We start from the raw sequence: 72,089 nt of genomic DNA, 5'->3' as shown, positions 1-72,089 counted from the left end.
CATGGATTTGCTCATCAACTGAGGTATGTATGAGATCTCCAGAAAGTTATTATTCCTAAGTCTGAATTTTTTCGTCTAAAAAATAGGAGCTGGAGGAATGGCAAAACAATATAGAATAGACAGGCTGGAGTCATTAACGTCAAACTCGATCTTCTTTAGAACTTTTTCAAAGCCAGTGGTGGCAGGTGGGAGTGGTTCTAGTCTTCCCCAGGTAAATAGCATCATGAGCAGATTATTTCATGTCGAGGGGAGAGGTGCAGAATATTGGCATTGGAGAAGAAGTACTGGATATAACAAGAGTGGAGTTTATACTCTTCCACTTGCTAACTGAGTAAACCTTAATCAGTTTGATTAAGGTTTTAATCAAAATTAAGACTCTTAATCACTGTGACATACCTAGAGACTGTATCTTTATCTGTACAACATACACCTACTTTATGTAACTACACAACATCATTGAGAGTCTTAATTGATCAACTGAGAAAATATTATGTTGTAAATTATTATATGCAAGGTCATGTAATTTGTTATGTAATCACTTTTTTTGTTTTTTTTTTTTTTTGCCATGAAGAAACCAAATTTTTACCAACAAAACTAATTTGTGTCTAGGGAAGTTTGTTTCTCTCTTCTTTGCCTCGTGGTTATATTACTTTCCAGCTACAAAGGGGTGTTTGACATTGACATATTACAATTTGACCATCTTATTTGCTTTAAATATTTTAAAATATACGATCTATTGAAGAGGTAGCTATCAGAGAGTATTTAAATAACATAGTTTATAAAAATAATTTTTATTAATTTATGTGGAACATAGGCTTATAAAAGTTACTGATAAATATGTGGTGAATTGCTTTAATCTGTTATATATATTATATGAGGCTGATTAAATTCTCCTTCTCTGATCTCAGAAGCCAGCTTGATGATTTTTCCCCTTTCCAGTGTAACACAGCGTGTGGCTCACTGGGGTGGTTTGATGATCGATATGTTGTATAGGGGAAGGCTGGCATAGGGAAGAGGCTATAGGATCCATGGCTCCAACCCACAGTAAAGGGTCTTGGGGGAGTTTCTTTATCCTCCTCTGGCCATCATTAAGATTCCATTTCATAGATAAGGAAAATGATGCATAAACACATCATCTGAGTTCTGTAATGTTACTTAGAATCGAAAGCACCAAGATCCCACCTGTGTATTTCCCACTAGATAAATCAGACTGCTGCACATCCTAGAAAAAGTCAGGTGTGTATGCACCACGTGAACATAGCCTAAAAATGTGACTTATTAAGAGAAATTATAGGCTTTAGAGGTGAGTTTCCAAACTATCGTTTTCATTTCTTGCCCTAAATGTACCTTTTGGTGTCACTATCGGATAGAATACAGGCCTGAAATTGGGCAATCATTTCTCTTCTTATATTTTAGAATTGTATTTTGAGAAACTACTATCAGAAAATAAAGAGCCACTTTCCTCAAGTTGGAATCTGTGCATTTTTAGATAAAAAACAAGAATGATCTTACATTTTTTGTGGTTAGAATCATTTATAAGGATGGGACAGACTAGAATAAGCTGAATTTTTTCATCTAAAAAATGGGAGCTGAAGGAATAGCAAAACAATATAGAATAGACAGGCTGGAGCCATTAACGTCAAACTCGATCTTCTTTAGAACTTTTTCAAAGCCAGTGGTGGCAGGTGGGGGTGGTTCTAGTCTTCCCCGGGTGAATAGCATCAGAGCAGATTATCTCATAACGAGGGGAGAGGTGCAGAATATTGGCATTGGAGAAGAAGTACTGGATATAACAAGATTGTAATGATACGATCCATTGAAGAGGTAGCTATCATAGAGCATTTAAATAATACAGTTTATAAAAACAATTTTTATTAATTTATGTGGAACAGGCTTATAAAAGTTACCGATAAATACGTGGTGAATTGCTTTAATCTCTTATATATATTATTTTATGACGAGGGGAGAGGCCTAGCAGATTTGCCACCAACCCAGCATATTTGGGAGTTATTTACAAAATATCCTTGAAGATATTTTGCTTCTGTAATGGATCCATATCTTAAGGGAAGAGTAGGCAATCTATCTGATTAAGCTTTATTCTCATTCATGGTTTTAATGATTAAGAAGAAACAGAGGGAAAACCTAATTATAGGCCTTTGGAGTTTGCTGACCCAGGCTGAAAAATACCCAAATCTCCTCCAATTTTTTAATTTAAATTGCATGTTCTCCTTACATTACAAAATTTGATGTAAAACTTTTTAAAATAAGAGAGGAGCCCATACAAAGTTCAAACGAAGTTCATGTAAGTTTTAACCCTCTACTGCTGTGCTATGAAATCCCTGCAGGTGAGATCTGAGATTTGTCCCAAGTTCAAAAAAGGAGCTACAGAGATCAATCCTGTCCATATTCCCACCTTCTAGAAAAATAGAAAGTAGTCACTGGTAGATGCAGGCTTTCTTTTTTTCTTTCTTGATCTTGTCCATATTCCCACATCCTAGAAAAACAGAAAGTAGTGACTGGTGGATGCAGGCTGACTGGCTGGCTTGCTTGCTTTCTTTCTCTGTTTCTTTCTTTTCTTTCTTTCTTTCTTTCTTTCTTTCTTTCTTTCTTTCTTTCTTTCTTTCTTTCTTTCTCTCTCTCTTTCTCTCTCTCTCTCTCTCTTTCTTTCTTTCTTTTTCCTCCCTCCCTCCCTTCCTTCCTTCCTTCCTTCCTTCCTTCCTTCCTTCCTTCCTTCCTTCCTTCCTTCCTTCCTTCCTTCCTTCTTTCTTTTCTTTTCTTTCTTTCTTTCTTTCTTTCTTTCTTTCTTTCTTTCTTTCTTTCTTTCTTTCTTTCTTTCTTTCTTTCTTTCTTTCTTTCTTTCTTTCTTTCTTTCTTTTGTTTTAGAATTGATTGAATTCAGGTTGGTCCTAGCCAAATCTAAGCTGTGCTTTCTTCTTTCAAAAGCTCTAACAGAATTCCAGAACACAAGGAGAATTTGGGAATGGTGGGGTTCTACAAGAAATTGGATGGTGGATGGGTTCGCTCACTCATTCTTTCTCTCATTCATTCATTATTCTTATTTCATATTCTTAAGCAAACTATGAAGTAGATATTACGATATTTATCTCATTCTCACCACTAAGGAAATGAAGCCTCAAATGTTTTGCTTAGTCTAAATGAGAACTTATATTTAGCAAAGGAGTTTGAGATTTGGATGGACTATTAAAAAGTTTATGCTTTTAACCACTACACCATGGGGCTTGAGAACCTCCTATTAGCCTGACACTGATCTAGGTGCTGGGATACAAAAGTACCTGCTGCTCAAGCCTTACAGTCTAGGTTTGTAGACAGACAATTATGGTAAGTGCGTGGTAAGTGCTGTGACAGACATTAGGTAGAGAGAAAGCCTTTCTAATTCACCTAAGGTCGGGGGCAGTGTTCAGTGAGAATGCCTTTCTTCTCACAGAGGAAGAGGGGTCTGTAAGCTCTATTCAGGGTGGTGCAAGGGCACCATGCAGTGCAACAGTTCACTAAAATGTGTTCCTCCAGTCTAACTGAAACTGTGTATCCTTTCACTAACATCTCCCCTTTCCCTATCTTCCCTTCTCCCTCTAGCCTCTGGTAATCACTTTTCTACTTTCCGTTTCTATGAGATTGCCTTTTTAAAGATTCTCCAATAGTTTTTTAATGTTCTTACCACACACATACAAAATAATAAATTGATAAGGTGATATATATATATTAATTAGCTTGATGGAATCTCCTGTAATGTATACATAGATCAAAACATCACATATTACCCCATAAATATATACAATTATAATTTGTCCATTAAAAAAAAGAAAAAGAAGAAAAAAACAACAACAAAAAGAAGAGTCTGGAGGATTGGGGATAGAGACATATTGTGGCTCAAGACAAGGGAGTCCTTCCCACCAGAGCTGCTGGAAGGGAGAGTAGGAAGCCATGGGAAGCAATGGCCCTATAGTGAGAGGAGTTATCAAGCAAAACCTAGAAGAGCAATTTGCAGAGATATTTAAGAGGGGCTTCAAGCACTGAATAAGTCATTGATTGGATGACTCTTAAGATTCTTTAAAATGCTGAGAATCTGAGATCATAAGGGAGTGGAAGTGCTTAGGTGCACTTCCTGGGGGTGGCCAAATCAGAATGCAGGATGGTCAGTCTGGGCAATTTAGCTGTCTGGTTTATCAATAATGACCAGGTTGGTGACATGTTCATACTGCAATATAATTAGTTACTTTTAATTTATTTTATTTCAAAAAAAACATAGTATTCATGAACGAGTATTCATTATTGAAAATTCAAGTATTACCAAAGCATACGGAGTCTTGTGTCCACCCTTCCCCTTACTCCTCTCTCGGCCTCACTCCTCACTTCATACCACTATTCACCTATTTCCCTCCCCAGACATAATGACTTTATCTTTTATTACCTATCCATCCATACCTATTTTTTATTAATTTCCGTGCCTACATATGTACATGTACACACCCTTGTTCAGCCCTTCAGAAAACATAAATGGGATCATACTATGACTATTATTCATTAACTTTTTTCATTTAGCACTAAATCATGGAGAGATTTCCATGACAATGCCATACTCAGTTCCTCAATATTCAATTCCTCAGTATTCAGTTCCTCCTTTTAAAAGTCCCTTTCTTTTAAAGGCTGCATTGTGTTACCTAGTGTGACTATGAAATGACTTGATGGAGATTTCTATTGTTTCCATCTTTTGCTATTACAAACAATACTACAATGAACATCTTTGTGTCCAAGTGCAATTATTTTGGTAGGAGAGATTTCACAGATGAATCAAAGTTGAATTACTCATCTAAGTGGATGTACCTTGTAAATTCTAATGGATGTCAAATACCCTTCCAGAATATTGAATTAGTTTATACTTTTACTAACAATGAAAGTAAGTGACCATTTCTTTACAACATTTACTAACATATTAACAATCCTTAAATTTTTTGTCTATCTACTAGGTAAAATTGATTTCTAATTATTTTATTTGAAATTTCTATGATTACCAATAAAGCTGATCATATTTTAATATATTAGCTGGCTTTTGGTATGTCTGTGAATTACCTCAATATAACTTTAGCCCATATTTGCATGGGAAACACTTTATTATGGAAATTAACCTTTTTATGTATATGCATATGTCCTGGGCACTCAATATGTGCTCAAAGGTTTTCTGCTGAGTTCAGCATGAACTGGTCACGTTGGCATGTGGTCTTTCATCAGAAAATAAATATGAGGTAGTTCTTTATTTTTCTCCTTCTCCCCAAATATCAGTTGTTATCAAATTTAAAGAAAAAATTATGGTCGATTATAGTAATCAGCTAACTTCATTGTCATTGATGATCCGCCACAAGCTTAGATTGTGCATTGTGAAGGTAGATGATGCTGACAGAGTCAACCAGCACTCCCAGTTCGTGCAACAAAAACCTGCCTATTGAGCAAGTCTTTGAAAGGGCATGGGAGGTTGTTATTATTTTGCTGGGCTTCAGGAAAAATTAGTTTGCCCAGAGGTGTTTTCTTTGATGACAGAACTGTATGACTCTGGCTACAGGAATTCAACAGTGAGTGGGGTATGCATGTTAAAGTGTGTTGGTGTTGAAAGACATCTCTGTGCTGGGTTGGTTGAGGGTGACTTGTACTCTCTCTCATGCATATCAGAATTTCTTGTATGTGTTTCGTCCTAGAAATGAATTTTGGATTCTACCTAGCAGTTTTTAAGAGGCAAGCTTTGGCTTGAGTCTGGGGAAAATTTACCTGGGCTTCTTTGAATAACTGAGATGTGAGTCTCCCTGAACCCCTGTTACTTGAGGATCTGATGAGACACATAAGGAAGAATGAGGGAAATTATTCTAGGGGACCAGTTTACCTTCCTTCTCAGAATGGATGCAAAATTCATCTTCTGTTGTAGTATTTTTCACTGACATCAGTTTTCCAAACTAGGTCCCCATAAATACAGATGGTCCCTGACTTACCATGGTTTGACTTAGGATTTTTGGACTTTAGGATGGTGTGAAAGTGATATGCATTCAGCAGAAGCTGTATTTGAATATTCAGTGAATTACTTGAAGTATTCAACACTTTATTATAAAATAGGCTTGGTGTTAGTTGATTTTGCCCAACTGTAGGCTAATGTAAGTGTCCTGAGCATGTTTAGGCTAAGCTACTGTGTTCAGTAGGTTGGATGTATTAAATGCGTTTTTGACTTAGGACATTTTCGTCTTATGATGGGTTTATTAGGACATAATCCCATTGTAATTTGGGGAGCATCTGTGTATGATTGAGTCCTACTGAAATGGAGAGGGAGATGCAGTTAGCAGTGTAAGTTAGAGCAAAAGAGACATTCTCTCATTTTAAAATGCTACAAGTCACCGAATGGCTCTGCTTTGGCTTCTCAGAAAAAAATGAGCCATGTATTCCCACAGCACTGTGAGGCTTGCTCTCCTGAGGGCTCCTGTGCATCTATGGCAGGGTCTGGGTATGCCTGGTACATCCAGATGTTCTTATTATAGGTTGGCTGACACAGCCCAAAGGATGGGGATGGCAGGTCGACATGGTGATACCCACTGTGATGGGATGAAGAGGGAAATAAGACACCACAAGGAAGCTTTATCTCCATATCTATCTGTCTGTCTATCTATCTATCTATCTATCTATCCATCCATCCATCATCTATCTGTATGTCATCTATTTGTCTATCATCTATTATACTCCTGAGTACATGTGAGATACCTGTTAGGAAAATCCAAAAATACTTGTTGAGACTTTTAAGGGAACTGTTACCACATGAACTGTTGGAGTGAAATTAGAGAAAGAGAGACCTTAGTTTTTTAGTCCCATATTTAGTCAGTGGCTGATACTAAAATTAAGATGGGCTGGGCATGGTGGCTCATGCCTATAATCTCAATACTTTGGAAGGCCAAGTAGGGAGGATTGCTTGAGCCCAGGAGTTCGAGACCTGCCTGGGCAAGATGGTGAAACCCTGTCTCTGCAAAAAGTACCAAAAAACACCAAAAAAACCCAAACCAAAACAAAACAAAAAACTAGCCAGGTGTAGTGGCACAGGCCTGTAGTCTCAGCTACTTCAGAGGTTGAGGTAGGAGGATCACTTGAGCCTGAGAGGTCAAGGCTGAAGTGAGCCATGATTGAGTCAATGTACTCCAGACTGGGTGACAGAGAGAGACCCTGTATCAAAAATTAAAATAAAAAAGGTAGAGCTGTGAAAATAATTAATTGGGAAGTCATTGGGCTGAGCCGACTTCAATGCCTTGAGTTCCTATGTAAGCAAACTGAAACTCAAGTCACTGTAAAAAGTAAAACAAAGCAAGGTTAACCAATCAGAAACAACTAAGTAATCTTCAGGGACTTTCTCCTTTAACCAATCAAATATTTTCTTTGTTTTGCTTCTTCCAGCACCTTATAAAAGTTTTACCGTCTCATTTTCTTGGTGGAGTCCAAACTGCTTGTGGTTTGGCACTGACCGATTCATGCATCCCTGTTTGCTCAAATAAACCTTTAAAATGATAATATACCTAAGTTTATTTTTTAACAGAGCCTAATGCAATGAAGTGGTAAGCCCTAGAAAAAGATGACTAAATTGGAAAGAGAGACAGAGGGAGAACAAGAATTGTCAAAAATATGCATTGTGACTTAGAAGTCCAGAAGAAGAAAAAAATAAATTCATTAACATAAAGTTACTTTTAAGATAAGTTTAAAAGATTCAAGAACACTAGCGAAGACCTTAATCAAGAATTGTTGGTAATACAGAGAGAGAGAGAGAGAGAATAGACTGAGAAATTTGAGTTGGACCACCTGGTTGTGTGTGTCTTTGCATAATATCTTAACCTTCCTGTGTTTCAGTTTCAGTATCCTTGTGGAGATCCCTGTGTACTTTACAGGATTGTTGTGAGAACTCAGTATGCCATACTGAAACATCTAGCTGAGTATCTCATATGAATTATGTGCTCTGCATTTTTTAAAATATTTATTAAAATCCAGAAGGAAGGATGGCCATGGAATGAAAACAATAATTTCTTAATTATCATCAAAACATTTGTTTTGAACATTTACTATTTTTTAGTGGTGACACTTTTTAGTGAGGTGACAGTTGTTACTATCTTTCTTTTGTTAAACTTTTATTTTAGGTTCAGGGTTACATGTGCAGGTTTATTATATAGGTAAACTCTTATCACAGGGATTTGTCGTACAGATTATTTTGTCCTCCAGGTATTAAGCCTAGTACTCATTAGTCAATTTTCCTGATCTCCCTCCTTCCACCCTGCACCTTCCAGTAGGCCCTGGTATCTGTTGTTCTCCTTTATGTGTCCATGTGTTCCCATTATTTAGCTCCCACTTATAAGTGAGAACATGTGGTATTTGGTTTCCTGTTTCCGCATTAGGTTGCTAGGGATAATGGCCTGTACCTCTATACATGTTCCTGCAAATGACATGATCTCATTCTTTTTTATGGTTGCATAGTATGCCATGGTGTATATGTACCACATTTCCTTTATCCAGTCCAGCATTGATGGGCATTTAGATTGATTTCATGTCTTTGCTATTGTGAATAGTGCTGCAATGAACCTATGCATGCATGAGTCTTTATGGTAGAACAATTTATATTCCTTTGGGTATATACCCAATGATAGGACTGCTAGGTTGAATGGTAGTTCTGGTTTGAGTTCTCTGAGAAATCACCAAACTCTTTTTCCACAGAAGCTGAACTAATTTTTACACTCTCACTAACAGTGTATAAGTGTTTCTTTTTCTCTGCAACCACACCAGCATCTGTTATTTTTGACTTTTTAATAGTAGCCATTCTGACTAGTGTGAGATGGTATCTCATTGTGGTTTTGATTTGTATTTCTCTAATGATCAGTGATGTTGAGCTTTTTTTCATGTATTTGTTGGCTGCATATTTGTCTTTTTTTTTGAAAAGTACTAATACCATATCTGTTCATGTTCTTTCCCCACTGTTTAGCGGAGTTGTTTTTTGTTTTACCTTTCTTTTTTTTTTTTTTTTTTTTTTTGTAAATTTGTTTGAGTTCCTGATAGATGCTGGATACTAGAACTTTGTCAGATGCATAGTTTGCAAAATTTTTTCCTGTTCTGTTGGTTGTCTATTTAATGATAATTTCTTTTGCTGTGCAGAAGCTCATTAGCTTAATTAGATCAAATTTGTCAATTTTTGCTTTTGTTGCAATTGTTTTTGGTGTCTTTGTCATGAAATCTTTGTGGATTCCTATGTCCAGAATGGTATTGCCTAGGTTGTCTTTCAGGGATTTTGTAGTTTGGGGTTTTATATTTAAGTCTTTAATCCATCTTGGGTTAGTTTTTGCATTTGGTGTCAGGAAGGGGTCCAGTTTCAGTATTCTGCAAATAGCTAGTTACCCCAGTACCATTTATTGAATAGAGAGTCCTTTCCCCATTGCTTATTTTTGTCAGCTTCAGCTTTGTCCAAGATCAGATAGCGTAGGTGTGCAGCCTTACTTCTGAGCTCTCTATTCTGTTCCATTGGTCTATGTGTCTGTTTTTGAACCAATACCATGCTGTTTTGGTTATTGTAATCCTGTAGTATAGTTTGAAATTGGGTAGCATGATGCCTCCAGCTTTGCTCTTTTTGCTTAGGATTACCTTGGCTATTTGTGTTCTTTTTCAGTTCCCTATGACTTTTTAAATAGATTTTTCTAGTTCTTTAAAGAGTGCCATTGGTAGTTTAATGGGAATAGAATTGAATATATACATTTCTTTGGGCAGTATAACCATTTTAACAATATTGATTCTTCCTATCCATGAGCATGGAATTTTTGAAAAATTTGTTTGTGTCATTTCTGATTTATTTGAGCCGTGTTCTCCTTATGGAGGTTTTTCACCTCCCTGGTTAGCTGTATTCCTAGGTATTTCATTCTTTTTGTGGCAGTAATGAATGGATTCTGTTCTTCATTTGGCTCTTGGCTTTGATGTTGTTGGTGTATAGAAATGCTACAAATTTTTGGCCTGGAGCAAGATGGCTGAATAGGAGCAGCTCCAGCCTCCAGCTCCCAGTGCGAGTGACACAGAGGACGGGTGATTTCTGCATTTTCAACTGAGGTACCAGGTCCATCTCACTGGGGAGTGCCGGACAATCGGTGCTGGTCAGCTGGTGCAGCCCCACCACCAAGAGCTGAAACAGGGCGAGCCATCGCCTCCCCTGGGAAGTGCAAGGGGGAAGGGAATCCCTTTTCCTAGCCAAGGGAAACTGAGACACACAACACCTGGAAAATCGGGTAACTCCCACCCTAATACTGCACTTTACCAAAGTTCTTAGCAAATGGCACACCAGGAGATTATATCCCACACCGGGACAGAAGGGTCCCACACACCACGGAGCCTCCCTCGTTGCTAGCACAGCAGTCAGAGATCTAACTGCAAGGCAGCAGCAATAGATGCAGAAAAGGCCTTTGACAAAATTCAACAGCCCTTCATGCTAAAAACACTCAATAAATTCGGTATTGATGGAACGTATCTCAAAATAATAAGAGCTGTTTATGACAAACCCACAGCCATTATCATACTGAATGGGCAAAAACTGGAAGCATTGCCTTTGAAAACTGGCACAAGACAGGGATGCCCTCTCGCACCACTCCTATTCAACATAGCATTGGAAGTTCTGGCTAGGGCAATCAGGCAAGAGAAAGAAATAAAGGGTATTCAGTTAGGAAAAGAAAAAGTCAAATTGTCCCTGTTTGCAGATGACATGATTGTATATTTAGAAAACCCCATCTTCTCAGCCCCAAATCTCCTTAAGCTGATAAGTAACTTCAGCAAAGTCTCAGGATACAAAATTCATGTGCAAAAATCACAAGCATTCTTATACACCAGTAACAGACAAACAGAGAGCCAAATCATGAATGAACTTCCATTCACAATTGCTTAAAAGAGAATAAAATACCTAGGAATCCAACTTACAAGGGATGTAAAGGACCTCTTCAAGGAGAACTACAAACCACTGCTCAGTGAAATAAAAGAGGACACAAACAAATGGAAGAACATACCATGCTCATGGATAGGAATAATCAATATTGGGAAAATGGCCATACTGCTCAAGATAATTTATAGATTAAATGCCATCCCCATCAAGCTACCAATGACTTTCTTCACAGAATTGGAAAAAACTGCTTTAAAGTTCATATGAAACCAAAAAAGAGCCCACATTGCCAAGACAATCCTAAGTCAAAAGAACAAAGCTGGAGGCATCATGCTACCTGACTTCAAACTATACTACAAGGCTACAGTAACCAACACATCATGGTACTGGTACCAAAACAAAGATATAGACCAATGGACAGAACAGAGTCCTCAGAAATAATATCACACATCTACAACCATCTGATCTTTGAGAAACCTGACAAAAACAAGAAATGGGGAAAGGATTCCCTATTTAATAAATGGTGCTGGGAAAATTGGCTAGCCATAAGTAGAAAGCTGAAACTAGATCCTTTCCTTACTCCTTATACGAAAATTAATTCAAGATGGATTAGAGACTTAAATGTTAGACCTAATACCATAAAAACCCTAGAAGAAAACCTAGGTAATACCATTCAGGACATAGGCATAGGCAAGGACTTCATGTCTAAAACACCAAAAGCAACGGCAACAAAAGCCAAAATTGACAAATGGGATCTCATTAAACTAAATAGCTTCTGCACAGCAAAAGAAACTACCATCAGAGTGAACAGGCAACCTACAGAATGGGAGAAAATTTTTGCAATCTACTTATCTGACAAAGGGCTAATATCCAGAACCTACAAAGAACTCAAACTAATTTACAAGAAAAAAACAAACAACCCCATTAAAAAGTGGGCAAAGGATATGAACAGACATTTCTGAAAAGAAGACATTCATACAGCCAACAGACACATGAAAAAATGCTCATCATCACTTGCTGTCAGAGAAATGCAAATCAAAACCACAGTGAGATACCATCTCACACCAGTTAGAATGGCAATCATTAAAAAGTCAGGAAACAACAGGTGCTGGAGAGGATGTGGAAAAATAGGAAAACTTTTACACTGTTGGTGGGATTGTAAACTAGTTCAACCATTGTGGAAAACAGTATGGCGATTCCTCAAGGATCTAGAACTAGAGATACCATATGACCCAGCCATCGCATTACTGGGTATATATCCAAAGGATTATAAATCATGCTGCTATAAAGACACATGCACACATATGTTTATTACGACACTATTCACAATAGCAAAGACTCAGAATCAACCCAAATGTCCATCAGTGACAGACTGGATTAAGAAAATGTGGCACATATCCACCATAGAATACAGCCATAAAAAAGGATGAGTTCGTGTCATTTGTAGGGACATGGGTGCAGCTGGAAACCATCATTCTCAGCAAACTTTCACAAGAACAGAAAACCAAACACTGCATGTTCTCACTCATAGGTGGGAATTGAACAATGAGATCACTTGGACATGGGAAGGGGAACATCACACACCAGGGCCCATTATGGGGAGGGGAGACGGGGGTGGGATTGCATTGGGAGTTATAACTGATGTAAATGACGAGCTGATGGGTGCTGATGAGTTGATGGGTGCAGCACACCGACAAGGCACATGTATACATATGTAACAAATCTGCATGTTGTGCACATGTACCCTAGAACTTAAAGTATAAAAAAAAAAATAAAGAAATCCTACAGATTTTTGTTCATTGATTTGTATCCTGAGACTTTGCTGAAGTTGTTTATCAGCTTAAGGAGTTTTGGGGTCAATACTATGGGGTTTTCTGGATATAGTGTCATGTCTACAAACAAGGTTAGTCTGACTTTCTGTCTTCCTACTCACATGCTCTTTATTTCTTCCTCTTGTCTAATTGCTCTGAAAAGGATTTCCAATACTATGTTGAATAGAAGTGGTGGGAAAGAACATCCTTGTCTTGTTCCAGTTTGAAGGATAATGCTTCCTGCTTTTGTTCACTCAGTCTGGTGTTGGATGTGGGTTTGTCATAGATGGCTCTTATTATTTTGAGGTATGTCCTTCAACACCTAGTTTATTGAGAGTTTTTAATATGAAAGGATGTTGAATTTTATTGAAAGCCTTTTCTGTATGTATGGAGATAATTATGTGGTTTTTGTTTTTAGTTATGTTTATGTGATGAGTCACATTTTTAAATTTGTGTATGTTGAACCAACCTTGCATTTCAGGGATAAAGCCTAGTTTGTCATGGTGGATGAGCTTTTTGATGCACTGCTGGATTCAGTTTGCTAGTATTTTGTTGAGGACTTTTGCATCAATGTTCATCAACGATATTGGCCTGGAGTTTTCTTTTTTTGTTGTGTCTCTGCCAGATTTGGGTATCAGGATGATGTTGACCACATAGAATGAGTTAGGGAAGGATCTCTCCTTTTCAGTTCTTTGGAATATTTTCTTTAGCAATGGTACCAGCTCTTTGTAAATCTGGTAGAATTTGGCTGTTACTTTGTCTAGTCTTGGGTTTGTTTTGGTCAGTCGCCTATGTTTTACTGACTCAATTATGAAGCTCACTATTGGTCTTTTCAGAGATTTAATTTCTTCCCAGCTCAGTCTTGGGAGGGTCTGTGTGTCTAGGAATTTATCAGTTTCTTCTAGATTTTCTAGTTTATGTGTATAGAGGCATTCATGATATTCTCTAATGATTACTTGTATTTCTGTGGGGTCAGTGGTAATATCCCCTTTGTTGTTTCTAATTGTGTTTATTTGAATCTTCTCTCTTTTCTTCTTTATTAGCCTAGCTAGCAGTCTACCTATTCGACCATTTAAAAAAAAAATCAATCGTTAGATTTATTAATCTTTTGAATAGTTTTAAATGTCTCAGTGTCCTTCAGTTCAGCTCTGATTTTGGTTATTTCTTGTTGTGTGCCAGGTTTGGGATATGTTTGCTTTTGGTTCTCTAATTCTTTTAGAGAATTAGGTTAGGTTGTCAAACTGAGATCTTTCTAACTTTTTGATATGGTCATTTAATGCTATAAATTTTCTGCTTAACACTGCCTTAGCTGCGTCTATGAGATTCTGGTATGTTGTGTCTTTGTTCTCATTAGTTTTAAAGAATTTCTCAAGTTCAGACTTAATCTCATTATTTACCCAAAAGTCATTTAGGAGCACATTATTCTCCTCTGCCAGGATTCCAGAAACCAGCTGCAAGAGCGAATTACTCCTTGCCAGTTCAACTCACCCATTCCCTTGGGGTCACTGGGGGCCAGTAACGAGTTTCCCGTTGTACAGTAGTCCTGTGCAGGGTTCCCAGCTTCCTCCCGCTTCAGCCTAGCTTATGTGTGTTCCCTCCACCCACTCTCAGTGCCTTCCCTCTGAAGATCTGTTAGGAGTGCACCAGTTGTCTCAGTTTCTCGGTGGCAGCTGTTCCACCTGGCTATGTCTAGTCAGCCACTTTCCCTTCTCAATCTCTTCATTTTGCATATTCGATATTAATATCAGATGTCATGTTACATTCTACACAATTATCATCTCATTTAATTTTCAACAAACACCAAAACAGCTGGTTCTGTTTTTATTTTCATTCTACATATGTGTAAGCTGAGCTCAGAGAGGTAAATGATTTTCCCAAGTCATTTAGCAAATTTGGGTGGCTGTGCTAGGTCTGAAACTCATGGATTTTGAATCACACATGAGCTGTGTTCTGTTCACATAGCATGACTCATGTCAGTCAATCAGAATACAGAAGGTTCCAGAGTATGGTTTTGGACTGTGGCATTGTTTTATTGTTTGCAGGGCTGATTTTTGCTTTTGGGACTCGATGCAGAAAGAGTAAAATAAGTCAATCCATCCATGATCACTGTCTGTGAGGTTTGCCTGACAGCATCGCTTACTTCTTGATCATTAAGGTTGCAGCCATTTGGTGAGGCAGAGGCTTTCCCTTCACACTGCCTTTCTTTTCCCTTCACACTGCCTTTCTTTTCTCTAAGGTTTGTTCTAAGAAAATGCCCATGTGGTCTCAATCAGCATTCTCTTTTGCACCTTTGGTTTAATAGGCTTCTGGCATTTGGGTGTGCCTAAAACATTGCAGTTTTTTTAACATTAAAAAACATGTATGTAAAATATAAAATTAAATAAAGACAGATAATTAATATCCATTTTTGGAACACAGTGACTAATTATAATGACACAGGCCTGTGGGGGGTTGAATGTAGCTAATCGTTAGCAGGTGTGTTTGCTGCCGGACGACATCTGTCTTAGAAAGTGGAGTCCAGAAAGCTTCAGAACATCAGGAAGAAACCCAAGTGATGGGAGGTGTCACACAAGAAAGAAATCCTAGACCTTCACTGTGCAAGATAGAAGCCACTAGCTCCGTGTTACTGTTTGAATTCAAATGGTGAAAATAAAATAAAATAAATTCAGTTTCTCAGTCTCTGTAGTCATATTTCCAGCACTCCATAGTCACGTACGCACCAGAGGATAGCACAGAAATTGAACTGTCCCTGGGACGTTCTACTGGACAGCATGGACCAGATTGAAATAGGTACGGGATGTTGGGATGATAAGAAAGAATTAAGTTAGAATTCTAGCTCTACCATTTTTTTGCTGTGTGACCATGGCAAATGATTAATCTCACTCTCCTTCAGCATATTTTTCCATAAAATGAACAATATACTGCATAGTGCTTAGGGTTTCAATGATCCATATACTCGTTGCACTTAGCATGGTGTTTCCTCTTCTGAGAGGCCTCCCTTACCACCCTATCAAATGTGGCCACCACGTCTGTTACTCTTATTGGTACCACTCTATCATTTTTATCACAGCATTTATCATTTTGTAAAAGGACAGAGTCCTATCTATCTGTTCATTGCTTGTCTCTGAAAACCACCCCCAATACACACATTGTGTAGTTTTTTTCCAAACACTAACCAATTCTCTAATTCTCTGACAGCAACAGAGTGGGCGACAATTCAATTCAATTCACTTCTGACATTAACTACCCAGGGTTTAAGGGCTCAGTCTTGCAAGAATGCTCCCGCTTCCAATGCAAACACAAACAAGGTGCCCAGTCTACCCACACTTCTGTCTGAGCTGGCTACAAATATGGAGGTTCCCATATGGTTTATCATAAAGGACACAACTCAGAAACACCCAAGTGAAAGAGATGGATAAGGCAAGGTTTGGGGATAGATGTGTGTGTGTGTGGGTGTGTGTGTGTGTGCGCGCACGCGCGTGTGCATGCACACACAGTGGAGGGGGTAATGGTGGGGGAGGGAGTGGGAAGTGGGGTGGTGGGTGGAGCACAGAACTTTGGGTGTGCCACCCTCCCTCAGGATGATGAGTTCTCCAACCCAGAAGTTTCCTTAGACTCCTTGTTTCAGATTTTTAATGAAAGCTTCGTTACGTAGGCAACATGATTGATTAAATTATTGGCCATTGGTGATTGAACTCAATTTCTAGCCCCTTTCCTCTCTCTAGAGGCTGGGGACTGAAAATTCTAACCCTCTATTCATGTGGTTGGTTTTTCTGGTGTGACCAGCCCTCATCCTGAAGCTATCTAGCTCCTTCCTTGTTTCCCTCTCACTCTCACCATGAGTCATCTGCTTAGCATAAGCTCAGGTATGGTCAAAAGGAACTGATTATGAGTAACAAAAGATACTTTTTTTTTTTTTTTTGGACACAGGGTTTACTCTGTCACCCAGGAGTGCAGTGGTGCAATCTCTGCTCACTGCAACCTCTGCCTCTCGGGTTAAGTGATTCTTCTGCTTCAGCCTCCCAAGTAGCTGGGATTACAGGTGTAAGCTGCCATGCCCAGCTAATTTTTTCTATTTTTTAGTAGAGACGGGGTTTCACCATGTTGGCCAGGTTGGTCTCCAACTCCTGACCTCAGGTCATCCGCCTGCCTTGGTCTCCTGAAGTGCTGGAATTACAGGCATGAGCTACTGCTCCTGGCGTGAATAATAAAAGATACTTTTATCATTCAAGAAACTGTGTTTTAGGATCTCTGTGCTAGGAACCAGATTAGGGACAAAGACCAAGTATGTATATTATATTATAACACACACACACACAGAAGAGTATAAACCTCATTAGAGAAGAGAACTTGTCTGTCTGCATCATGGATAGTCCTTAACATAGAGTAGGTGGTCAATCAATATTTGGTAAATTAAAAAATAGTGAACCCACAATTATTTGATTGAGAGGCAATGTAATAAAAAAATTAATGAGGCCAGGTACAGCGGCTCATGCTTGTAATCCCAGCACTTTGGGAGGCCGAGGAGGATGGTTCATCTCAGGTCAGGAGTTCGAGACCAGCCTGACCAACATGGTGAAACCCCGTCTCTATTATAAATATAAAAATTAGCGGCCGGGCGCGGTGGCTCAAGCCTGTAATCCCAGCACTTAGGGAGGCCGAGACGGGCGGATCACGAGGTCAGGAGATCGAGACCATCCTGGCTAACACGGTGAAACCCCGTCTCTACTAAAAATACAAAAAAAAAAAAACTAGCCGGGCGAGGTGGCGGGCGCCTGTAGTCCCAGCTACTCCGGAGGCTGAGGCAGGAGAATGGCGTGAACCCGGGAGGCGGAGCTTGCAGTGAGCTGAGATCCGGCCACTGCACTCCAGCCCGGGCTACAGAGCAAGACTCCGTCTCAAAAAAAAAAAAAAAAAAAAAAAATTAGCCAGGCATGGTGGTGGGCATCTGTAATCCCAGCTACTCTAGAGGCTGAGGCAGAAGAATTGCTTGAACTTAGGAGGCAGAGGTTGCAGTGAGCCAAGATCATGCCATTGCATTCCAGTCTGGGCAACAAGAGTGAGACCCCATTTCAAAAAAAAAAAAAAAAAAAAAGTAATGAACATGATGCTAATGAAAATAATAATAGTTATAAGAAGGTCACTTTTATTGAGGATTTTCTGTGTGCCAAGTACTTGTTAAATACTGAACTATATTACCACATTTAGTCTTCATGGCAATCTTATGAGGTGGTCAATACTATTATCTTAATCAACAAGGAGGAAATTGAGCCTCAGAGAAGTCTAAAAACTTGCATAAATCTCATACCTTGTAAGTAGTAGAGCCAAGATTCTAACCAATTTTAATTACTTTTTCTTATTGGTACATACTATTAAAAGGGAATATATTTTTTCTACAGAGTCAGGACATTTTTTTTTTTTTCCCTTAGGTGGATGTGGAGCCTACAGTAGAGTTTAGAAAACACTCTTTACCTTGGATTCAGTTCCCTCTAACCCCCTCATTGTTAGGACTGATGTACTGACTTGCAATTAGGCTCCTGGGATTAAAAACGAGGTTTTTGTTTATATGTCTTGTTTTTGTCAATGGATTAAGACATAATCAGCATGTAAATTATGGGATTCCCCAAACTGTCATTAGCTTTGTACTCTGAAAATCTTCCAAGTCTCTTCGTTTGTGGTGAAATGAAGCTGGAGAGTCCTGTTAAATCAAATGACTATAGCTGCACCGTCTGTGCAGTGTCCTAGGAGATACTAAGGGACCAGTCTGCAACATGGGAGATGTCAGGTCCTGTGGCACCGATAGGCTGCATCCCCTGTAAACTCCTTGGAGCCATCCCCAACAAAGAACCCCAGGCAAAATTGCAGACCATATGCTGTGGCATCAGAGTTGACTCAGGAGGCTCTGGAGTAGCACAGAACCAGGAGTTGTGAACTCAGCAGGTTGGCAAAGGCCACTGCTAATTACCTAAGCTGTGGCTTCAGAGTCCAGCTGGGGCCAGAGCAGGTCTGATGATTTCTGGGAGACAGGTTTTGGCAGAGACAGCTTGTTCTTTCTCAATCCCCTTGGGCTGTGTCGTCTCTGCCTGGAGAAGCACTGGGGTCTGGTGGAAAGGACATTCCCTGCACATTTCTGTGGATGGGTGGAGTTAGGGAGCTAGAGAGGAGAAAAACATCTATGGTAATGGTGAAAACCTTTTCATTATGGAAGCAAGGCTATTTGAACACATGTTGGTTGACTTCTGTTCAAAAGCAAAGTTAAAAGTTACTTTTCTTCAAAGGAAATTTTTACAGTTCAATTTTTTTCTTAGAAATAATAAAATAAGCCTTATTTAGGGATTGTTATGTGCCAGGTATTATTGAACACGCTTTAAATATATTAATTCAATGAAATCTCAATAGATTTATGAAATAATTACTATCATTCCCACTTACAGATGAAGGAATTGTCACAAAGAGGTTAAGTGACAATTAACATTACTTTAAATCATTAGCCATCTTTCAACAGAACATTTTATTTCCTGGTTTGTTCATATGTAACTAAGAGAGATAAAAGTCTCTTGTTCTTTCTGTCTTTGTTAAACATTGTCTTCTAAGTCAATCTGATTGACTTCTTCATAGAGGTGATATTAGCATCTCGGTCCAGGCCATTTTTCATCGCATGGACTGTCCATTCATTGTAGGGCATTTAACCTCCTTGGCTCTCAACCCCTACAGGGCAGTAGCAAATTCCTCCTGGTTATTATGACAACCAGCCCCCTCCTACTTACTCAGGAACCCCCCAGTGGGGTTATTTCACCTCTGGTAGAGAATCACCAAGGTATCGTCTGTGCATTTGCTTTTGAGACATGTTCTTTAGTTGTTTTTAAACATGGTATATTTTTAGCCAAAAATCTTACATCAAGAGATGACATGCTCCATCTCCCTTTTGTGGCAGGTGTAGATAATACTCCACATTATATCTTATCTCCATAACCCTTTCCCTTTGAGTTTAGATCCTACAGTCTCTGTTTTCAGCCTCAGCTTCAGGAATTGGGTTCCACCAAGAACTGAAAAAGTGTTTACAACCAGGGTCAATTTACTACAATTATGCATGAGATGCCTAGGGCCCAGCAACATGTTTTATTATTATTAAATCAGAAGAAGACATATGACTGCATATATCTGTATGTAGTCTTGATGTGTATATATGTGTGTGTGTGTGTGTCTGTGTGTGTGTGTGTACAGAGAAAGGAGACACAAATGAAAGAATGTGGCTCTATTTACAAACACACCCTGGCTTTATGAGCTACTGGGAAATAATCACTAGATAGGACATAGTATCATGAGTATTACTGAAATATTCAGCTTTGTTGGAACCTGCCAAGATATTCCAAATTCAATGTATCGTTTCAGAATTCAATGCACCATGAGATTTTTCTATAGCTTTTAAAAGTACCCTGCTATTAAAAAAGTCATGCATATTTAAAAAAGCATTTTTATGACCCCATTTTCAGATTTTTAAGCCAAGTCCATCCTTACAACCAACACATCTCAACTAATCATTAAAACAAGCTGCAAAATCCAGATGGTATCTGAGATCGTCTCTCAAATCAGACTCCCACCACTCATTTTACCGACTCTCTTCCCACCATTTATATTCTAAATTATGACATTTCTTCCTTTGTTTCAAATTTTGACTCAATACCCAACTTTAATGTCCATTTCTAGTCTTCTATAGATTTTTCATTCTTCCGGATTGTATTCAATAATTAGGCATTGGAGTCCAGGTTTGGTTTCTGACTTTATTCATCTCTGCTCTTGCAATGACCATGTCACAAATGAGTTCTTCCTGCTTTAAGATCCTTGTTCTGTGTACAGCACCCCGACCTTGGGGATCTCCTCTATTTCTCTTTCTACAAAGGGCCCCTGCATGCTGTAAGCCTTTATTTAAAGAGAATCACTGCAGACTTTTGGGTGCTTTTGTGTGTAGCCTGATGAATTGCCTTTGTTAAAGAAGAGAGAGCCTGGAGGCTCATGTCAGCATCCCACCAGGAATTATTTTAGATAAATATTTTGACCAGAGTTTTACAAATTGTAGATAAAAGGATATTATAATGGTACGTTTGCACATTAGTTTCCTGAAAATAGAATGTTTTGAATTTTGTCATCCTTCTAGAAAATGTGCATTTAAATTGATATTTATGGTGAAAGTCTTGAGATGCAGCCAAACTACGAGTCTAGATTTGGAGTAGCGATCATGAGGCTACAAAGATGGGTGATCATAGTGGGGGAGTAAATCAAACATTGATACTGTGGTTGGTTGACTTGTGCTAAATGAATAAAGAAAGTAATGAGTTGTACATTGTTTTTCCTAAGGTTGATGTAAACCCCCTTTTCTCTCTTATTATATTGGATTCTTTTGGCTCTAAGCCCAACATAAACTGTTGTCAAGGACTCTCTGAGCTGGTGATTCCTAGCTTTGCACTCCACTCCTCATCTTCAGGGCATACTTATGCTTAAACTCCAAGGGTTGTAGTATTATAGAAGTGACTTGCAGAATAACTGGGGAATTTTCCTAAGAGGGCAAGCAGGGATTTTTATCTATGTTTTATAAATTCTTTTAGGGGACACCACGGAGGATTGTCTTTGGAGAGTCTACAAAACTCCTAAGATTCTTTGTAAAACTCATATATATGTGTACTTTTGTCCTGTAGAGAAAGCCCACAACTTTCGTGAGATTCTCAAAGCGGTTTGTGATACCCCCAGTTTTTTGAACAATCGGAACAGCATATGGAAGCATGCAGTGGTAGCTTAGAATTTTGAAGCCAAAGGCTGAAGTCATGTGGCCTCTCTGCCAGGCATCACGGTCTGTAAAAAGGGCAGGGGCTTTCTTACTTATTTTTGTCACCCTCCACTTTCTAGCACAGTGGCTAGACCTAGGACATTGTCAGTTTATGACATATCAGCAAATTAATAGACATCTTTGCAGAAGAAAAAAGCCATTATGTATATTAAATGCGCTTTGATTGCTGAAATGTGAAAAAAGGTTGGTCTCAGAATTGAGAAAATACATTAGTATAAGCTTAATTATTCTTTGTTGAATAGATGAATAAATACTTGGTAACCACCATGAATAATCATAACCATATCTACCATTTCCAACGTAGTTATTATGTGCCAGGAATCTCACTAAGTCTGCTACATGAATTGTCTTAATTTTTGGGGTTTTGGTATTGTGTGGCAAGTACTATTATCTCAGCTTGACAAGTGAGCCAAATTGAAGCTTAAGAGAATAAAAATTTTTAAAAGATTATAATACTCATAAGGACAGAATTTGAACTGAGGTTTGTTTGAGTACAAATCTCAGTCTCTAAAGTTTGGAAGGTAAAGCCACATGAAACAGGTTTATCAACCTACCTCCAGTTTTCCCCCTATCCTCAATAAAAAAAAAAAAAAAAATAGAATTCTTGATGTTGGCCTTGGTGATGCCTTGATTTCTTTTATATCACTCCCCTCTACCTACTGTTTCCATTGTGCCCACCCTGGGGTTGATGTAAACTTTAAGCCATAAAAATGGCTACAGGTTTTATTAGTATTAATCTCATAGAAGTGTGACTGACGGTGTTTTTCAATAAGGGCAGAGGGGTGGTGGTTGCCTTATAAAAAAGGTCAGAGAAAACCTCTATGAGGAATACGAGTTAGCCTTTGTCACATATTACTGTATATGTGTGAGAGTGTGTGTGTGTAAATGCATGTTTTCTTCACAATATGCCAGTAAACGCTGGCAGCAAAATAAGTTGCCTTTTGAAATATATTGAATCTAGCAAAAAAAAAAAAAAAAAAAAAAAAAAGGAGAGAAAAATCTGTCATAAACTTGACTCCTCAATATCTCTCACACACTATATCCAATTCATTAATCAATACTTTTTTCTGGATGACTAAAGCAGAATGATGAGGTTTGTCATTTGAAGAAGAAACTGAAATAGGAACTTTTAATATCACAAGCACAAAAATATTATAGAAGTAGCAGAAGTATTTTAGGATATAATTTGAAAGAAGGAAGAAATAAAAGGTTAATCACCATCCAAATATGTAGCCATCCACTATCTTCTTTAAGAGAGCAGGAGAGTTGAGTTGGGTAGATTTAGAAGTTCATAACCATTTGGTATTATTTCAATTTTAGTAGTCTTTTTTTTTTTTTTTTGAGATGGAGTCTTGCTCTGTCGCCCAGGCTGGAGTGCAGTGGCGCGATCTCGGCTCACTGCAAGCTCCGCCTCCCGGGTTCACGCCATTCTCCTGCCTCAGCCTCCCGAGTAGCTGGGACTACAGGCGCCCGCCACCATGCCCGGCTAGTTTTTTTGTATTTTTAAGTAGAGACGGGGTTTCACCGGGTTAGCCAGGATGGTCTCGGTCTCCTGACCTCGTGCTCCGCCCATCTCGGCCTCCCAGAGTGCTGGGATTACAGGCTTGAGCCACCGCGCCCGGCAATTTTAATAGTCTTAAACCCCATTCTTGATCAATAGAAGCACTTTTCAGTGTGATTCTGAAATCTTGTCTTGTTTTGCCCTTAAAAGGAATCTTCTAATCTCAGTTATGACAATGTGGAGTAGAATTCCTTAGTGAATCTACAGATTCTCTTAGGGCAATTCAGGTTCAATTTTGTTGGGTTATTATGTTCAGTCCATTCAGATCGACATGTAACTTGAATCTAATGTTAAGCATATTTTTGGACTTTAAGTTACTTCTTCCTGTGGAGTTGGCAAGAAGTCTGGTGAACATTAATTTTTAAATCCTGCAAAGAGAGATTTACTTTAATTGAAGCCCCTTTGGAGCTCGATCAAGTTAGAGCCATAATTTCTTAAGAACAATAGTGGTAAGTTGTCAATATATATATATATATTTTTAAATTGACTTTTCTTGGTTCACTTCAGAAGTTACCAAAAACAACTGCTGATACGTTCAACATACAGTAGTTTAGAAAACAACTTTGTGCTATCCAAGGTAAAATAGAAAGATTCTGTTTAATATTCTGGTTTTAATGTTGTATGTTGTGTTTATTTATTTTAAATGTGGCAGACATTTTTATAATGAAGACAGCATTTAAAAAAAATTCAGTTGGCTCTTGGTGATTTATCTAAGGTAATTATCTAAAATTTAACTTAAATAATTTCTTTCCTGAGTATAGTCCTCAACTTCCTTTGTTTTTATTTTTTGTGGGTTTTGTTGTGATGTCTTTGTTTTTATTTTTGCTCATTTATATTAATAGAGTATAGTATGGAAGCAAAAATGCTATATTTGAAAGCAGAAAACTTGGGACCTCAGACGAGTCATCTGATATCTAGATTTGTATTTCCCCATCTGTAAAATGGGATAAGAATTATGACACTTTCAATTTTATAGAGTCTTTATCAAGGTGAAGTAATGTATTTGGAAACTGCTTTATAAACCAACTAAAAATAAAAAAGTATATGTGGGCATGGATTTTTCCATCTGTCAAATGGAAATAATAATACCTCTTTTTAAAGTTGATATGAGGATTAAATAATTCATAGGGTTAAAGTGCTTGTATTTGCACCTGGTACATAATAAACATTTGATGAATGTCAGATAATATTATTAGTAGTCTAATAATTAATTTATTAAACTTAAAGTCCAGAGAGGTCCAGTCTTGTATATTTTACAGTATAAAATAATCCATCTGAAAATGAGTGGGGCATCATGAAACCAGAACCAAACCTAGCCAAGAACCAGAATGAGAAACAAAAACAGAGTCAGAGAAAGACTTTAAAAAGATAAACTTCTAGTGTGTTTTGAGTATCATTTGAGGAGAAAAAAGAGATGTGTTTGAGCTTAAAATGTCTATCACATGCTTTTTTGGAAAACTATAGCTTCATTGGTTCCAACAGGTAAGTCAACTTGGACATCTTAGTGAGAACCTCAAAACTGTCAAGTTTAATTTTCAAAATCTTGGAATGACTCTTATGCAAATATAAAATAACCACGTATCAAATGTGTTTATGCTACTCATTAATTAATAAGGTAACCTGTAAGATGGCAAAGCTGGTTCAAAAGAGAATTGGAGGAATGGTGACTTAAGTTTTCATATAAAATAATTTTGAACTGAAATTTGCTAATACATATGCGCTGGTTAATATCATAGAGGACAATATAACTGTAACCTTTGGGTTTATCTTTTATATCAGACAGAAATCTATGATTTAACATGCCACTTCCTAAAATTTGGGCTTTATGTGAAAAGTAAGTATCAAGGAAAAGTTAAGGTGTGTTCTCCTTGATAATTAAACAATTCTTAGGTAAGCCTCAATAATGCCTCATATTGAAAGAACATAAAATCACACTCTTTCCTTATTTGCAAGTTTTGGATACTTTTTTTAATAATAGAAAGACAACAGAATGTTTTAAAGGGAATGATACAATATTCATATTTTAAGAGAATCTCTAGGCTGCTTTGGAGTAGTAGGGTTTAGGAGATCAATAGAGGAGGTAGGAAGACCTTCTAGGAGGAAATGACTTCAGTCTATGTGAGAGATTATATTGATGTAGACTACAGTGGTAGTGGCTGAGATGAAGAGAAGTGGCCGTATTTGAAATATATTTTTTAAGCTAGAGCCAACAGCATTTGTTAATGGGTTAGATATAGTGTGTGAGAGATATCGAGGAGTCAAGTTGAATGCTATGTTTTTGGCTGAGACATGAGTATGTAGTGGTGAGGAACACAAATAAATTCCCTGCCCACATGGAGCTTATAGGTTACCGGGAGATTTTTTTTAAAAAGCAAACACAATGTTAATCTAAATTCAAAATTGTGTAAAGTATTATAAAGTAAAGTACTATAAAAAATACAAAGTGCGGAGATAGTGAATAAAGGGTGGGAGCCTACTTAATAGGTGGTGGAGGATGTCCTCACAAGCAGCCAGGAAAGTGAAAGATGAGGAGCTAGTCATGCAGGGTCAAGGGAGAAACATTCCAGAAAAAGAAAATAGCTATACAAGTGTTCCAAGGGAGAAAGAACTCAAGTTTTAGAAACTGAAAGAAGGCTTGCATGGCTGGAACACATTAAGCGATGTGAAGAGGCGGCTAACTGAGGTCAGAAAAGTAAGCATGGTAGAGCACTGCATAACATTTTAAAGCATTTTGGTTTTATTCTTGGTACAATGAAAACAGTAGTGCAGGTGAGAAATGATGGTTGCTTGGACTAGGGAGGTGGCAGTGGAAGTGGAGTGAATAGATATGGGAAATAGTTTAAGGTAGAATTCATCACTAGGATTATATTATTCAGTGGGGAGATTCCAAAGGGAACTAAGTGGGGGAATAAAACCTCTGTTGATTCCTAACTCTCTCACTAATTATGGATATCACCTGTGAATAAAAACTTCACTTCTCTGATTTTCAGGTTTTCATTGTATGAGTTCTAGGTTGCAAGTCATTAGGCTGTAAATGAGAGAAGTCCAATTAAAGGAATTAACTGACTCATGGATTCCAGTAAAATGTTGAACAACAAAACTCAAGAAGGACAGGGAGCCATCTAAGCCTCAGAAACAATTAGAAGTAGGTGATCAATGATACTAGGTCTGATTCACTGACTTTTTTCTCTTTTTAAATTTTAAAATATTTAACTGAAAAGTAAAGACGGACTGCATTCAAGGTGTACAACATGATGATTTGATACACACATACATTGTGTAACGATTACCACAAATTAGTTAACACCTCCATTACCACCCATGTCTCAGCTGTGATTTGAGAGCAGTCCTGCTCACAGAGACTCAAGGGAGATGTGCAGGAGGATCACTTGAGGCCAGGAGTTCAAGACCAACCTGAGCGATATAATTAGACTTCATCTCTAATTTTAAAAAATTAAATTAAACAAAGGGAAAAGCTCTGGTTGGCCCAGCTTGGGCTAGATATTTATGATGGAATAAATTAACGGTGGCCAGAGAAGCATGAGTTCATGTAGGAATATGGCAGCTCCTATGAAATTACTGAGGAATGGGAAGAGTGGATCCCAGAAGTGTGTGTAAAAAGGTGCTAGTGTTATTATTCTAACATACAATCTTAGGGTGTTGGACTAGAATCAGTAGTTCATTCAGAGAATAATTACTGAGCATCTGCTATGTACTGTGTACTGAGTGCTTAAGATATAAGATGTCTACTGATGACTCCTCCAAAAATGATGTTCTGCAATTCTATGAGATTTTAACAATAGAATGACAAGACAGCCAATTGTTGTCACACCTTTACATTTTAAATCATTATCTTCAGGTTTGCTACTCTTTCTCCATAGTGGAAATAAGTAGTTTAAGCTCTTTGGACAAAACAAAGCTTTAGTTTCCAATGTATTATGTCTTGCCTTTTTTTTTTCTAACCGATTTTCTCCAGTGTTTGGGGTTTGTGTATCCCTAACACTAACACTATGTGCAAGGCTTTCAGGATGACAAATTAGATTTTATATTATTACTGATAAGGTTTTTCCGTGTTATGCTCTGTCACTTGTTTCCAGAGCCTTACAGCTAACGTTTGAGAATCCATTCTTGTTTATACTCTAGCAAATTGCCTTAGGCGCTGGAATTTAAAAGATTTTGTACAAAAAAAAAAAAAAGGTGACTCTTCATTTTCTCTTTCCTTTAAATTTTATTCAACCTTAAACCGTTTTTTTTTTTCCCGTTTCATTCATTTCCCTGGGTATCAAATAGATTTAAATAACATATATTGGCTTCTTCTAACTGCCTACTTGACATCTCCACTTGATTACCTGATAAAGTTTTTAAACCTAATATGTCCCAAGCTGAGCTAATCTTTTTCCAAGGATCTGTTCCTCCTGTGGTTATCCTTATCCAGGTAAAAGGCAATTTATCCTTCCAAGTGCTTAAGCCAATCAAGGCCTCTCTCGCCCACCCAATAACTAATTCTATCAGAAAACCCTGTTGGCTCTACTTTCAAAATATTTGTAGCATCTGACCATTTTTCACCATATCCACTGCTGGATTCAGGTTCAAGTCACTATTGTCTCTCACCATTTTGTTTTTTTATTGGTCTCCTAACTGGTCTCCTGCTTCTGACATTGACTACTATGGTAAATTCTCAACAGAGTAGCAAGCAGGATGCTATTAAAACTTCGGTCAGGTCATGCCTTTCTCCTGGTAAACTTCCTTCAGTTATTTCCATTTTACTCAGGGTCCTTCAGTCATCTACAAGGGCTACAAGACACTGCAGTATCTTCCCTTTTTACATTTCTGACTTCATCTCCTTCCACTCTCTCACTCTGTTCAAGTTATACATCCCTCCTTGCTGTTGCTCCAACATCCCAAGAGTACACACCCATAAGTGCCTCAGTTTTCACTTTTCCCTATTCCTGGAAAGCTCTGCCTCCTAAATATCCACAAAGCTTCATTCCTTACCCTCTTTACATCTTGATTCAAGTGTCACTATGATAGGCTGAATAATGGCCTCCAAAAGAAGCTCTGGAACTTGTAAAGATGTTATGTTATATGGCAAAGAGTGATTAAGGTTGGAGATGGATTAATATTGCTAATCCATTGACTTTAATAGGGGAAGAAGCCTGGATTTATTCCGGTGTGTTCAATGTAATTATGAGCCCTTAAAAGAAGAAGAGAGAAGTAGAAGAAGCTGCGCCAGGAGATGCAAATACAGGATAACATTCAGAGAGATGCAACACTGCTGGTTCTGAAGATGAGAGAAGGGGAATAGGAAGTAAGGAAAAGTGAGTGACTTTTAGGAGCTGGAAAAGGCAAAAAATGAATACTCCTTCAGCGCCTTGATATGACTTAGCTGTGTCCCCACCCAAATCTCTTCTCCAATTGTAATCCCCATAATCCCTACGTGTTTGGGGGGGACCTGGTGGGAGGTGATTGGATCATGGGAGCAGTTTCCGCTATGCTGTTCTCGTGATAGTGAGTTCTCACGAGAGCTGATGGTTTTAAAATGTGGCACTTCCTTGTTCTTGCTCACATGCTCTCCTGCCGCCCGGTGAAGAAGGTGTCTGCTTCCCCTTCTGCCATGATTGTACGTTTCCTGGCGTCTCCCAGCCATGTGAAACTGTGAGTCAATTAAACCTCTTTCCTTTATAAATTACCCAGTCTTGGGTATTTCCTTATAGCAGTGTGAGAATGGACTAATACAAGCCTCTAGAAAAGAATAAAACTTTTATGACACCTTGATTTTAGCCCAGTGAGACCTCTATTAGACTTATGACCTGCCAAACTCTAAGACAATGGATCTGTATTATTTAGGTCACTAGGTTGTGGTAACTTATGACAGTAATAGGAATGAACACAGCCACCTAAGCCCTTCCCTATCAGCCCTCTTTAAAATTGAAACCATTTCCCCATCTCATACTCCATGTTTCTCTTTCCTAACCTATTGTTTTCCACAATGCTTACTACCATCTCTCATAGTATATATTTTACTTATTTGTTTATTCTCCAGCTCCATCCCAACTAGAATGCAAATTCCTGGAGGGAAAGGTTTTCTATTTTATTCAACAATGCATATTCAGTATCTGTACCTCATAGGTGCTCAGTAAGTATTTGTTAAATGAATGAATGAATGAATTTACTGAACCTTGAGTCCGGTGAACATGGCTAGGTGCTGATGATATAAAGAATAAGCCATAAACCTTGCTGCCAACCAAACCATAGTCTAGAGGAGACTGAGGACACATAAACAAATACTTGCCTGGCAATTATACATAAAGCTAAGAAGGCAGTCACATAGCACCACAGGAAGTGGTTGCACAAGGGGTTTAGAGAAGGTTTCAAGTAAAGGTAAAGTCAGAGACCAATAGTAAGAGAGGCAGATAAAGACATTTTCATTGGATAATTTGCATATCATATTTAAAGCTTGATGTCCTTACTTTCTTAAACTTTCTGCCTTCTCTAAGAAATTACAAACTTTAGGAGGTCAGGGACCATCTGATACAATCTTGCAATGATTCAAGGTTAACTTAATATGCTAATCTCTTAAGTTTACATAGCATTTCAGAGTTTATGAGGTGTTTTCACACACATTTTATTTTAAGTCTTTAGGTATCACAAAGATTCTGAAAAGGATGTAGATTAGGTGTTTTTATCTTAATTATGCTGAAACCATGAAGTCTAAATGATAATAATGATATATCATTGGCATACTTTTTCAGTATTTATATAGTGCTTTCCTATGTATCAACTTCCTTCATCTCCCCGACAATCTTAAGTAGGTAGGTTGGACAGCTACTATTGACCAAGTTTGCTGATGAAGAAGTTGAACCTGAGGGTGTTTAAATGACTGCTATGGATCATGCAATGTTAGGAAATGGGACCAGGATTTAAACTCTTTCCATGCCACTTCAATCCAGTGAATTCATTTATAATTCATTGACCATGAGAAGTTATGGGACATCCTTGGGGAGCTATTACAAAACAGTGGGTAGGTAGAGGCGGGCGGATCACTTGAGGTCAGGAGTTCGAGACCAGCCTGGCCAAAATGGTGAAACCTTGTCCCTACCAAAAAAAAAAAAAAAAAATAATTAACCAGGCATGATGGTGCATGCTATAATCCCAGCTACTTGGGAGGCTGAGGCACAAGAATTGCTTGAATGTGGGAGGCAGAGGTTGCAGTAAGCTGAGATCATACCGCTGCACTCCAGCCTGGGTGACAGAGCAACACTCCATCTCAAAAAATACAAAAACAAACAAACAAAAAACCAACAATAAACAAAACGTAGTGGAGAGAAAAGAGTTCAGGCTTGGGGTGGAGTCCAACACTTTTCAATCATTTCCCTTACTTCCCTAAGTCTTTGGGTGAGTCACTTAAACTCTGCAAGCCTTAGTTTTCTCATATGTAAAATGAGAATAATATTGTTATAAGATTATATAAAATGATTATATGCAAAATGCCTAGAGCAGTGCTTCACTGATGATGATGATTAGTTTTAGTATGCAATTAAAGTTATAGGTATGGTGTTCAGAGGAGCAGTCTGGCCTAGATTTGGGAGATGTGAGCATAGGTAAGGCCTAATATATCTACTGGGGGAAGTTTAGTGAACAAACTTGTTAAGACCAGAAGCACTGAAGCCTGTGGCCCTTATGCTGTCTCCTGGGGGCCTCTGTTCAGTGGTCATTTTTTGGCCAAAAGGAAAGCAAACCTTCCACCTGACATTATTTTTCAGAGAGTAAGAGAAACCAACCTCCTCTAGCATTAGCAAGAAAGGGGAAAATATCATGTGTGTATAGGAATGTCTCAAATAATTTAAAAGCAGAAAGTAGTTAGGCCTCAGAATGCAAAGACTAGTTTTTCTCTATTCTCATCTTTTTTTTTTCTTAATCTACTGAGTGACCCACTTTCTCTGAAGACCAAATTTCTCTCCTTCATTCCACATGCTTGTTCCTAGACTTATGTGTTATTGTTCTAGGCTACCCACAAGGACTTGCTCAGCACTCTTGGTTGAGATTCTAAATTCTAAAGTCCTGGGACTTTAATATTTAGAATCTCATTGTCCTGGCCTTAGTCAAATGTCCTTCCCTGATTGAATCGACTAAGCCAAGGTTAGAGGAAAGGGTTGTGTGGCATAGATGTGACTGTTGGAAGCCACTCCTGTGAGTGGAGTGGGGTGTTAGAGACTGGGAAGGTACCCCAAAAGTTGTTCACAAAACTCCTCCACTCTGTCTCTTGGTTTTCATGGTTCCAACCCGACCTCATATAATGAAGTAGACCCTCATTATCAGACTCGCAGTGCTTAAGAGCACTAATCTTTTTCTATTCATTTTGGATCTTAAGTGCATGGCATGTAGCAATATTGATAATTCATGAAATGCTCCCAGGTCCAGTGTTAAGCTTTCACATGAATTATCATATTTAATCCTCATATAGCTGACCAATGGGTGAGTATTACATTTCCATTTTCTATATGAGATACTAATTCACAGAAATATTATATGCCTTGATTAAAGTCCATAGCTAGTAAATGACAGAGCTAATGTTCAAACCCACTTCTACCTGGGCTCTCAACTGTCACAACATTGCCTCTTACTCTGCTGTTAGCAGAGGCTCAATATATTCTTGTTAACTGTTTGCTGTTGCCCTAAAATTTTAGTCAACTCCAAGAAGCTGCCAAAATTCTCCCTTTGGGTGAAATTTGTTTGCATAAATACATTTGAAAGGAGTGAGATATTTGGAAATATATTCTGTGCTGTCAAGAGGTTATTTGTGGAAATGATGGAGAGAGTGGTGCCATCCAGATGAGAAGAGGTTGGAGGATAAAATCTGTATATCTATATCAGAACAATTTGTTTTTCTAATTCTTTAACATCAAGCCATTACATATATAGACACACACTTGTATATTAGAGCAACTCTCCAAGGGGCTTGGTTTCTTTTGTTCTGTCTGAGCTGATTAAAAGGAAGGGATCTGGGTTCTGAAGACTTAGTGGGTGCATCTCTTATTCCTGGTGCTGAAAAGCCCAGGCAGACTTTCCCTTAAATACTATGTGAAAAGTATCCGCAGAATTGTATTTACTTTTTCTGATTACAGCTGTCAAGAGAAGGCTCTGTAATGTGGGACAGCATGTACCATGTTAGCTTAGGTGGGGAGGAGGCAAATAGCATTATGTTTTGTCATGATAGGAATGGTGTGGAACAAAATCAGCTCATCCAATAATGTAATAAGCCAATAGGAATGTGATCAGAGAACTGAGTGTCTTATTGAAACATTGTTTTTACCTGGAGCTTGTGGATTTCTTTGTGTGTGTGTATGTGCACGTGTGTGAGAGGATGGAATGAATATTTAACAGTCATATCCAATGAGCCACCCCACCTGGGTCTATGCTCTCTTGGGCATTTATTGCTTTTTTCCTTCCTTTTCCTCTTGAGTCAAACTTAGTACTTTCTTTGATCATTCTGATCTTGCCCATCAATAGAAAAGTTGTTTTTTTTCCCCCAAATCACAGCTTTGTATGAAAGGGATACCGAAGACCTCTGTTATTCAAGGTTTGTATTTGCATGGTTTCCTGGGGGCAGGCATTAATTTTGTCACATTCTTAACCATCTTTGTTTATAATAGATTTCCATTTATTAATCAGTAGCTGGGTATGAGAGACATGGCCTATAGAGGGAGACAGAGGCTGTTTCAATGATTCAGGCCAATGGAAATATTTCAAAAACTGTTTTGGCCACTTGGCTGGCCGAGGCAGTTATTTTTCATGGTTGATATATCCGACAGCAAGATCAACAGAGGCCAGCCATTTCTGAATCACACAACCATGCACGCACACCACAAATCATGATTTGAAGAAAAATTAAAATTAAGATGTCTTTAAGAACTTTTCAAACTTCCATTCTGCGAGTAGATACAAACCAAAGGAAAGCAAGTTGCAGAACAATACTTAAACCCCAACTGTTTTCCTGTTAAAAGGAGAAATCCTACATGAAAGAAAAAAAAGAAGAGTTGTAAAGCCGGTTCATTTTGAGGCTGGAGTTAGTCCTATTCTACCGTATTTCATGGCTGCTCACCTCCCTGGTCAATTACTTTCTTTGTATTTCACCTTCCTGTCTGATAATGATACCTCAGCAGGAGTCAGTATCTCTTAGTTGTGGTGAGAACCTAAAAAGGCTTATAGTATAAAACCTTTCTGATAAACAGTAGTAAGGTTTCTAAGTTATGGTCTTCCTTTCATTTTAACTACTGTAAAAAAATTACAGCAATGCGAGGAGTTGTGTGATAGAACTTGCAAAGATGTAGACTCTTGACCTGGGGTGAGAGTGGTAAGTTCATTGATCAGAATAAGCACAGTGGTTTGACTCCTTCTCCTGTGTGTCTGTGAGAATACACGGGGGACTCTTTAGATGCTCCATAGGATGGAGTTCTTTAGGAAAGGGACACCCCTTCATCCAACAGAATGAAAATATGATAAATAGGGTGATGTTTTGGTTTTCCATTAGCCTTTCTGTACTGTAGCAGTGAGGAGAACTCCGGAAAGACGCACTTGTGTTACTCTGGGAGGAAACTCCAAATATGTCTCTGTATATTTAGGGATCACTTAGACATAAGAATAGGCTATTATGTGGCCATTGCTGAAAGATTTGTGACCTGCCCATTCTAGTATCTCAAAATCCCAGAAGGAGCTCTGTTTGTCCTGGATAGACTGGAGAGAGCATAAGCCTGGAGAAGATACCTAGACAAGAAGAAAGCTGCTCGTGCCAGCAGAGCCTCACGTTACTGGAACTCCTTACTTGTGTTGTGCAGGTTAAAGTTTAACAACTGGCCAGTAGAAAACAAAAGGGTCTGAGTTTTAGTGTTTGTCGATGTTCATAGTGTAAATACCCCTGGTACTTCCTCCATGAGTGGTTTCAAGCTACAAATTAGGCGTTGCTGATGCAGAGTTGGAAAGAAATGTGCACTCAGCTCTTGCAAGCTTGCACACCACTGCCTCTAACCCCTGCACATTCTTCCATACTCAGGGACTCTGGGTCAGCCAGCACAAGGCAAGTGGAACCCAAATAACCATTCCTGTTTCTGGACAAAGAAGCCTGACCTGAATCTTGTCTCCTTTAGTAATTTTGAGAATGGAGTTGTAAGATCTTAGAAACTTTCCCTTCTTTTCTGTAGGACAAACAGTGATATGTTAGTGATCAACAAAAAATATTTCTTTATAATGAAGACCTGTTTTCCTTTTGGATCCAATCTGGAAGATATTATTTGTACCAAAATATAAGGGGCTATAAATTTCTCTCCTACTGTAGCAGAAATACGGAGACATGGATTACTGGATGTTGAAGAGACAGAGAGACAGGGTTGAGTTTTAGTAGTAAATGAATAAAACAGTCAATTCTAAAATTATAAATTACAGATGATAGAATTTTTGTAAAGCATATTGGTAGAAATTGAAGCCTTATAAGAAATACACTTGAGAACCACTCTATAATTAGTAAAGTCTGAACTTCGAACCATTGTAAACTGAGAGACTGATAGTTTTCTAAAAGCAATGTCAAATGCTCTTATGTAAAAGTGTAATCGTCACAGTGCAGACTAGAAAGATGAAAACAAAAGGGAATACTGGTTGAATGGAATCAGAGATAATTCTTCTAGACCCTAAAACAATGGTGCTTCAGCTTTAGTGTGCATTAAATTAAATATCATGGAGGTTTGCAGGAGTGGCAGCTGCTGTCAGTGCACTGCACATATTCTGGGCATCTCATCTTCCTGTATACCTCAAAGACTCTATACAACAAGCATCTCTAACTCTCTGCTTGGGGACTTTCCCTCTAGACCTAGAAACAAACATGCTCGACCTCTGTGCATAGCAGCCTGGAAGTTCCAGGGAGCTAGTATTCCCTCAAACAATCAGGAATGAGAGTTGGGACACAGATACCCCAGGGTCCATATTCTTCAAATTGTACAACTTTGAAATAATGTTCTATACTAGTGGTTCACATAGTGTGCTCTGGGGACCTCTGGAGGGTCCCTAAAACTCTATTAGAAGGTCTTTGAGATCAAAACTATTTCTGAACTACTATCAAGATATCACTTGCCTCTTTCACTCTCCTTCTATCACAAGGGTACAATGAAGTATCCCAGAGGCTACCTGACAGGTGATAATGTCACCCCTATGAATTCTTGTGTTTAAAAAATATTAGTTTTAATTTCTAATATAGTAGGTATCAATAGCTGTAATTCACACAAAAACTCTTTGGAGTCATCAACAATTTTTAAGAGCATAAAGGGATTCCAAAACCAAAACATTTGAGAATCACTGCTCTCTACCATCTCCCAGACCCACAGAGATTCGGCCCCAGGTGTGTGAAGCAGTGACCTGCTCATTAACATATTCAGCATTGGTATCTTCATATCCTTGCCTCGTTTTCTCTTATCCATTCTGGTCTCAGCGTCTGCTATTGAGGGATCCAAGTTAAGTCTCCAGACCTCACTCTCCAAATCAAGATTGGATGGTGCTTGGGAATCTGAAGTTTAATAAGCAACTTGGATGATTCTGATGCTGATGAATCATGGGCCTCATCTAGCTCAGATTTTCATAAATTCCTTGTAAAGAGTAGGAATATATTGGAAGTTTGCACTTGAACCATCATAATGAGTTCTCTCTCTCTCTCTCTCTCTCTCTCTCTCTCTCTCTCTCTCTCTCTCATAATCACTGTTTAACTCCTTGGGTCTGTAAATTCAGGTTTTAATTCTGTTTTATCACTCAGCTTCCAAGGGTTTTCTTAATCTCAATATCAATCTCTTTCTGTTTGTCTTTCTCATTCTAATTGTAGTTACATTCTGCAGTGTAGTCAAATACCTATATACTGTATATTTGATATAGTTCTAGCTCTGTAACGAGAGTTGAGTTCATTTGAAATATGTAGGTTTAATTGCCGAGATTATGAAATTCTGAGTTAAAAGACACTCCCAGTATTGGAAAAGAGCTAACTAAACCAGGTGACCAGTGTCCAGAATGGAGGACTAGATAAGCAGTATATGTCAGGGAAGATTATCCGATAGACATTTATACTAATGCACGTCTGAATCAAAATGTCCATAGCCCTAATGAAGATCTAATATGCACTCAAGGCAGCTGCATGGGTGGCAGTAAAATGCAGTGGGACACAGGTTGGAGTCTCTAACTAGCTGTATGATTAAGTCACCAGATTATTGTGGAAATTATAAAGAGAACACATGTAAAGCACTTAGCCTTGTGAATCTCACAAAGTAAACATTTCATAACTGCTAGCTATTATTATTATTACTCATTACCAGGTTTTCAAAAGTATAAGCCAATTTTTAACATTCAAGAACTTATAGTATGATTGGAGGGTGGCAGAAAATAATCAAGGTTTGTGACCAGCACAAGACAGTATGCGATTAAGTGCTAAAGGACCAGGCACAACTTTAAGGACTCAAAATGTCAGAGAAGGGAATCAGAGAAACTTGTATTGGTAAGAAAAAATTCTACAGTGACTGTGATTTGATGCATGTGTCTTTGAAAACTAATTGGGCATCCTGTTTCTGAACAACTAAATCAGCTCACACTTTTCATGGCAGATTGAGAATGCAATGTATAGGACGGCCAGAGCTTGGGGCCACTTCTCAAAGTAAATGTCCCATGAAAAAATATAGACACTGTGTGTCTGCTCAAACAAGACATTCTGGATGATCTATAAGGGCCTTTTACCTATTATGACATGTGATGCTTTGTCATAGGTATTTCCTCACAGTCTGTTTTCTTTCAAAAGCATTTCATCACATTTACTTAAACATTTCCCTGGGAAGAATTACAGTCATTTATTTTCTATTTATGCCTTTTGGGAAAGTCAAGGTACCACGTTTATCTATCCAATATGTCATTCCTTTGGAACTTTCAAGAAAGTATCTCCATAGCAAAACATTTTTCTCTGTTCTTCACTTACAAAATAACCAAAAAAATTCTATTATGTACGTGTGTATGTGTGTGTATATGTATTTTTGAACCACAGTCATACGGGAAAAGGTATTTTATTGTTGGGTGGGTCTTGTTCTCTGTCATTAAGAAAAATGTATTGAAAGTCTAATTGTTTTACTCTCTTGTAGTAAATGGCTAATTTGAATACAAATTATGATTCTACCATTTAGCCATATCCTGTAATCATTATTAGTGATTATTATTACTTTTCTATTACTTTATCAATGCTAACATAACATTGATTTTAAGACATATTATTATTTTATGTATCACTAGGGATGAAGACATGATCCTACAAATGGAAATGTGAGTAATACTTGCCTGACATTTTGAATTTTGAGTCATACTTGTTAAAAGAGCTTTTTTTGACATATTTAGATTTATGAATTGTATTATGTTCACTTTTTATACACATAAGAAGGAACTTCTTCATATTCCACACTGAAATATTTTTAGTCATTAAGACTCAGAATTTTTTTTTAACACTGCTATCCTCTTTATCTTTCGAACTGCTGATATGCTCTTCAATTTTGATGTTGCTACATTCCTATTTGTAATTTTTTTCAGTTGAATCTCATGTTGACATCAGAAGTTAAGCAGTTTCTCTTCAGAGTCATAGTGAACTGTAGACAAACTGATATTTGACAATGTAATGGCAGTCCTGAATGATGCATAACTCAGTCACACCAGCACTTCATTGCTTTGAAATTTCTCTAAGTTATTTTGTTGGATTTGGCAACCTTTTCCTCCCTTCAGTTGCATTTCTTGGTATGCAATATACCTTGGCATGTATTTCAGTAATCAAATATAACACAGTGTTATCTACTTCTGGGGATGCTTTGCCAGAAAGTATGGAATTGTGGTTGTGCTAGGCAGGATGGGCTAGATTATATCAAAATATCTGTGGCTTAAAACCACAGGGCTTATTTGTTGCCCATACTACACAGTTTTCTGGGTTGGCTGGGAGCTTTTGTCCATATTATCCTCTCTAGGACCCATGCTGATAGAAAGTAGCCACTGTTTGGAACATTGCTGGTCCTTGCAGCAGAGGGAAAAAGGAAGACGTAAATTTATCACTGCTCTTAAATGTACCTACGCTATTGGTGCTCATATTTCTCTTGCATGTTACATGGGCCACACCCATCTTCAGTGATTTGGGGAAATGTAGTGACACCAAATGCATGAGAGAAGAGGTGGGAATATTTGGTAGACAGCAATAGTGGCTACCACCATTTACACTTCTGGTCACATCATATCCTGTTCACACTCTTACTATATGCTGAACATACTTATCGCCTCCTCAAAGGAATCAGTTCACAAATTCAATCTGTTTCTATCATCTAGTTTAAAAACAGGATATCTGATTATGTAAGATGATTTCTGCATTAGGAGGTGGTAAGCAGTGGCTTCTATATCGGGTTTGAATGTGGCTTCTCTTGATCCAGAGACCTATAGATTAAGAAGGCTACTTGCTGTGTTCCTCTCACCAATTCCCTATGCCACACAATTAATGTGAAAGATAGAAAAGGGACTTTATCATTACCAACACTTGCATTCACAGAGCGTAAGAATGGGAGACGCACAGTAGTCAGTCTTCTGAAGCAATTTTGAAATTCCACTGGGTAGGCATTACCAAGGTCTCCTGACTCAGTGGGGAATGTTCCTTGATAAGTCTGCGGGGAGGGTATATCTCCCTACTCAGTTGCTCACTGTGAACTTTAGGTCCACCCTCTGGGAGTTTACTCTCCTTTATTCTCTCTGGCTACAATGCTTGAAGAGGGCAGTGGCGAATGTGACTCACTTAGGAGTTGACTGAGATTGTAGCTCACCATCTACATGTAGATAACTGGGGAATCCCATGTTGGTTTTAAGTCTCAAATAGTATACATTCATGTTTAATCCAGGCTGGTGGTTCTTTAGGCAGTGTAATTTCCCCCAAATTATAGCTTTTTATCTGTTTAATTTTAGTCAGTTTCATGTGTCAAGGAAGGTTATAGTTATCTTACAGACATACTTCTTAGATTTCTTCATTTCTCCTCTCTTCACTTAATTGTGAAGTTGTCTATTTTCCCCGGCACATTTTGTTTACTTGAAAAAGTTTATCCTGTGCCATTCTTAATCTCAAATGGGATTATTATTCCAGCAATGGGATGGTAAATGTTTAAAAAGTAGCTCTCCAAAAACAAACAAACAAACCCTGATTTCTAGCATTTTATGATTTCTAGGGCATAAATACTCCCACCATTGCCAGTTTCAAGCTGTGAATGTAATTGATATAATTACTCACCATGGAGATAATATAGACGTGAATAACTTCAATAGCATAGATATAGTAAGAGCTTATAAAATAATTAGAAAACAATGAGTTTTGAGTATTTATTACCTTTGTTCAAAAATAAGTTATTTTTTAAAAATTAAGGAGCAAGCATTAGAGGTAGTTATCCTGTCGACATCTGCATTGAAATGTTCATTGCCCTATATTTCAGCCCTATAGATACTTGTATTTAACAACTGTCTTACAGATTTCTAAAAATTTAACCATTGACTCTTGTTGAGCCGGTGTGAACTGGTTCCAGACATAACTGCTTTAATCCCATCAGATGTTGTGACAGTGAGTGTGAGGGCTATACTTTTACTTTTGTGCATTCTAGGAGATTGAGCTTTTACTATTACTGTTTCACCCATTTCTCAGTTTTAGGGTTAAAAAACCATTGCCTCAACAAGTCCTGAAATGCTCGACTGAGGGCAGAAGAACCTTCCAGTTTATAAATAATGAGTTTTGAAATGGTTTGTTATATAGCAGTATCTAATCAATAAACTATATAGTAAGTTTTTGTCTGAGCGTAAGTAGTCAAAGCCAAATGTAGGCTTGCTTAGGACGAAATGAAGAAGTCATAGGTTCACAGCATCAAAGTAGTGTTCAAAATCAGAATGTGGGATCAATAGGACTCTGGGAACATCTGCTTTGAGAAAAACAGAAACTAGGGTCTTTAGCACTATTGTACACTGTGTCTCTCATCTCTGCTGTTTTCTGCATGTAATTTTTCTTTTTCGTTGTCTTCCTCCACCTCAGAGGTTTTAAGATTTTCATCTTGGAGTTACCACCACAAAGAAGGAATAATCCTTCATTTCCAGTTGAAATCTCAAGAAAATATTTGAGTTTATTGGTCTAACTTGGGATTGGGGTCCACCCATTGACCAGTGAACTGTGATTGAGGGAGTGGAAGTGGTGAGGCAGGTAATTAAGATTTGCCCCCAAGACGGCTAGGCATCCACCCTTTAACTATGGAAGCTCACGCTATACCATCTAGATGATGGAGTAAAGGTATGTGGTTATCCTAACAAGGCAAAGCTGTTTATTATGGAGTACACTGCAAATGTTTTCGTATTACCCTAGTGATAGACAAGAAATTGTGCATAGCTACCTGGGAGTTTGTGTTCAGCAATTGTCTATTAATTTCATTATCCATCCATCCTAATGAATTGACCTCTGGACTCTTTGAGGTAAACAAAAAGATGAAGAAAGAATTCAAAATGGAAAGACTAAAGAGGCTTCAAAATACAAGTGTCTTTTAAACTGAATGTTGGAAAGTTTTAAAATAATCTATTCATTGAGACAGGTTGGCTCTGTCAGGTTGCAAATCAATTTTAATATAATAGTTTGTTCATATTTCTGCTTTCATGTGAAGTTAGACAAGTGCAGGTTTCAACTCTTGAGTAAAATCTAAACAAACTCTACCAATATTGCAGTTAAACCGTCTGAATGTGTGGGCTAGAAGTCAGGAGAAAGTGGAAGAAGAGACAAATGCAAATACAGAATTCCTACCATATAAGTGAGGGCAAACGGATTGGTAAAGATATGTTTCCCTGACTCTAGACTAGTGGTTAGGTATGAACTATATGATACCAAGCATCTTTATCGTGAACTGAAGTTTGGTCCGTTGCAAAGAGTATCTCTTATAGCTGTAAGATTCAACATTTGTACCCAGTCTCTTTCCTTTGTTGGACAGTGCCTTGGTGAGGAAAAGCTTGCTTGATAGTAGTGCAGAGGGCAGGACTGGCATGGGGATAGAGTGCCTCTCATCCTGTGAAGGTGCAGATTGGAAGTTGTCTCCCGAAGAGGTGCCAGGGTCTAAGTCAGCATAATATGTTCAAAATTAGGCTGCCTGTCCAGCAGTTAAGCAAGAGGGTTGACAAAGTAGGGCCGAAGCAGAGAAGGCCAATGCATCAGGTAAGTAGGCACAAAGCAGTCAAACAGACACAACCTGCAGGAATGCCACAGATGAGTGTGTTGACACCATAGTAGTGGCAAGGTACTGCAGTCTAGGGCCATATTGCTTGGGAAATCCTGGTTTATCACAGGAACTGTACAGGATGGGCAGAATCAATCATAGTTGAGGCTAAATATATGCTTATTTGGCAACAAAGAAATTGGTTACATTTTCAGTTTATTTACATATGTGGTGTTAGGACTAGGATGATGCTGAGATGAGCAGCAAAGGGTAAGGGCATGAAGGTAATAGGTAACCTAATGTGTTGGAATGAATGAAAGAATGGGGAAAGATCTGCGTATAAAATGTTCATAAGCAGGCCGGGTGCGGGGGCTCATGCCTGTAATCCCAGCACTTTGGGAGGCTGAAGCAGGGGGATCACCTGAGATCAGGGGTTCGAGACCAGTCTGGCCAATATGTCGAAACCCTGTCTCTACTAAAAATATAAAAATTAGCCACGTGTGGTGGTGTGCACCTGTAATCTCAGTTACTAGGGAGGCTGAGGCAGGAGAATCACTTGAACCCAGAAGGCGGAGGTTGCAGCGAGCCGAGATCGTGGCATTGCACTCCAGGCTGGGTGACAGAGCAAGACTTCTTCTTCTAAAAAAAAAAAAGATATTGATGAGCAAATGAGGAAAAGCTGCCCATAATTATCATACTTATATACTGGTCTAAAGGTTGCTGCTATCTGCCATCATTCCTTCCTGCTCTCAACTCCCCATCCTCAGGCTTTCCATGGCTATTTGATTATGGAGGTGGGGGAGGAAAGAGAGTTATGATTACAAGGATAGGATTTAACTTTGGAGTAGAAACTATTCTGTATTGTTTACCTATTTCCCAGGAGTGTTCTGAGGATTTTTACTGATGAGATAGTTGAGAGTGTTATACAAAAAATCCAAATGTGCCTTGTTTAAAATATTGCCTTCTTAGCCTTTCATTGCCTTTGGTAAAGCACAGATGTTTTACTATGCTTGTTTTTATACTAAAATATAGATAAAATTCTACTTTAAATGACAATAAGTGACTCTAATTATAATTATTTCTTTATTCTGTATACATGTGCATTTTATACCGATTAAGGTGAATATCATGGAGCCTCTTAAGAAACATTTCTAACTTACGTGCTGTGCATTAATTATTTTTTAGGGTACATATTTGTTGAAAGTGCTGGTGAATTCACTGGCTCTGAATTTCTTCCAAACATATTAAATCACCTTGTAGTATGATTAATCACAGTTGATTTTTTTTTTTACGAACTCATATCATATTTTGATTTAACTTACCATTTTTTTTCTTCTTGATTCCCTCTGCCCAATTCTTTTCATGAGAAACCAGATTCCTAGAGAAAACATTCCTTGGCACAGATGCCAATTCTCTGAAACTGGTGGATTGCAATGCCGCTGTGCTGAATCTCCCAGCGGAATGGGGTATCTGCAGTCAGGTTGTTTTCAAAAGGTTGACATTGGGGCTCTGGCTATGATACTACGGTTCCATTCAGTCTTTTATTATTCCTGCTCTGTAACCTGACTTTGGTCCAGGAAGAGGAAATCCTTAGGCTTAATTGAAGACAATCAGCCTAAGGTCAGGAGGGTAATGCTAAACAGACTGGAGGTAAAGGTAGCATGGAAATAAGGAAGAAGGTAAGACCAGAGTGGATTCAAAGATTAGACTCAAAGATGTTAGCCAAATGCACCTGGAAGGCAAAATATGAACCCTAAAATATACAGAGCCCTGGGGAGATATAAAAATAAATCAAGCTTATTTGGTTTATTGCCTTTCCACTTCCCTGGTGGCTTGTCCAGCTGTTACCCCAGTTTGGGCAGGCGGCTCATATGCCTCATTTTTAGGTGTTTATCATGGGGTGCCCTGCTAGAACAGCTGCTGGTAAAAGGACCCTCAGTTCCTTCATTATGCATCAACTCCCAGACCTCACAGTTCCTGATATTAAACTGCTTTGATTGGAGATTATAGTGTTTCATTTAAATTTTAAATGGCATGTTGCAATGTGCTTTTAGGTAATTTGTAATGTGCCTCTGGGCATAACACTATTTTAATGTTGGTGTCTAAATTACACAGGAGAGTGGGAATGCTTTAGATGCAAAGGAGTAACCAGCTTCATGTAGGATCTTCTTTCAGACAGCTGTGTCACCCCTTGCGCTCCTGTACATAACTGATAAACTACTATATCAAAGTTACTGAATGTTCAAAGTGGATTCTCCTTTGCAAAGGCCATTGAGAGTTGGCTGTAAGTTTTCCCTGAAAGGTGGTTGTTAATACCATATTACACATGAGGAAACCAAAGGCATTTATATAAGACTCGTAACTTCAGAAGTACCAACACAGTAGTCAAAAGCCAGGCTATAGGACAGACTGCCTGTATTAGAAAACTGACTCCATCACTATCTATGTTACTCTAAGTAAGTTACTCATCTGTTTTGTTTCTCAGTGTTCATATATGAAAATAGGAATAATAGTTTCTACTTCATATAGTGATGGAGAATGATGAGTTAATATTTTTAAAGCATTTAGAACAATGCCGGATACATAAGGATGATCAGAGTATTCCAATAGATCCATGGTCTCTTATCTGAAACCCTAAGGGAGAGATAGGTTTTTGAATTCAGAATTTTTCAGATTTTAGAACAGTAATATGAAGCAAATACTATTTTACATAGCAGCTACAGCAGGGTCGAGGGCACCCTATAATCAAACACTTTGGCAGTTTGCAACCCAATAGATGAATGATTGTTGTAAGTGGAAAAAAAAAAAAAAAAGAAAATATAAATAGGCTTACATAAGTTCAGGCCAGGTTTAGTCACTAAGTAATTACAAAAACCTTTCAATGTCCAGAGCCTTTTCGTATTTTGAAATTGTGAATAAGGGATTGTGGCTCTGAATTAATATTGAGTGGTAGATAAATTATTGGAATCCAAAAATTTCCAAGCTCCAGGTTAGAATTTTGAGCCAAAACTCTTCCTTTTATAGTTTTGCAAACTGAAAACAGAGAACTTAAGTGGTTTCCTCACAGTCACACAGGTGCTCATGCCAAATAAGGGACCAGATCCTTGGCTTTCTGCTGTGGAGTACAATGTTCTGCACTAAACACAAATGTTTTTTTTAAAAAAGGACACCCCTAAATGGTAATTCCATGGAATAATGCTTGATGAAATTTTTTAAAAAATTATTATTATACTTTAAGTTCTAGGGTACATGTGCATAATGTGCAGGTTTGTTACATGTATATACTTGTGCCATGTTGGTGTGCTGCACCCATCAACTCGTCAGCACCCATCAACTTGTCATTTACATGAGGCATAACCCCCAATGCAATCCCTCCCCCCTCCCCTCTCCCCCGATAGGCCCCGGTGTGTGATGTTCCCCGTCCCGAGTCCAAGTGATCTCATTGTTCAGTTCCCACCTATGAGTGAGAACATGCAGTGTTTGGTTTTCTGTTCTTGTGATAGTTTGCTGAGAATGATGGTTTCCAGCTGCATCCATGTCCCTACAAAGGACACAAACTCATCCTTTTTATGGCTGCATAGTATTCCATGGTGTATATGTGCCACATTTTCTTAATCCAGTCTGTCACTGATGGACATTTGGGTTGATTCCAAGTCTTTGCTATTGTGAATAGTGCCACAATAAACATGTGTGCATGTGTCTTTATAGCAGCATGATTTATAATCCTTTGGGTATATACCCAGCAATGGGATGGCTGGGTCATATGGTACTTCTAGTTCTAGATCCTTGAGGAATCGCCATACTGTTTTCCATAATGGTTGAACTAGTTTACAATCCCAACAGTGTAAAAGTGTTTTTATTTCTCCACATCCTCTCCAGCACCTGTTGTTTCCTGACTTTTTAATGATTGCCATTCTAACTGGTGTGAGATGGTATTTCATTGTGGTTTTGATTTGCTTTTCTCTGATGGCCAGTGATGATGAGCATTTTTTCGTGTGTCTGTTGGCTGTATGAATGTCTTCTAAACAACCCCATCAAAAAGTGGGCAAAGGATATGAACAGACATTTCTTAAATGATGGAATTTTTTTTAAAAAGAAAGGAATTCTGTATTCTTTTTTTGAAACCCGTTTCCCCTCCCCCACCACCCCGAGCCTTTACTATGCTAATGAGCTTTGTGAATCTATGAGAGGGAGATACGTTGTGCACCTTTCTTAAATGTATTTTACTGTAATTCCTTATTTTGAGAACTTCTCACAGACCACAACAGGACATTCTGTTTCACTTTATTCAAAACAACAAGAGTTTTAATGATCACTGCACTGTGTGGATACAGGCAGGGTGGTGATTCCCATCATTATAAGCAACACAAGATATCGTTCTCTCTCTTAGACTGCATTTCCTTCCAAGGAGAGCTGCAGGCTCATCAAGCTTTATGAACTCCATGCTTCTAGATGAGGTTAGCTTGACTGAGAAGGCACTGCAATCCACAGTTAAGGCATCCAGGAATCTCAATGTAGCAATTTTCAAAAATGTAAAAGTCCCGATGATTTATGGACGACATTTCTACAAACCATGTTTTGTTTTGTTTTGTTTTCAAAGAATGTGGTTCATGGGTAAACCAAAAAGAAGTGAACTCATTCAAAACTGACTTCATCCAGTCTCCCATCCAATGACTCTAGTAAAGAAGCACAGTTTCCTTATGTTGTAGGATTTCAGTTCCATCATTCTCACCACAAGATGGTGAGGGGGTTGATGCTTACAACATCTGTGGGTAAATCCATGGGTTTGAAATGAAATGAACCTCCTGGTATGTATGCCCTCAAGTCTTCCAAAGAAAACATGGTTTCTTTTCATCTTAAGATATTCCAGAAATGTTGCTCAAGCCCTTAGAGATGAGTTGTTCTTCCTGAAATAATACCAGTTCTTCTGGACATGCAATGAGGGTGTACACTATGTGCTTAAAGCATTTTGTTCTACTAAGGTTCTGTTGGGAAAACTTTGGGTTAGGAAATGACTGTTATGCTAAAACTTTAATAATGCCCTGTATTTCTCTGAAATCTTTAGTCCCCTAAATATTTACTGTTTATGTTTCTTTTATAAGCAACTGGCTTTTCTTCTAAGTTTGTGATATCTGTTATTAAATAAAATATTGACTACTTTGGAAAGAAGGATTGGATGGACAGACTTTACTTGTGTTACCAGAAGCATAGTAAGTTGTATTCAAATGGACTCCTGAAAGAAGTAGTGCTTACTTGGCTGTACATTAGAATCATTTAGCAATCCTTCAAAGTATCTGATGCCCTGGGTAAACCTGAATAATTATATCAGCATCTCTAGGGACAGGATCCTGACATCAATACTTTTTAAAGTGTCTGGGTGATTATGTGTGGCCAAGGTTGAAAAACACTACCTTGGCCCAAATGGTTTGTTTGTCCCATCTAATTCTAATACCTTTCATTAACTCTATCTCAGGGGTTCTAATCTAGTAGCCCATGAGCTGAATCCTCTTTTGTTTGACCAGCACAGAACAAGGTTAAATATGATTGAATTAGAAAGACCCTAGGCAAGGTCTACACTGCACAGTGGCAGTCTCAACAATCTCTTGTGTTATACCCGGCCACTTCTCACACTGAAGATACCTGTCTGACTCCTACAGGTGTTTGATTTTGTGAGTCTTTAAAGATGAAAGTATTTATTGTTTATGGAAACATAGATTCTCATTTTCTACCCATGGCAGAGCTCCCTTCAGAGCAAAGAGGTGCTCCTGGGGTGTTGGGTAAATCGACACCCAAGATTTGGAGACAAGTCTTGGGTATCAGTTTACTTGTCACCTCCACTGACATGTGGTCAGTGGCAGCAGAATCAGATGGAAACTGAGACTTTCCCTGAGAGGAATCAATAAGACCTAACATCGCATCCCAGGGAGACACTAAGAGGAAAATAGTAGGATGAGTAATAAGGTTAGCAGGTGAGAGGGTTGAAAGCCAGATTGAGTTCAGATTCAGCAAGTTTCCAAGAGAAGCACTTTGAATCAGGGTGATGAGGATGGAGTCTTCTGTCTCCCTCTACCTGGAGGTGCCCTGTGATAGTGGCAGGGTGTTACAGACTTACCTGGCCTCTCGTCAGGGCTACCCTTCCATCCCATTTCAGGTATTGCATGTCAGTACACACCACACCAGAGTCAGTAACCACAAGCATTTCAAAGGTATATTACTCATGCAGGGATAGGTAAGGTGAGGGGAGTTCTTGGGCAAGCAGATGCGCCAGCATGAGGCTCTTTGCTGTCTGGGATAAGAGGGAGGGTCTGGTCATGGAGACAAGCATAGCACAGGAGCCCACTGGTGGGATTTTTGAATAATGCCTGTGGCAGACTAACTTCCAGTGGCCTGTCCCCATGTGGGGGTAGATGAAAGGGGCAGGCAGGTTGCTTTGCGTGTGTCTTAGGGGGACTGCATAAGTGAGTCAGGTAAGATATACAGAGAACAAATAATTAAGAGACCTTTCAATCTATTAATGCAACCCTTTTAATTGAACAGCCATGGCATTATGCATAAACACTCTGATCCCTGGGCAGAGAGACACAATAAACACACAAATAAATACACATTATATCAAGTGGTAAGGATGGGATTCAAGTAGCATGTTATTTACATACAGCAGTCAAGGAAGGGATCTCTGATAAGGTGACCTTTGAGAGGAGCCCAAATGAGGTGAGAATGAGCTTAAATCTATCTGGGAGATGAGGCAGAGTGTGCCAGGCAGGAAATATTAAGTACAAAGGCTAAGGGAAGCAACCTGGCTGAAGGGAGGGCAAGGAGGCCCGGGAGATTGGAGTGGAGGAAGCCAGGGCAGGCCAGAGAAGACTGAGATCAGAGAGGGCATCCTATGGGTCTATAATGCTATAGTAGGGAATTCAGATAGTTTTTCCTTTTGTTATTATTTAGCATGAGAAGGAAGCCATGGGAAGGTTTTGAGCAGTGGAGAAGAGCAACCTGATTTACCACATACGAAGGAGTAACAATTTGTGGTATATATACACTTATTGCAAAAGGAGTTGTGGAAGGGAGGAATCAATTTGGATCAGAACCATGAGACAAGGCTGTAAGAAGAAGGGAGATAAATTCGTTCTGCTTCTCTTCCTGCATAGACCCTATAAAGAAATACCGAAGTTGGAAAATTGTCATGTGTTAATTTACCAAAGATGGGGCTTGTTGCCTGAAAAGTAGAGAAGAAAAATTAAGCATTCCACATAAAAACATTTACTGGGGAAGAGGAAAGATGGACAAACTTGAAGCACTTCCAGAATGGACACAGTCATGTCGATAGAATGATTGTCCTTGGCAGTTGCAATCAACTGTGTAAATCTGGTTTGGATCAGTCTGAAGTGCATCTGTTGTAAAATCTTGAATTTACTTTCCATAGGCTGTATGTGTGTCTTATTGTAACCCTTGAATGAAAGATAGCTATGGTACTTCCTGCTCTATTTCATGAGGCCTGTGGAAGCCCTTACAATCATCCCACAGTATCCACAGGGGATTGATTCCTGGATGCCCCTAATACTAAGATTTATGGGTACATAGGTCCCTTATATAAAATGGCATCATATTTGCATAAAACCTATGTGAATCCTCCCATATACTTTAAATCATCTGGAGATTACTTATAATATCTAATACAATACTATGTAAATAGTCATTATACTGTATTTTAAAAAATTAATATTACTTTGTATTGTTCTGTTATTTTTTTCCCCAAACATTTTCTATCCACAGTTGGTTGAAACTGTCATTGCAGAAGGTTGGATATGGAGGGCCAACTGTGCTTCTTTTTGGCTGAAGCCCTTTGCTGGGAGCATTGGTCACACATCTAGTTTGGGTCCCCTTCCTTTTCATTTCCTTAGTCTATGTCTATAACTCCATTTCTTAGGTTGCCCCATTCGTGTTCATGATGAGATTTATGCAAGACTGGGCACTTTTGTTTTGGAGCTGACGATACATTAATTGCAGAGTTTTCTTTCTCTTCATCTGCAGTCACTTAAAAGTTCAATCTTTCCAAATTTCTACCTTATCTAAGTTCTGCAGCATATTTGTACTCACCTAATTATTTGCATCTGAATGGCTACTGCACAAACCCATGCACAGTGAATGCCTTGGGTGTACAACTCTCAGGGCTGCAGAGGTCTCAATGAAATGCTCTGTGCCCATGAATGCCTTCTACAGTTTTTGCTACTTCTATGGGATAATTTTGTTTTAAAAGACACTTTTCAACTTTTATTTTAGATTCATGGGTATATGGGCAGGTTTGTTACCTGTTATATTGTGTGATGCTGAGGTTTGGGGTATGAATGATCCGGTCACTGAAGTACTGAGCATAGTACCCAATAGTTAGTTTTTCAACCCTTGCCTCTCTCCATCCTTCCTCTAGTCCCTAGTATCTATTGTTTTTGTGTCCATGAGTATCGAATGTTTAGCTCCCATGTTTTCACTTATAAGTGAGAATATTTGGTATTTGGTTTTCTGTTCGCCTAAGATAACAGTCTCCAGTTGCATCCATGTTCCTGCAGAGGACATGTTTTCATTCCTTTTTACAGCTGCATAGTATTCCATGGTGTATGGGTACTGCATTTTCTTTATGCAGTCTGTCATTGATGAGCATTTAGGTTGATTCCATGTCTTTGCTATTGTGAATAGTGTGGAAATAAACATATGCATGCATGTGTCTTTTTGATAGAATGATTTATTTTCTTTAGGATATACACCCAGAAATACCATTTGCTGGGTCAAATGGTAGTTCTAAGATTTTTGAGAAATCTCCAAACTGCTTTCCACAGTGGCTGAACTAATTTACATTCCCATCATCGGTGATGAAGCATTCCCTTTTCTCTTCAATCTCACCAGCATCCATTGTTTTTTTGTCTTTATAGTAATAGCCGTTCTGACTGGTGTGAGATGGTATCTCATTGTGGTTTTGATTTACATTTCTCTAGTGATTAATGATGTTGACCATGTTTTCATATGTTTGTTGGCTGCTTGTATGTCTTCCTTTGATAAATGTCTGTTCATGTCTTTTGCCCATTTTTTTTAATGGGGTTGTTTTTTGCTTGTTAATTTGCTTAAGTTCCTTATCAATTCTGGATATTAGACCTTTGTCAAATGCATAGTTTGTGAACATTTTCTCCCATTCTGTAGGTTGTCTGTTTACTCTGTTGATAGTTTATTTTCCTGTGCAGAAGCTCCATAGTTTAATTAGGTCCCATTTGTCAATTTTTGGTTTTGTCTCAATTGATTTTGAGGACTTAGTCATACGTTCTTTTCCAAGGCTGATGTCCAGAATGTTGTTTCCTAGGGTTTCTTCCAGGATTCTTGTAGTCTGAGGTCTTACATTTAAATATTTAATCCATCTTGAGTTTATTTTTGTTTATAGTGAAAAGAAGGGGTCCAGTTTCATTCTTCTGCATGTGGCTGTCCAGTTATCCCAGCAGCATTTATTGAATAGGAAGTCCTTTCCCTATTGCTTACTTTGTTGAAGATCAGATGGCTGTAGGTGTGTGGCTTTATTTCTAGTTTCTTTATTCTATTCTGTTACATTGATCTATGTGTCTGATTTTGTACCATGTTGTTTTGCTTACCATAGCCTTGTAGTGTAGTTTGAAGTTGGGTAATGTGATACTGCTAGCTTTGCTTTTTGCTTAGATTTGCTTTGGCTATTTGGGCTCTTTTTTTGGTTCCGTATGAATTTCAGGATAGTTTTTCTAGTTCTGCGAAAAATGACATTAGTAGATCTATAGTAATACCATTGAATCTGTAAATCACTTTGGGTAGCATGGCCATGTTAACCATATTGATCCTTCCAATCCAAAAACGTCATGTAATGTTTTTCTGTTTATTTGTGTCATCTATGATTTCTTTCTGCAATGTTTTGTAGTTCTACTCGTAGAGATCTTTCACCTCCTTGCTTTCATATACTTCTAGGTATTTGTGTGTGTGTGTGTGTTGCTATTGTAAATGGGATTGTATTCTTGATTTAGCTCTCAACTTGAACATTATTGGTGTATAGAAATGCTGCTAATTTTTAGACACTGATTTTGTAATCTGGAACTTCACTGAAGTCATTTGTCAGTTCCAGGAGCCTTTTGGTTGGGTCTTAATGGTTGTCTAGGTATAGAATTATACAATCAGTGAAGAACGGTTGTTTTACTTCTTCTTTTCCTATTTGGATATTTTTTATTTCTCTTTCTTGCCTGATTTCTCCGGCTGGCAGTTCCAAAAATCACTTTTTGTAATGTGGAATTAATTTATTTTTGTAGAAGATGTCTCAAATACTTCTTGGTTCAAAATGCTTTCATCTTTATTTTTAAAAAATCTCTCCCAATTAAATGTCCCTTCTGCCTAGCTTCGAAGTTGGCAGTAAAGCTCCCTCTTTGTGGCTTTACAACTTTATCTTTCCATACTTCCACTGTATGAATCATGTTCATCTGTGAGGTATGATGAGCTCCTCACTGCTGTGGATTTTAGCTAAAACTAAAATTCACAGCAATGCCGCTCTTGCTGCAAACATTGGGATCAGCCTTGACTATCCCGTAACATTGTATTTCTGATTTTATTCTTTTCCTTTATCCTACCAGTTTAATCTGCAGTCACTTCAAGAGAAGTCTGTTTAAAGGATATTCACATTCTGGTAAGGTTCTTTTTGAACTTTTATATGAAATGTAATATGTCATATATCTAACACATTGTCTTGCATGGAATATACATTCCAGAAACATCTTTTGATTCTTATAAATTCCTCCCATGCTACTCCTCTTTTTCTCCTACAGCCTTAACTCAGAGCTACTTTTCATATCAGGTCTGATGCATTAAACCCTTGATTGGTTTTCTGTCTTGCCTTCTCTGGGTCTTACCTCTCCATGAGGACATAAGCTCTTAGAAAGCAGATGCTTTCTCTTATTTCAATTTTTTTTTCATTGTCACATACAATGCCCAGGCTATAGTAGGTTCTTACTGAGTTTTTTTAAATTTAATTTTTTAATTTTTTATTTAAGAAATGGTGCTTGCTCTGTAGAAATACTCCAAATCGGAATTTTCCAAAGTAAGGAAAATTCTGTGAGGGTCTCTCTTCAATATTCTCTGCTTAAAACAAACAAGTTTCATGAGCAAATAATTATAGGAACTGTTACAAACTGCACCTCTATCTTGGATATTTGTAGTGGGCTTTAGATATCAAAAACTATAGAAAAAAAAACCCGCTTAACTTTAACTCTTATTTCCCAAACATATTTGACTGTAGATTTTATTTTTTAAAACAGCACATATTGCTCTCTTTTGGAATTATTAATAATATTTTGTGTGCCACAGTTTAGGAAATGTTATTCTAAATTTTCTATTTCCAAAACAGCTAGGGAATGAATATTGTCACTTATTGAGTCAGGTTTCTTGCCCTCCAGGTTCTAGCTAATAAAGTATGCATAAAAAGGACTTGCAGCAATAGTGGTCAAAATGTTATTTTAATTAATGGCCAGTCAGTGCCAAAATACTTCCAAATTTATGACCGTGGTAAGCTCTGTTGAAGAATGTGGATGATAGTATAGGACATCCTATTCTTTTTCCTTACTGAATTGCAGAAAACCAGGCCCATGAGTGTCACAGATATAGACACAATAGTCCTGTGCTTTTACTACCTGGATTCTGGAAGTATCATCACCTCTGGACTTCGTAAAGATCTAAGGAGTCATGCAGAACCAAAGACAGGGGTTGGGAGTTGCTTTGCACTTGAGTTAGAGAAACTTTGCTCACCAGTGTCAAGGTGGTTAGAGTCTCAGAAATCACATTGATTGCTTCTGTTACACTGAAGAGATGGAAAAATAGATGGATAGAGGAACCAAAAGGTTTATTTGAGTATACTTTCATTTGTAACAAAATAGGAGCACAAGAAAATAAAGGTTTCCTTCTTTCAACACTTTCCAACAATTTGTATTTTTAGCCATTTGGGCTGAGTAGCTGTTCACTTGGGGAAAGGGCCTGCACTAAATCACTGCAATTGCAGTCTTATTTTTATTGGGGTGGTTTACCGCATATATACTTTTAGTCTTCTATGGCCATTGGAAAGTTTAGCTTTTGCCCCCCAGAAGATACTAAAATGCATTACAGAGAATATTAATTAGATTTGGCCTCTTTACATAATCCCATATTTCTTGGAGATTTTGTTTATTTATTACTTTTTAAAATTTTTTTGTCAGATTGAGTTATTTTGGAGAGTCACTCTTTAAGTTCTGAGACCCTTTCCTCAGCTTGGTTGATTCTGCAGTTGACACTTGTGACTGTATTCTGAAATTCTTGAAGTAAGTTTTTCAGCTCTATTTGATCAGTTTGGTTCTTTGCCTTTCATCTCCTGAGTCATTTTATTGTATTTCTTAGAATCCTTAGATTGGGTTTCAACTGTCTCCTGAATCTCGGTTATCTTCCTTCCTTTCACATTGTGAATTCTATTTCTTTTATTTCAATCATTTCAGCCTGATTAAGAACCATTGCTGAGGACCTAGTGTGATTGTTTGCAGGTAAGAAGGTACTTTGGTTTTGGAGTTACCATAACCTCTGAAGACTGAACCAGGAATAAATTGAATCCCTGAACAGACCAATAAGGAGCTCCAAAATTGAATCATTAATAAAAAGTCTACCAACAAGAAAAAGTCCATGACCTGATGAATTCACAGCTTCATTCTGCCAGATGTAGAGAAGAGCTGATACCATTCCTACTGAAACTATTCCAAAAAAAAAAAAATGAGGAGGAGGGACTCCCTCCTAACCCATTCTATGAGACCATCATCATCCTGATACCAAAAACCCCGCACAAACACAACAAAAAATAGATCTTCAAGCCAGTATCATCAATGAACATAGGCACAAAAATTCTCAACAAAATACTAGCAAACTGAATCCAGCAGCATTATCAAAATGCTAATCCACCATGATAAAGTAGGCTTTATGTCCAGGATGCAAGATTGGTTCAACATATGCAAATCAACAAATGTGATTCATCACATAAACAGAACTGAAAACAAAAACCACATGATCATCTTAATAGATGCAGAAAAGGCTTTTGATAAAATTCAACATTCCTTCATATTAAAAACCCTCAACAAACTAGGCAATGAAGGATCACACTTTAAAATAATAAAAGCCATCTATGACAAACCCACAGCCAACATCGGACTGAATGGGAAAAAGCTGGAAGTATTCCTCTTGAAAACCAGAGCGAGACAAGGATGCTGTCTCTTACCACTTCTATTCAACAACTACTGGAAGTTCTAGACAGAGCAATCAAGCAAAAGAAAGAAAGAAAAGCCATCAAAATAGGAAGAGAGAAGTCAAACTATCTGTTTGCAGATGACATGATCCTATACATAGAAAACCCCCCATAATATTGGCCCAAAAGCTCCTTGTTCTGATAAATAACTTCAGCAAAGTCTCATGATACAAAATCAACGTACAAAAATCAGTAGAATTCCTATACACCAACAACATCCAAGCTTAGAGCCAAATCAAGAACACAATCTCATTCACAACTGCCACATAAAGAATAAAATCCCTAGGAATACAGCTAACCAGAGAGGTGAAAGATCACTACAACAACAATTACAAAACACTGCTCAAAGAAATCAGAGATAACACAAACAAATGGAAAAACATTTAATGCTTATGGATGGGAAGATTCAATATTGTTAAAATGGCCATACTGCCCAAAGCAATTTACTGATTCAATGCTATTGCTACCAAATTACCAATGACATTCTTCACAGAATTAGAAAAAATATTTAAACATTTATATAGAACCAAATACAAGCTCATATAGCCAAGACAACCCTAAGCAAAAATAACAAAGCTAGAGGCATCACATTACTCAGCTTCACACAATGCTACAGGGCTTCAGTAATCCAAACAGCAAAGTACTGGTACAAAAACAGATACACAGGCCAATGGAACAGAATAGAAAACTCGAATTGCTCATCTACAATGATATAATCTTCAACTAAGTTGACAAAAACAAGCAATGGTAAAGAACTCCACATTCAATAAATAGTGCTGGGATAACTGGCTAGCCATATGCAGATGATTGAAACTGGACCCCTTCCTTATACTATATACAAAAATAAACTCGGGCGAGGTGGCGGGCGCCTGTAGTCCCAGCTACTCAGGAGGCTGAGGCAGGAGAATGGCATGAACCTGGGAGGCGGAGCTTGCAGTGAGCTGAGATCCGGCCAGTGCACTCCAGCCTGGGTGGCAGAGCGAGACTCTGTCTCAAAAAAAAAAAAAAAGGTAAATAAATAAAATAAAAAATAAACTCAAGATGAATGAAAGACTTACATGTAAAACCTAAAACTATACAAATCCTGGAAGATAACCTAGGAAATACCGTTCTGGACATAGGACTTGTCAAAGATTTTATGACAAAGATGTGAAAAGCAATTGCAACAAAAACAAAAATTGACAGATGGGACCTAATTAAACTGGCAAGTTTCTCCAGAGCAAAAGAAACAGAGTAAATACAGAGTAAACAGACAACCTACAGAATGGGAGAAAATATTTGCAAACTATGCATCTGACAAAGGTCTAATATCCAGAATCTATAAGAAACTTAAACAAACCAACAAGCAAGAAACACACAAACCCATTCAAAAGAGGGTAAAGGACATGAACAGGCACTTTTCAAATAAAGACATACATGAAGACAATAAGCATATGCAAAAATGCTCAATGTGACTAATTATTAGAGAAATGCAAATCAAAACCACAAAAACATATCATCTCACACCAGTCAGGATGGCTATTATTAAAAAGTCAAAAAATACCAGATGCTGGAGAGGTTGCAGAGAAAAGGGAATGCTTATACACTGCTGGTGGGAATGTAAAAATTACTTCAGTCACTGTGGAAAAAGAGTTTGGTGATTTCTCAGAAAACTCAAAGCAGAATTACCATTTGACCTAGCAGTCCTATTATTGTGTATGTACCTAAAGGCATATAAATTGTTCTACCATAAAGACTCATGTGTGCATAGATTCATCGCAGCACTATTCACAATAGCAAAGACATGGAATCAGCCTAAATGCCCATCAATGGTAGAGTGGATAAAGAAAATGTGGTACATATGCACCATGGAATGCTACATAGTCATAAAAACGAATGAGATCATATTATTTGCAGCAACATGGATGGAGCTGGAGGCATTATCCTAAGCAAATTAACACAGGAACAGAAAACCAAATACCACATATTCTTACTTATAACTGGGAGCTAAATGATGAGAACTCATGGACACCAAGAGGGGAACAACAGACACTGGGACCTACTTGAGAGCGGAGGGAGGGAGTAGGGTGAGGATCAAAAAACTACCTATTGGGTACTATGCTTATTACATAGGTGGCAAAATAATCTGAACACTAAACCCCTGTAACATTCAATTTACCTATACAATGAACCTGCATATATACCTCAAATCTAAAATAAAAGAATAAAAAGAATGTTAATTAAACTAACTTCAGGCTCACCCTGTACCTCTTGGAAAAAAAAAAAAATCCCTATTTACTCTTCCACTTAACATATACCTAGTCATGGTGTCTGGCGTAGTTTACCATAAAATACTGTACAAGTATATTGTGCATGTGCAAAAAATGGCATAAAATTCCCCCCATATAGTTCACTCTTAACAATATAAAAGAGTCCTGGTGAACAAGAGAAATGATGTTCTGATTATTGTCTTCCCAGAAAGAAATAGAAATGAAATATCCTGAAAACATCCAGAGAAGTTAGGATCAGATATTTTTCCTCTTTAATTACATATTCTAGTCAGTCTACACTCAGAGGGAATAATGATTCTCAAAACTGGTAGGATTTCAGAATATTTTCTGAGGTATATTTACTAGTAATCAGGCTCACTTGCCCTCAGTGATTCTGATATCTTGCCTTTATTCTTTCTGTCTCTTTAATTAGAAGGATAGGAATTTCCTCAGATTATTGTACCCTTCAGCCAAGTGGGAGATAGGAAGTCTCCTACCATGAAGACAGTTTACGTTCAGACAGAATGTGGAGGGCTCATCTTGACTAAACCAAAAGGACCTGCACTGTATCGTTTTCAATTACTTCTGCTCAATAAACTGCTCAATAAGCTCCTTCATTCAATAAACATACATTGAGTTTCTATCATGAATTAACTATGTAGTGAAGAGCAGGGATTTGCTATCTGCGCTTGTGGTACTTAGAGTAACAGTGGATTTTGCAGAATACACAAACAATGATTATTTGCAGCTGTGGGTGATACACTTTCAGAGAGGCATAGAGAAATTGGGTGTGTCAAAAGAACAAGCATAATGATTATGACTCTGCCAATCATATCAAATGGATAACAGTGGGAAGAACCAAGTATATTGCATTTGAAGGTTAAGTAGGCATCTGCCCTTCATGGTCACTATGTGAAGAAAACATAAGCCCACTATGAGTGGTCCTAGGGGACAAAACTAATCACGGTGGGGAGAAGTAACAAGGAGGCAGTTTAACGAGTGGGGAAGCTAAGTTGCGCAGGCACAGAGTGGACTGTCCTACTGATTGTGGAACTTCCAGTCCTCAGAAGTGCTCAAACAGTTGCTGCTTACATTTTTGACAATGCTGTAGAAAAGATGCTGAATAAATAAGGAGATTGAGCTAAATAACATCAAGGTTCTTCAAGCTCTTATGATTTAACATCTATAGATGTTAAGGGCCTGAAGAGCACATCTTAACACCTCTTATGATCTGTGTCAGTTCAGATCCTCTGGGAAATAGACACCAACACAGAGTTAGAAACACCTGTGAAGGATAAAGGGGAGAAGCAGCCGGAGTTGTTGGAGAGAGCCTCTGACTGTGAGGCAGGTCTGACTCCTGTGAGGGGAGAGAGGAAAGGAAGGGAGATTGAGTAGAAAGATTCTCATGCTACAAGGTGCCTTTGAGAAAGTCTCAGCCAGGCTGATGGCAAGCTCCAGAGAAAAGATCACCAGCTAGAGGAGTCCCACACTGGGTGGGAATGGCTTGACTATGGTACCCCTGCTGTACTTGGTCACTGGTTGGGGACAGCTCAGTGACAGCATGTCCTCAGCATGAACACCACAGTGGATCAGAGAGCACAGTAGTTAGACATTGTCCACTCACTCCAGTCCTCGCACCAGGTTCTCTCTTGAGGAGGACCTGAAGAGCACACTCCTATGACTGCCATGTGATCTCTAGTGCCCAGCAGAGCATCTTACATATGGCAGATATCTAGTAAAGGCTTGGTATGAATGAAGGTATTAATGTATTTGTATTTCAATGTCTTAGCCAAAAAGCTGCTTAGTAGTGAATTTTAATTATTGTAGAATGAGTCTCATTATCTGGAGCTGAATTCAGTTAGGCACATTGTGGACCCCAAGGAAGCCTAGCGCTCTGTATTCTACCTTGGGTCCTGAAATGGACAGGGTGAGGAGGAATAGGAGGAGTTGCTCACAGCGAAACTGTCTGACCTACCTTAAATTTCACATGCATTAAAAGCAAGGACCAAGAAGGAACAAGCTGTAGGAAGACATCCCAGTCCTGTGAGGGGATATAGTCCTGGATAGTTTGTTTTCACTCCCAGCTATGTTTCACTCTGCCATTTCATTTCTGGATATATCTAATTAAAAAAAATTTTTGATTTTTTTTCCCCCTGGTCTTTGACTTCTTTGGTCTTGCCTTTGGGGTTCCTCCCTTTCCTTCTCTCTTCTGCCCTCCCTGGCCCCCATCTACCCTTTATTTAGAGCTTCAATAAATTAGCTTCCTGATCAAGTCTGAAACCATCTCCAGTACAGACCTACTTGGCTGGGGTCCAACCATTTTTAATGAGAAAATAGACATATGTCCACTGTTTCTGTGATTGAATGGATGTTTTTATGAAATCCATTGCAAATCAGTTTTTAGCCAAATCAAGCTCTGGTAGACTTGTTACTTATGTTGACTTTATTCTCCTTTCTTCTCCATCATAAAATGTTGGTTTGATTTCAGTTCTCATGTCTGAGGAGAAGCCAACCCTTGCCCAGCTTTATAGGCGAATCTGAGTGATCTTAGGATAATCTCATCTTCTGTTTCCAATGACTGGTTCAGGAATGCAGGGCTAAGCCAATTATCACATGACATTCCTTGGGATGCCTGAATACATTCCTTGGGATACGTTTAGGATGGACCCATAACCCCATTCAAGCCAGTGAGACTTATGAGAAAGGTAGCTGGAGCTTTCAAGAAGTTTATTTGCTCTTAAAGGAGGAGTTACAGGAAGAAATGACCTTCCTTTACATGGATGTTGTCAGAATGTGAGGTCTGGAACAACTGAGGACATTTTATCAGCTTGACAATAAAGACTACACACGGAAGTTGGCAGAGCCTTTGTGTTAAGTTTGCAAAACAAGTCATCTAACTTTGGGACTTCCAGTTCTGTGAGCTAATGCTTTTTCAGGATGTTTATGCCAGTTCGAATTGGATTTTCTATTACTTAAAGGTCAAAGACCTTTTCACTTATGTACAGCTTAATATTATTAATATCACAAATAGAAGGCTGTGGTCCCTTGAAGTCCTAGAAAAAATATGTATGTATCCCACTGTCTCTGTCAAGCACACACACACACGAACACACACACACATACACGTACACACAAGTGTATGTATGTCTATCTATCTATCTATCTATCTATCTATCTATCTATCTATCTATATCATCTACCTGTCTATCTATCTAGATACATTCTAAGATTGTAAAGAGCATCAAGGAGAAGCATTACAAACTTGGGGCCTAAGGAAATGTAGAAATACCTGGAACTTAGAAGAAGAGGCATGTGTTATCTTTAGCACCAACATGTGATTAGGTAAATGATAACGAATGAATTTACAGACTTCTATCACCATGTGTTTAATAAGTCATACAAATGGCAGAAAAAGTATTTACATTGAAAAACCATCTTTGTTCTGGTGAGGAGCTATCTTTTCCACTAGGAAGATCATCTAGTTACAGCTTTGCTTACTTCATTCTGCTTCCAAAGAAGCCTATCAATCATTTCCACCCCTGCACTGGTTGTGGCTGACAAGGAAAAAGTTGAAAACAGGACAATATCTTGCAGAAAATAATTAGCAAAGATTAAGAATGCCATGGTGCTGTACAGAAGCTGCTGTTGATAAGGCACAGAACAGTCATCTAGTGACAGGAAACTGGGCAGAGAGGTGATGGTGAACTCTACTATTAGGCTGATGCAAAAGCAATTGTGCAATTACTTTGATAGTTCAGCTTTGAAAATGGCATGCCTTCTTCTGTCCCTGTTGTATGGACTCATATAGAGCTGATCTTTTAAAAACACCAGTGGGGGATTGTGTAGATACAGTCATGTATACATAAAAATTTAAAGGAGAAACTTAATATTCATTTTTTGTTGTGGAAGGGATCCCTAAGAGGCAATTTCCCTATGATAACTCCTGGTTTTATATTGCCGAGGGAAATGGGCAATGGTCACTCTTTGGTAAAGGACTGTGTAAAGGAATGCTCGTTTTCTTATTCTGATTGTGCTTTATAGCTTTCACAAGTTTAGAGTATCATGTCACAAACCAATGTATGTAACCAACTTTAGGGAGTGAAATCAACTAGAAGAAATTGGGGAAGAAGACAGCACTATGAGCAGTAATAGAGCTCAGGACAAGCCTAAGTTCCATTGCTGCTCCAATATCCTCCAATACTAGATTTTTCATCTCTATTTGGCAAAAGAATTGGGAGCTGCAGGTTGTTGCTATGGATATCAATCATTATATGTATTATATATATATGATCTAATGTACCTGAAAATGTTTTATAACATTATATATAAATGGCTGGGCGCGGTGGCTCAAGCCTGTAATCCCAGCACTTTGGGAGGCCGAGACGGGCGGATCACAAGGTCAGGAGATTGAGACCATCCTGGCTAACACGGTGAAACCCCGTCTCTACTAAAAAATACAAAAAAAAAAAACTAGCCGGGCGAGGTGGTGGGCGCCTGTAGTCCCAGCTACTCGGGAGGCTGAGGCAGGAGAATGGCCTGAACCCGGGAGGCAGAGGTTGCAGTGAGCCGAGATGCGGCCACTGCACTCCAGCCTGGGCGACAGAGCAAGACTCCGTCTCAAAAAAAAAAAAAAAAAAAAAAAACTAGGAAATTTTAATTATTGCTTGAACATGCAATTACTGAGTACATTTTGAAGAATGACTACATCTAGAGGGTTGCTAGGTGCCAGAGATACAAAACACTATAAGACAAATTTCTACCTTCTATTGTCTAATGATCTGGTTAGGAGTATTACAAAATAGCATTTGTAAAACAATGAGTAAGCAAGGGAAGGAAAATAATAGAGCTTGGGGAAACAGATTAAAACAATATAATAAATATGATTTGATTGTAGTGGTTTTAAAAATTCCACAGTTAGTTTCTATGTTCCATTTGTTATACTATAAAATGTGTTTATAATAAAGGAATTTTGTTGTAGATGATCCACAAATACAGTTGTCATCAATCTCTTCTCTATCTGTATGTATGTTCTGCTTCTTACCTTAAGAGGTGGGACCTAGTTTCTCCCTTTGAATCTGGGCTTGTTTTTCTTTTTACCTGACAAGGTCTTGCTCCAAGTTCAAACTCCTGGGGTCGAATGATCCTCCTGCCTCAGCCTCCAGAGTAGCTAGGACTATAGGTGTGTGTCACCATGCTTGGCTATTTTGTTTAAATTTATTTTTTGTAGGGACAGGGTCTTCCTATGTTGCCCAGGCTTGTCTGGAACTCCTGGACTCAAGCAATCCTCCCACCTTGGCCTCCTAGGGTTGGGATTAGAGGTATGAGCCACTGTTCCAGGCCTGTGCTGGTTTTAGTGACTTTGTTGAGCAATCAGGTGAGAAGGAATTAATACTTGGATTTCTAAGTCCAAGGTCATAAGCATCCTTGCAGCTTCTGCCCAACTGAGGCCATTCGACTGACAGAACCATGAGAGACAGTCATATATTTTAAGTTACTAAGTTATGAGACATTTATTATGTGTTGTTAGCCACAACAGAAGCTATACTGAAAACAGGATACTGCTATAACAGAAACCTAAGTCATATGGGCATTAGCTTTGGAACCAGGTGTCTGGAAGAAGCTTGGAAAGCCTTGAGGAGCCCATAAATGAAGGTTTCAAGACAGCAAAGAACTTGTTATTAGAAAATTGAGAAGGAAGGACTGTGTTATGGTGTAGCAGAAAGTGTGGCAACACTGTCCTCTAAAGTAACATGGAAAATAGAAACATACCTAATGAACTGGTGAATTTTGTTAAGGTGATTTTCAGACAGAGTATTGAAGGTATTACTGGTTGCTTTCAGGCATATGTGATAAGGTAAAGCTAGAGAGAAATGGACTAAGAAAGGAACAGTTTGGTTTTGAAGTAGAATTTAGGGAAAGTATAAATGAAACATGGCTTTATGGGTTTTAAAATACAACTGTTTCTATTCCCAGCCTTTTCACAGAGTAAAAGGTTCTTAAAATAAGAAATGACTTGAAAGCAAAGTTATGGGCATAGTTGCAAGATCTTTTACTTAGACTTCAGAAAGTTTTAAGGGCATGCCTCAGAGACCCTCTTCAATTAGACACATCATAAAGGGCATTGGCCCTCAACAACCTAGTTCTCAACCCAGTTCAGAGAGGGTAAAGTTTCAAAGAGATTCGTGGGTATAACTTTTATCTGTTGAAATAAATTAGAGGATTCATAGGAGATCCACACACTTTGTAAGAGAACCATATTGTTGAAGTTCTATTGGCTTGAACTTAAAAGGACAATAACAATTCAAAATGAAAAGAGCTCTCAGGACCCCAAACTTTTCTTGGATAAGAAGAAAGCTGTAAAACCTATTCAACTGAAAACACAAGGCAATTGTTTAAAAATAGGAAGATGACAGAGTAAAAGGTCAACAATCACAAACTCCCAGGCAGCAGGACTGCATCATCTTCAAAGAAATGGTGATACATGCCTAGCTGAATTTCAGAATTGCTATGAGGTAGTGACTTCTATGTGCTTTCAACACCCTTCCCATCACTGAATTTGAATTAATATGTTTATTTTATTTATCTTATCACCATTAGATAGATACATAGGAAATAATTTTTCTCTTTAGTTCACAGATTTTGAGAGGAACTGTATTCAAGTTGCTGAAACCAAGGAGCTACACTCATGAGTCTCACCTAAACTCGAATCTGATTTAGATGACATCATCCTCGACTTTGAGTTGATGAAGCCTTGGAGGTCTTGGGAGTAAAGTAAGTGTGATTTACGTATTTGGATATGAATTGTAATGGCCAGAGCGTGGCTGTGGTAGATAACGTCTAGAGATGGCCACCATTATTTATTTATTTTTCTCCTCTATCCGCACATACAGCTTCTCCTGTACTCTTGAAACTGGGATGAAATTAGCAACTTTGTTAACCAATATAATGCCACAGGAGTGACTTTTGAGACTTGCAAGGTTATATCCTAAGAAGTCTTGTATCTTCTTTCTGGATCACTTGGAATGCTTGCCATGGGAACCAAGCCACTGTTTTATGAGAAGTGCAAGTCAAATGGAGAAACTATGTGTTGGCAAGCTAGTCTGCATCCTCAGGTGAGCTGCCAGCCAATAGCCAGCCTTAATTTCCAGTTAAGTGAATGGCTGGATGTCTAACTCAGTTAAGACTTCTGATTATTGCAGCCTCAGGTTACCCCTGACTGCAACTGCACAAGTGGTCCAGATGAGATTAATCTCACAACTATGGGAGAAAATAATACTATTTTGTGTTAATGACTAAGTATTAGAATAGTTTGTTACACAAAACAGATATTAAGATTAAGATATTTTTGTCTCCAGATAATAGGCTCAGGAGCTTCCTTATGTCTATTCCCCTTTAAAGTCCTTTTTTTTAAAAAAAACTCACAGCTGGAATAATTATGCCAGAGCAAGGCAAGTTGGGTAGCAGCATTTGGCTTCTGATGATTCTTTCCTCAGTGGATGTAGGATGCTGTCATCTTAGGAACTTGAAAAAGAACGCCTACTGTTTCTTGAAATTTAATTAGTCATGCTAATTATAATAAAAGTTTTGCTGGAATAATAAAAGGGCTGCGTGTCTGAAGTAAGCAAAAAAAAAAAAAATCCATATATGCACAGTAGTTTTAGTGATCTGCCCCAGTTGTAACCATTAAATAACTGCTAGGAAAAATACGTGGTCTTGGAAAGTGTTGTTTCCTTGGCGGTAGTGGAGGGGCAGGAACAGATCTGTATAAACACATTTTTGTTACAAGCTAGAGGCAATTTTAGAGTCTGATGGATAAGAATGACATTAGATAAAGTATATTGTATTGTACTGGGAATAGCTCATTAACAAGCATTTAACTTTGTATGTGTTTACACTCATATTTGTCATGTTCACTGCTGTATCCTCAGCAACTAAAGCAGTAACTGGCACTTTAGAGAGACACAATAATTATACGATGAATTAATAAATTCCATTTGTTTTATTTAATGAAGTCTTTTGATTTAATATTAGACTGTGCTTAGATCAATGAGTCTAAAACAACTCAAATTTTCTTTGAAAATAAATACATTTCTTCTGGTGTGAATGTAGTCCTCTTAATGGTCTATATGTGAATTATTGAGTTCAATTTTAGAAATTGACTCTTGTTTTCCTTCAATATGCTTCTAGTACCTGTTCTTTACCTCTTTCAGTCCCGAGACTAATGATGAATTTTTGTTTGTTCAGTTAACAGAAACACATTTTCTTAATATTAATTACAGATTTACAGTATGTATTATGTGTCAGCCACTGTACTTAGCTCAACTAAGCTCCGTGATAACTTCTGATGTAGGGACTATTATTATCCCTCTTGTAGAAATGAGGAAAAAACTATAGGGGAGTGAGTCTTTGCTTGAGATTACAGTGATTTTAAGAGGTGGTGCCAAAACAAGAGTCCAGAATAAGTAGCAAAACCCAAGGGGCACTTACTTCCTATTGCCTGATTTTTAAAGTTGCTAGGCTTATCTATGAATCTTTGTATTGGATAACTATTTTAGGGGTTAGGGGAGTGATAATTATTTATAGTTCTGACTGCTCATTTTGTGTTTGGAACAAATTAATAAAAAGATACAAGAGTCACAGAGATAGAGATTTATAAATGTTAGCTCTATAATTGGTAAAACTAAGTCATAGAATGCTCCTTGGATTCATGAAGAAGATGGAGCCTTCCATTGTTGCCTCCTTAATTCTAGACATACAGTTAACCCAGTAGAAGGAGTTGAGTTCTGCAGAGAAGACAAGGAGAAGCAGCACCTTAAATTTAGTACAGAAACTCCAATATGTAATCACAGAAATAAAATACTCTAACAGATGAGCCGTAACTCATGAGTTCTTACATTCTGGTGAATTTGGTCCAGAACCAAATTCTACTAGTTCCAGGAATAGGTAGATTTCACAATAGAAGGGAAAAAGCTGCTGAGCTAGACATGTTCCTATTTGTCTGCCAGGCTCACCAATCAGGTAAGTTGGCCCTCCTCCCTTGGGTAGGAGAGAGCAAGGTGTTATGTATGTGAACAGAAGATTTTTGTCTGTTACGTTTTCAGAGGATGAAAACTCACATTTTAGGGAACCAAGACTGAATTCCATGATTTACATGGATGTTTGGAAGGTGTCTGCAACTTAATCTGTATTCGTTTCTGAGATGTTGGGCAACTCCTTCTTGGAAGATGTGGTAATGGTCTCTTTGAAAAGAAAATAATCATCTGAGTTTTGGCCAAAATTGTTGATCAGATTACCTATGAAAATGAGTCTCACCCAACTACAAGAATGTTATGATGTAGGAACTCTAAATGTATGAGTAATTAACTATAGAACACTCCACTCCCATGTGAAAATCTTTAATCTTTTAAGATACTGAAATTTTGTGCGTGTGTCATGATTTTCTGTATATGGTCAGTGAGTTTTGCCTTAGCCATAAGTGGTCTGTCTGAATTCTTCTCTATTATTTGTGGATTTTCTTCCTGATGTACCAAGCCTAGTCTGTTTGTCTTTTCCTAAGAGAGGGGCAGATGATTCAACAATGTATTTCTCAGTGTTGATATTGTGGTTATGAGCTATTTCATAATCTTGAGTAAAATCTTGTCAATTTCTTGCTATGCCTTGTGGGAACATATTTTTACTTTTAAGTCTCTTTGGCAAAGTGGAGCTTCCTTTGTGTTTCCTTGCCAAATGTATTAACCATTGTTTTCTGCTTAATTCTTTTTCAGAGTGTTTACTCCTTCTTACCTCAATGTCATTTCTTTTCAGTCTTGGCTTTGGGTAAACCTAGGAGAAGAATTGGAAATCCAAAGCCAATTTCAATAAAAACTATAATATCTATCAAAATCTATCTAAAATCTTGTGTGTATTTCTCTTCTTTGTTGAACAGGGGCTTATAATCATATAGGTAAATATACGTGGTTTTGATTTCAGCACTGATTACCAAAGATTTGTTTCCCATTCTTCTGGGCCAGGCCCACACACAGTTGTTGTCAGAAGTAAAACTATTTGCTATACCTGGAATGCCTTTCCTTTCAATCTCTGAATGTCTAAAATTACTTCTTCTTTGAAGACCATCTCAGGTGACCCTACTGTGGGGAAAATGCTTGAATTATCTTTGTAATCCCAGCTCAGCCACTTAAAGATTGTGTAAGTTTAGTGTCAGCATATTACCTAAGTTCTTTTAGATTTAGTTTCCTCATATGTAAGCTGGAGATAATAATACCTACCTCATAGAACATAAATGAGAATCAAGTTATATAATATATGAACAACACTTGATACTGTGTATGAATGCTTAATACATGTAAATCATTATTATTAGCAAAGTGATTATTAGATTCTCATGCTAATCCACAATTTTGATTGGCAGATATCCATTAGTTTATAGTTAATGTTATTCATAATCTTTTCTTCATATTCAAATAGGAAGAGAAAGAGAAGACTTCTCAACCTAGTTAATCCTGGATGTGTATTTCTCTTTTTATTGACTGTAAAATGTTCATTTATGTACATTCAATTTCCCTTATTTGTGAACATCTAGAAGGTGGAATGGTACTGCATTTCTTTCTGTATGTTTAGCACCAAGGACAGTACCTGGTATATAGAGGATACATATTAAAGACAAATAAAACAACTCTTAATGGATTTCATTTTAACAAAATTCTTGGGTAATTATAAAGTCTCTAGTAAACCAAATAATTGTATATTAACTTATTTACTTTTATTACTGTGTTTATTTTCTCCAACTGCTTCATCATACAAAGTAAACACCTGAATGTAAGCTGCATGAGGGCAAGAGCTGTGTCTTGTTTACTACTCTCAAGAACATTTGAGTGAAGTGCCTGGCACATGGCAGACACTCAATAAATTACAGTTAATACTCAATGTATGAACTGTGCTATACTTAGAATTGACTAAGAAGAATAAGTCTTACACAGACTCAGTCTCTGAGAACTTGACAATCTAAGTTTGCATATCTCTGTTGATATGTTTTCAGGTTACTCAGTAGGAAATCAAGTTATTTACACATTCTCAAGTGTCTCAAGGTTTAATCTTCCATGCATAAAATATCTGGATGATTGATTGTGTTTCTTACTTTGCTTCTAAGTATGTTAGCGTCGTGTAGGCACAGCCTAAGTCAGACCAAAATGAACTCACTGATTGACTCAACAAATGTTTATGGATCTCAGATATTATATGGAGATGGTGTCAAACAACAGGATGTGCTGTGGAATTTGATGTGGAGGCTGAAGGAGAGAAATCTAGGTGGACTCACGGATTTTTTGGCTTGAGTAACTTGGTGAGTAACTGGTAGTGCCACTTAAGAAGGATGGAAGAATGAAGGAAGAACAGTTTTGTAGGGGAAATTAATGTATTTTAGCTTAATCTTAATCATTTTGAGATGCTATTAAATACAGAAATATTTAGGATCCACTCTCATCATCCTCATCCATCCCTTGCACTTTTGCACTCCTAATTTGCTAGACCTTCATTCTAAGCAGTGCTCAGCACTTAATGCTATAGCTCTCTATACAGGATGCTATCTAAATATATAACAATTCTGGCTGGGTGCAGTGGCTTATGCCTGTAATCCCAGCACTTTGGGAGGCTGAGGTGCACAGATCACCTGAGGTCAGAAGTTTGAGACCAGCCTGGCCAATAGGTTTCAATGGTGAAACCCTGTCTCTACTAAAAATACAAAAATTAGCAGGGTGTAGTGGTGCATGCTTTCAATTCCAGCTACTTTGGAGGCTGAGACAGGAGAATGGTGTGAACCTGAGAGGCGGAGGTTGTAGTGAGCTGAGATGACACCACTGCACTCCAGCCTGGGTGACAGAGCGAGACTGTCTCGAAAAAAAAAAAAAAATTCTGGAACACAGGCAGCACTCTGGTGCACACTAAGATGTGGCTGTCTGATTAACAGATGAATGCATAACATTTCTTAGAAGCCTTGCTTTCTATCAGATAATATTATGTCAACATAAAGAAAATAAGCCACCATGGTGAATGTCCAGGTAACAGTATACTGATAGCATTATTATTGGATAGTAGGCCCTCACACACTATTTTCTGGTATCAATTTGTTTGTTCATTTGTTTGTTTTTTGGTATAAAATCCGTAGAACACACTCTAAATGAATTCTTAAGTTTGCTTTGTGGAGGTAGAATAAAAGTAGAAACAGCCACATCATTCATTTTTTAAAAATTTCAGTCTATTGCTTCTTTATGTGGAAGTTTGTGTTTTATCTGGTATGTTGATGCTCACTTTTTTACATCACTGATATAGTTCGTATTGAAAACATAAATAATTATGGAAGACTTAAGTTTCTTATTTAATTCTATAAGAGTTAAGTAGAATGTATGTGTATGGTTGTGGGTGTGCATGCATATACATATATTTGGTCTATTTTTACAATTATCAAAAGTCAAAGTAATCCATGTGATTGTGGTATGACACTGAAAATGACAACTCATTGTACTCTGTTCTATTTTTAAAAAAATTTCCTCCACTCTTTTCTTCTGCTGCCCCTTTCTCCTCAAGTTTTGCATGTTTCCCAAAGAATGCAGGGATAACTTATTTTTTCCATAACAAAAATTTCAAAGTGAAACACAAGCTCTGGGTAGGTAACAAGATATTGAATTTGAAATTTCAGCTGTGGCAACTGGATCCAATAGATATGAAATATCAAAGTAAAATGCCAGGCAAAGATGCAGATTTTTAGGTTTAAGTTATGGAGCTTCCTGAATTTTTATCTAAGCGTAGAAATGGAGATAAGGCTTGGGGAGATAGGTAAAACATGCATTTGTGATTTTGTGTCACAAATTTCAGCTTTTGCAATTAATTGGTTTCAGAACCTGTGATAGAATTTCGAAAGACACATGCATATGTATGTTTACTGCAGGACTATTCACAATAGCAATGACTTGGAACCAACCCAAATGCCCATCAATGTTAGACTGGATAAAGAAAATGTGGCACATATACACCATGGAACACTACGCAGCCATAAAAAAAGAATGAATTCATGCCCTTTGCAAGGACATGGATGAAGCTGGAAACCATCATTCTCAGCAAACGAACACAGGAACAGAACACCAAGCACCGCATGTTCTCACTCATCAGTGGGAGTTGAATAGTGAGAACATATGGGTACAGGGTGGGGAACATCACACACTGGGGCTTTTCGGTGGGTGAGGGGCAAGGGGAGGGATAGCATTAGGAGAAATACCTAATGTAGATGACGGGTGGATAGGCGCAGCAAACCACCATGGCACATGTACACCTATGTAACAAATGTGCACATTCTGCACATGTATCCCAGAACTTAAAGTATAATTTAAAAAAAAAAAAATCTTCTCATGGGTCTCAGCTAGTAAGCAACATGTTTATCAGCATCTTGCTCCTTGACTGCAATCTCAGACTGCAGGAGGTATCTAGACAAAACTTGAATAGATAAACAATGTTCAGTTTTTCATCATTTATTCAAGAAACACTTGTGGATAATCTAATGCATGTTCACAACATGTGAGGTGAGAACCACTGCTTTTAGTTCTAACAGAATAATTGAAACTCTGAATCAAATTTTAGCTGTACATTTAGAAGCAAATCCAATGATAAAATCATCTTATCTTTCAACCTTTTGATTTACTTGTGTTAATTCATGCTAGCATTACACTACAGGACACAGAACATCTTTATAAAGTGCTACACATGTAGATTATTTTCTAAAACAGTGTTTTTCATCCCAAACAATACTTTTCTCCCCAGACAAACTTATTTGACCCTGTCATTTTTTATGGGTTATTCTAAGGTATTATTTTATTAAAAGTGCCAATCTCTGCCCTCTATTATTTATTTTCAGTTGCTACATTTACTAGTAATCAAATTAATAAAACATCTCTCCTTAGAAAACATGATACGGTCTTCCCTTTTAGCCTTGGGTAAAATCTCTGGAAATCCAGTTTAAAAGATACTAAAAGAACCTGGGAATATTCTACTTCTTTTAGCCAACCACCTGATCTCACTAGGCCTCTTATTTCTTGATGGACTAGTCATGTATTGTAGCTGGTGGTGGCAATGATGCTGGGATGAATATGTCTTGCAGGACATTATGGTGAATTATTGAATGGAAGTCTAGGGATTGTTCAACCTCTGAAAATAGACCACATCCCATTGCATGAGGAAATTTGGGTAAAGTTCTGCCTTTTCTCATAAAATCAGACTGATCTAATTTCTTTCACAAGTAAGCTTATCTAAAATATGTTCACGCTGAAAGTTAATGCATTTTTGTCTGTCAGCATTTGGTGTTGCCTTGGTGGTGACAGTATACAGCCCAATTGTTAAGAGAGATTTTTTTTTTTTTTTTTTGAAGCAGCTTTGCCGGTTCTTTCGTTGTAGTGCATATGCAGCATTATATGTTCAATATTATTTGCTTCATTTTCTACAACTGGAAAGAATGTATTTTGAAGTAGCATAAGAGAGTGTATTTGAAGATTCTTCTTGTACCTTGATATAGTCATTAAGAAAGCTTTTAAGGGAATAATACTTGGGGGTTGCAGAAATGGCATTTGAATTAAAATTTAAAAATATATAAGTGAAAGAAAATATCAAGTTTATTTCAGGAATTATAAATCATAGTCTGTGTGATAAATGTGTGGAACTGATTCTTGTTGCCTAACACAGCTGAGAAAACAATTTAATGTCAACCTACTGACAAATTAAACTGCCATAGCATCGTTGTTGTTTTAAGAAACCACATTGGAAGCCAAATGTTTCAAAGTTAACATGTGTGCTGTGTATTTTGTCAGTATAGTTTGCTTATTACTGAGCGAAAGAAGGCAAATAGTTTTATTTGGTCTAATGATCGACAGACATGAGATTATAGGATTATGGAGTACTATAGTGGAATGGTAAATTGGCAGTCCTTTGGTTACCTAACAGGAAAACTGAAGCTCAGAGAGGTCAAGACACTTGCTCAAGGAGGTGAGTCCCAACCCCCTCACTTTTTTTAATCTCCCCTAATTTCAGGTCAAAATTCTAGAGAGGGTACACAGTTAAAAATCTATGCTTACATGGAGCAGGGTGAGACCTTTCTACTCCG

At 38.0% G+C, this 72,089-nt stretch overlaps 1 long non-coding RNA gene across 1 annotated transcript; it reads left to right on the top strand.

The window, feature by feature from the left end:
• Positions 1-28,659: 28,659 nt before the first annotated feature.
• LOC140712332 (uncharacterized) lies at positions 28,660-66,305 on the top strand. Its single transcript, XR_012093863.1, has 3 exons — positions 28,660-28,796; positions 63,580-63,776; positions 66,074-66,305. It is a non-coding gene; the product is annotated as an uncharacterized lncRNA (long non-coding RNA).
• The last annotated feature ends 5,784 nt before the right edge of the window (positions 66,306-72,089 follow it).

This window comes from Chlorocebus sabaeus, chromosome 8, assembly GCF_047675955.1.
Source record: "Chlorocebus sabaeus isolate Y175 chromosome 8, mChlSab1.0.hap1, whole genome shotgun sequence".
NCBI lineage: Eukaryota > Metazoa > Chordata > Mammalia > Primates > Cercopithecidae > Chlorocebus > Chlorocebus sabaeus.
This window is presented reverse-complemented; position numbering and strand designations above follow the sequence as displayed.